Source organism: Elaeis guineensis, chromosome 6 (assembly GCF_000442705.2).
Source record: "Elaeis guineensis isolate ETL-2024a chromosome 6, EG11, whole genome shotgun sequence".
NCBI classification, from domain to species: Eukaryota; Viridiplantae; Streptophyta; class Magnoliopsida; order Arecales; family Arecaceae; genus Elaeis; species Elaeis guineensis.
The window spans coordinates 5,450,413-5,522,501 of NC_025998.2; the positions used below are offsets into that span (position 1 = coordinate 5,450,413).

General features: G+C 35.4%; 4 protein-coding genes across 8 annotated transcripts in view; 1 reads left to right on the forward strand and 3 right to left on the reverse strand.

The window, feature by feature from the left end:
• Positions 1-12,673: 12,673 nt before the first annotated feature.
• Positions 12,674-15,328, reverse strand: LOC140858705 (uncharacterized). The gene is made up of 5 exons (XM_073260017.1): positions 14,167-15,328; positions 13,480-14,025; positions 13,171-13,375; positions 12,925-13,088; positions 12,674-12,822 (listed from the first exon to the last, which is right to left on the reverse strand). The coding sequence occupies exons 1-5, from the start codon at positions 15,326-15,328 to the stop codon at positions 12,674-12,676; spliced, it is 2,226 nt and encodes a 741-aa protein (XP_073116118.1).
• A 2,718-nt stretch (positions 15,329-18,046) lies between these two features.
• Positions 18,047-26,125, reverse strand: LOC140858416 (S-type anion channel SLAH2-like). 3 transcript variants are annotated; one of them, XM_073258988.1, is made up of 7 exons: positions 22,220-22,579; positions 22,025-22,080; positions 21,464-21,655; positions 20,389-20,946; positions 19,159-19,929; positions 18,734-18,765; positions 18,047-18,645 (listed from the first exon to the last, which is right to left on the reverse strand). In XM_073258988.1, the coding sequence occupies exons 3-7, from the start codon at positions 21,638-21,640 to the stop codon at positions 18,315-18,317; spliced, it is 1,869 nt and encodes a 622-aa protein (XP_073115089.1). In that variant the 5' UTR covers positions 21,641-21,655; positions 22,025-22,080; positions 22,220-22,579; the 3' UTR covers positions 18,047-18,314. The 3 variants fall into 3 exon arrangements, with proteins under 3 accessions (XP_073115089.1, XP_073115087.1, XP_073115088.1); XM_073258986.1 differs by lacking the exons at positions 22,025-22,080; positions 22,220-22,579 and adding an exon at positions 25,995-26,125; XM_073258987.1 differs by lacking the exon at positions 22,025-22,080.
• A 6,430-nt stretch (positions 26,126-32,555) lies between these two features.
• On the reverse strand, positions 32,556-38,165 carry LOC105047527 (S-type anion channel SLAH2). Its single transcript, XM_073258990.1, is given in 7 exon segments — positions 32,556-33,217; positions 33,316-33,347; positions 33,718-34,488; positions 34,859-34,953; positions 34,956-35,418; positions 36,598-36,804; positions 37,351-38,165. Coding segments are annotated over 6 exon segments (1,878 nt in total). The 5' UTR covers positions 36,790-36,804; positions 37,351-38,165; the 3' UTR covers positions 32,556-32,892.
• Positions 38,166-71,648: 33,483 nt separating this feature from the next.
• LOC105047526 (uncharacterized) overlaps positions 71,649-72,089 on the forward strand; it is a 15,249-nt gene continuing 14,808 nt past the window's right edge. The window contains exon 1 of one of the 3 annotated variants that reach the window (XM_073258992.1): positions 71,649-72,089. This exon is cut by the window's right edge and continues 256 nt beyond it. The gene's annotated coding sequence lies outside the window, so the exon portion shown is untranslated. The other 2 variants (XM_073258991.1, XM_010926473.4) reach the window with 2 other exon arrangements.

A 72,089-nucleotide genomic window follows, 5' to 3' on the forward strand; every position in this document is an offset into this window, starting at 1 on the left:
GGAAATTAAGAACTTGGTCTCCGGTCTCTTACGGAGACACATGATTCCACGGAGTTACCGCATGTTAAGAAGATTTTTTTTAATTTCTTATCTATTATTTTTTAAGTATATATTTTTGTCGCGGGGTTCATAGAACTACCACAAGCATAGCAAAATTTGACTAAAGAAGAGTCATGTTATACCAACAACCGAACACTTTCACCAAGCTAAGAACCAATATTTTGACATATTCGTGTCCCCAAAAACCAACCAAACAGCAAGCATACTCCCTGCCTGCCTCAGATCCCGATAGGAGGAACGAAAAAAAAAACAGTCCACTCCTAATGCGCATGGTTTTTGATGCAGGAAGAGAATCAAAGTATGTTCGCCAGCTGGGCACCCCATTTCATCTAGAGGTGGCAATCAGATCGGATCAGATACATATCGGATCGGATACGGATCGAATCAGAAAACATCAAATCTGAATCCGACCTGTTTATTAAACAGATCAAATTTTCAAATCTGAACCTGACCCATTTAATAAACTGGTCATCCGATCCGACTCATTTAACCTGTTTATTAAATAGTTAACTTATTTATCCGATCCGATCTGACCCGTTTAATCCGTTTATCATTTAACCTGTTTGATAAACAGCTAACTTGTTTACCCGATCTGACCCAATCCGTTTAACCTGTTTAGATACAGAGATAATCAAAATTAACATAGATACAGAGTGAGACAGAAAATTATATGCGTACGCAGACAAGCGAAGATCACAAAATTCAGATAATTAATAGAAATAGGGAAACTAATTAATCTTCCATACCTGGACCATTACATACATCAATTAACTAGTATTTACAAACATTAAATGAACAAAAATTTGGGCAACTTGATTTCTACAAAACTGTTTGTCCTGAGACTTACATCAACAAGAGTGAGAATAATTACAATAAGAATAATATTTAATTCAAAGAATGCCTATATCCACCGTCCATTTTTTGGAGGGAAAAACTGATAACAATGAGCAATCAACTTACTACCAATGAAAATTAATTTACCACTATCAAGCATTCAAATGCATGTTGATTGAAGAATTTCAGCATCAAAGCTCTTATATAATGACATGGGAGAAATATATCAGCTCTTTACAAGCACACCAAATAGAAAGACAAGTGTGAAGGAATGGCCAGCAAGTGAAAAGCAAGTGCTGCAAGGTAGCAATGGCCAGCAGCAATCTGAACCACCAGTAGATTCTCAAGAGGACCAGGAGAGGATGGAGCTCTCATTCGGTATCACTGATGAGCATCATCTTAACAACAAAAAAACTTAAAAATAATTAGAATATTAAAGAAAAAAAGAGAAAGAGGAGGCTCAGATTTAATATTTCATCGACAACTAAATCAAAACAACAACAATCGGTTGCCTATAGAAAAAGGCCGTCCAAGATTATTGCTGTTAGAAATAATTGAATCAATAAAAAGATATTTCAAAATCATCATAGCCTCCCAACACAAATCTTAAAACAAACCTCCCAGGAATCCTAACGTAAATTCAAGAAAAAAATCAGTATATCGATTGCATAAATGAGACAATACATAAATAACACATGCAAAATATTATTCATTAAATAAATCGTAGGTAAACAATGATCATCAGAGCCAGAAACCCATAAATCAGAGCAAAAATAGTTAGACAAAAATCTCTGATTTAAATTAGCCAAGCAAAGATCAGATCACACAAACCTCACAGGAACCCTAACGTAAATTCAAAAAAAAAATTTAATCAGACAAACAATGATCATCAAAGAGCCAGTTGGGCACCTCATTCCATCGTTCACTTGAATATCCTTGGCTCCTAAATCCTAGAACAGCCTTGGAGATGGATTATAAATCCAATCTGCCATAGAGTGTGCATGGGTGTTGTTAAGGCTCATATCAGTTGCATGCATGAAATATCTTAAATATTTATATAAAATTAAAAAATTAAATAATATCTTTCAATTAATTTTTTTAAATAAAATTTTAATTATTATACTAGTGACTAAAAGAACCAAATTTATGAGTCATATGGATTAGAGGATATTATAATCCAACTTGGAATTAACCATGTGTGATGTTTATAAATGAATTTGATTGGAATTAACCTGTAAACACCCTCAATCTTGAGCATGTTTTGTCTCCCTTTGCTCAGACCCGTTGGTGGCAGATTTTACTATTATTTTTATTTTTACTTCATGCTTCTTATCTTTCTCCTTCTTTTGTAAGTTTTACTTCAATCCTCGATAAAGCTGGGTGGCTATTACCTCTCTTCATCGTAACAAAAAAAAAAAAGAAAAAAAAAATCTCCATCTTAGCAAAGATATCAAAGGTTAAACAAGAGAATACATGAGGATATAAATAGGTATGTATTTAATTTGATATGGATATTTATGCAATAGAAAGGTCTTGAGCACTTACGTAAATTATCTGGATACTTGCATGGGCAAGGATGGAGCCACCCCTTCACCCTTGAGCCACCACCTACATACGCTTCCTTGTGTTGCATTTATAGGCCGGCCACAGTTTAGGCGAGCAAAATTCAAACATAACGGGTACCTTTTTTTTTTTTTTAATTATTTTTCCGAATGCCAAACAATAGTGGGTACTGCCAATCAGACTGCGACGCACCGAGCTCGCCCTTTGCGACCCCAGTGACGCATCTATTTTCTATTTGTCAAGGCTTAACATTGAATAACCTAACAAGTAGGACCCAGTGGGTGCCAACAAGTCAAAGAATGCCGCACACAATTGCATGAGAAATCACATGGTTTAGCATTCAACAAACATTTAATTCCTTGATAGATTAGGAGCATGCACTGAATTTATGGATAAAATTTTTATGATCCTGGTTGATCATAAAAAAAAAAAAGATCGGACCGTTATCTGTCACATCTTTGAAACATATTTTACATACTTATGTGCGTATGTTAAAATATTAAAAATATAAGAATGAATAAATTTTAGAAGATTACGTGACGTTTAGCAAAGCTGTTCAAATATTTTTAAAATATTTATATTTTTTTAATATTTTAATATATTTACTTGCATGTGGCAGATGATGACGGTTCGATCATATTTTTTTTCATGGTCGGTTCGATCATAAAAATTTTATCCATGCACGAGCGATGATGATTTGACCATAATTTTTTCTATAGTCGATCCGATCATAAATATTTTATCCTGTATTTATTCTCCCTAATCTCCGTTAACATGATATTTTGACTTTGATAAATCTAAGATGATATTGTAATCTTTTGATTAAATTCACAGAACTCTTTTTATTTATTTACTTTATGAAGACAGAGATCAGCAATGTTTGAAAGGGACATCCTCACCTTACCTTAAATGCAACAGATAAATTGGCTTGAAGAAAATATATATAATATTTTTAAATGAGATATAGTGTATGTACATTAAGCAGTTCCTCTTTTAGAGGTACAGAGATCGAATACCATTTAATCTTCAAGCAAGACATGAGCAGTCATTTTTATCCGTAGATTTCCAGAGGTCGAAAGCAAATCCTAACCGTACGTCTGCCTACATCAAAATAGTCTATCTTTTTGGTAGAAGGCGGCTTTCGGAGCTCTTTGTCATAGCACCTCCGGATGTGCATGAATTGACAAGTCATGTACATGCATCAAGTACTTATTTTGGATCGTTCAGATTTTTCGAGCATTTACCATTGTATAGATATTTATTCAGAAGGAAAACGGTTGTATAGTATTATACATGTAGTAACTTTAATTTCAGGAAAAAATGTACAAGACCTGACCAACCCTTCATTAGAAAAATGAAGAGATATATACAAGAAAGAAAGGGATTATTATCCATGGGGTTAATGCACTCCTTGTCATGCGATGTTAATGTTGTTGCACCAACATTGTTTCCTTTTATTCTATCTCGTCTTTTCGAAATACCTCGAGGTTGAGCGTCAAAACTTCTCGCTATGACGATGCATTGCACCGCCATCCATGGAAAACCATCGGTTCTCTAAAGAGTTGGTTTCATTGACTTCACAGATTGATTTTGAAAGCTAGCATGCAAGATCATATGAGCATAGAGCTGAAAATAAATGAATATTTTGGTCATAGATGCACATGTATTTGTAATGGAAAACAGTCACGAGTGCAGAGATATAGCAGTCTAATAAATTCCAAAATGAATCACATCTCCCCCGCACACCCCCCACACCACAAAAAGAAAAAAAAAAGGGTAGTAATTTTTCTTTCATAATTCCATAGTAAAAAAATGGAATTGATATGTAATTACAAGAGGAAGGGGCGTCGGTGGACGGTGAAAGAGACCCAACCACACGCAAGGTTTGAATAGCCCTGGGATAGCCTAATATGACTCAAGGTATGTGGTCCAATGTGCTGAATATTTAGAACAAAAAACCATTGCCCATGTTTGCAATCCAATGTCTGAGGTTGACAGTGCAATGGCATTGCACGGGAGCCTGTTAGGAAAAATGAGCAAGTTGATTTTATTTTTTTTGTAAGATTAAATGATTTCTACTATCAATTTGTTAAAAAAGATACGAACAATCTATAATAATTAGTATCAATAATAAAGATAAATCAAACTGCACAAAAGAACATCAGAAATTTTACATGAAAAACTTAAAAATAGGAAAAACCACAGGTCAAGCAAAGAAGAAAAATTTTTCTTATAATCAGTGAGATATACAGTTCTTCTAGAAACTCCAGAGGTCACATAAATCACAGACCACCAAATCCACAACAAACAGCAACCCCAAAAATCTCACAATCCAAAGTCAAATAAAAATATAGATTAGAGAGTATCCGACAACAATCAAACTGTTGGATGTGGAGAACCATATGCAGGGAACACGTCTGCAAAATTTTAGGCCAATCAGAGTTGAATCACCATTTCGATCAGAGCCAAAAGGTCATAGCCAAAGAAATTCCTTTTTTTTTCTCTCGGACGGCGGCGCTGCATGCATGTGTAAGTGAGAAAGAGAGAGAAAGCAAAAGAGAGGGTGCTCTCTCAAAATCCTCACGTGGCCCATTAGTGATTGGGCCCCATATGGGCGAAACCCAATAAATCTCTTCCTTCTGACCGATGTAGGGGCTTCACCAAATCTGCCATCTGTCTACACACCTCTATCTTATCTCTTGGCAATACTTTTGTCAACATATCTGATCTATTTCTATCAGTATGGATTTTCTCAAGAGATAACAACTTATTTTTCAAAATATCACGAATCCAATGATAACGAATATCAATATATTTGGAATGAAAGTGAAAAGTTGGATTCTTACTGAGGTGGATGCCACTCTGACTGTCACTATAAACTGTGAATCCTTTCTACTTCAGTCTCAGTTTTCATAAGAATTTTTTCATCTAGAGTACTTCCTTACGGGCTTCAGTCACAGCAATATATTCTACTTCTGTGGTAGATAAAACAATATATTTCTGTAATCTGGATTGCTATGACACAGCTCTCCCTGCAAAAGTAATCAGGTATCATGAAGTGGATTTCTTGGAGTTAATATCTCTAGCCTAATCTACATCACTATAACCACATAACACTAGTTTATCAGTTCCAAAGTATAAACAAATACCAAATGTTCTTTTAAGATACCTGAATATCCATTTCATTGCTTTTTAATACTGTTTACTTGGATTAGAGAGGAATCTACTAACCACACCAACTGTATGAGCAATATCAGGCTGGGTGCAAATCATAGCATACACTAAACTGCCAACTGTAGATGCATAAGGTATTTTTTTCATCTTTTTCCTCTGTTCTCTGCTTGTAGGATACTGTTGAGAGCTTAACTTAAAGTGACCTGCGAGTGGAGAGCTCACTAATTTTGCCTTGCTCATGTTAAACCTATCAAGAACCTTTTCGATATATTTCTCATGGGAGAGCCATAACTTTCTTATTTTCTGTCACAAAAAATTCTAATACCAAGAATATAACTGACTGGTCCTAAGTCTTTCATTATAAAAGACTTACTCATCTCTTTTTTTAGCTTATCAATTTTCTTTCTATCATGACTTACAATCAACATGTCATCAACATAAAGCAAAAATATGATAAAATCATCATCATCAAACCTCTTAACAAAAACACAATAATCAGAAGGGGTTCTCATATATCCATGATCGGTTATAAATGACTCAAACTTTTTGTATCATTATCGAGATGCTTGCTTTAGACCATACAAGCTCTTTTTCAACCTGAATACAAGATACTCCTTACCTTTGATCTTGAACCCTTCTGGTTGCTCAATATATACCTCTTCCTCCAGATTTCTATGGAGAAAGGCTGTCTTCACATCAAGCTGTTCAATCTCTAAATTCAAGGTAGCAGCTAATTCAAGCATAACTCTGATAGATGACATCTTCACTACAGATGAGAAGATTTTCTCAAAATCAACATCCTGCTTCTGACCAAAGCCCTTCACAACTAATTTAGCCTTATACCTTAGTTGTGAGCTGTTCTCTTCATTCTTTAGTTTGAACACTTATTTGTTCTTGAGTGCTTTCTTATCCTTAGGTAGTTCCACCAGCTCAAAAGTGTGATTGTCATACAAACTTTGCATCTCCTCTTGCATGACTTTTATCCACTCTTTACTTTGTTGACTTAAAGTAGTTTTCTGGTAGCTCTCTAGTTCTCCTTCATCAGTCAACAACACATACTCATGAGTAAAATATCTAGTAGAAGCCTATCTCTCCCCACTAGATCTCCTTAAAGGTGCTGGCTTTGTAGGTTCCTACTCACCAAACTGCTTAGAGACTGCTTCATCAGCTGTTGGAGACTCATTAGGTGTAGGCATAATATCAACAAAAATCTCAGCATCTACTGGCTCGTGATGATCTCCCTGTATCTCCTCTCTGTTAACTGCATATGAAGGGACTATATCTGTGTCACTGAGATCATCTCTGAACGACTGTCTTTTCTTGGTCTATTCAACATCCTCAATAGTTTGATCTTCCATGAACACAATATCTTTGCTTCTGATCATCTTCTTGTCTGTCACGCCCCAAATTCGGGACATAACACGGCCATGCTACCAAGGGATGGACCCACAATAACACGAAGCCAAATTCATCTTCTTAAATATAATGACAGGTGTATCACAAATAAATGTAATAATAAAGTTCAATTCAATTATTTAATTAAACCAAAACTGGTTCAGAGCATCTAAATCTAAAGATGAAATAATTCAAGTCTTAAAATTCATAATGACTACAATCTATAAACATAAACTGAATTCTTAGTGCAAAATTTCTAAGCTTGCTTTGCTGATCCCCAAGCCTGAATTCTCTTTTCTTCGGTCCTAGCCTTATTTCTCTGTACATAAAAAAGAAAACAAAAAGAATATGAGCTACACTAGCTCAGTAAGTAGACTTCCGCTTCCTTACCGGATCAAGCATAAGTTTTCTATGATAATGCATCATTTAGCAAATAACAGTTATTGCAAAAATAAATATTTCATAGAGCATATAATAAATCAAGTTATAAGTTCATCATGCATGCATAAATCATGTATATTTCTCAATTATGAATCGTAAATCATTTTCATCATGTATTCATGTCATGTTTCAAAATATTGCTCACAGACCTTCGTGCTAAGGTCACTATTATACCCATGACAGGGTCATATTTCTTAATCGACGGAGTTCTTAATTCATGTGCCAACTTTATACCCGCTGGCAGGGCCATGTTTCGTGTGGATGCTAGCTCCAGATGTCGACCTTCCCGAAGGAATTCATTCATAGCTATCTGAGAGCCTTTGAAATCATTTTATCTTTTTCTTAAAACATACATATACATAAATAGAAAAAATAATAAAATTCATGCTTCATAATCATGCTATTTTTATATGACATATTCATGAAATCAATGCTCATAATAAAACATGCTTTTTCATATCACATATGCCGATCCTTATTTTATGAAAAATTATGATTTCATCAATAGTAATTCTTTACATAAAAGCATGATCCTTTAAAAATAAATAAGGAGCATAAAATTCACTTACCTCGATCGTCCGGGACCTTTTAATCTTCCTTAAAAGAATCAGACAGTCCTATTTAAAATATTAAATCATCAATAAATTTTATATATTTAATAAAATTATAATATAAAGAAATGACCGATTTGGTGATCAGTCCACTAAATCTCTTCTTTCGGCTCTAAACCGATCTAAGGTCATAGGTCCCTAGGAGTGGAGAAGATAGCCTAATAAGGGATTCATAGGATTTCTTGGAGAGAAATTTTTTTTAGAGAGAGAAAGTAGAGAGAGAATGAATTCAATTCTAGAGAGAGAAAGACTTTAGAGAGGGATGAGAGAAACTTTCTCTTCTTTTTTTTTTAATTTTAATTTTATTCTTATTATTTTATAAATATATATTTTTCTTTTCTTTTCTTTTTCTTCTTTTCTTTTCCTTTTTATTATTATTATTATTATTTGATTATATATTTTTCTTTTCTTTTCTTTATTTTTTTCTTTTTTCTTTTTTTCTTTTTCCTTTTCCTTTTCTTTTTTTTTTCTTTTCCTTTTCTTTTTCTTTTTCCCCCCGTGGCCTTCTTTGGCCGGAACAGGGGACCTAGAGTCCCCATTCCCTACGTCAGCCGTTCACGGCCACCCCTTGCCCGACGGTGGCCGGCGGCAAGGGCGGCCTTCCCCCGAGCTCGGAGGGCCTGTACCGGCGGTCGGTGATGACCGTCGGTGTCGAAAAATCGAAGAAAAGAGACCGAACAGAGGTTCTCTTTTCCAACAAAATCCGACGACACCCGTCGCCGGCAATCGTGCCCACAGGCACAAGAAAGAAGGGAGAGAAGATAGGGAGAGGAAGGAGACCTTACCACAACCTCCGGTGACCCCCACCGGCGTGAAATCGCGGCGAACACAGGTCGAGGAGTCGCGGCTTCAAATGGGAAAATCAGAAAAAAAATCTCCGACAATCGACGGTGACTGATGGATCTACCCATAGAGGAGAGGAGGGGGGTTCTTATAGAGCTCGTCCTAGGATCTTTTAATGGCCCTAGGACTCAGATTCTTGATCGGGGAAGAGGAAGACTCCGATCGGGAGTCTTCCTGCTCTATTTTGTTTTGTTTTGTTTTTTTTTTTTTGTTTACTGGCTTAGTGGGCTGGATTTTTACTGGGCTTAGTGGGCTGGGTTATCACATTATCAACTGGATCCCATAGTCTGTAGCCAAATTCTTCATGTCCATAATCTAAGAAAATATACTATCTTGCCTTACTATCAAGCTTGGATCTCTCATCTTTAGGAACATGAATAAATACCTGACAGCCAAACACTCTCAAGTGTCTGTAGGAAATATCTTTCTCCGTCCACACTCTATCTGGTATGTCACTATCTAATGAAGCTGAAAGAAAAAGATTAATTAAATCAACTGCAGTCTTTATTGCCTCACCCCAAAATGAGTTAGGCAGCTTAGCATGTGAAAGCATACATCATATCCTTTTCTCAATTGTTATGTTTATCCTTTCTGCCATCCTGTTGTACTGAAGTATCTTTAGAACAGTCTTCTTAAGCTTAATATCAAGATCTTTGCAATACTTTTCAAAAGGATCTCTGTATTCACCTCCATTATCAGCACGAATACGCTTCAATTGTTTTTCTGTCTCTCTTTCAACATTTGCATGAAAATACTTAAATATATTTATCACATAGTCTTTAGATCTCAAAGGATATGCCCAAATCTTTCTAGAGTGGTTATCAATAAAGGTAACAAAATAAGTAGCACCACCAAGACTTTTAGCATTCATAGAACAGACATCAGTATGAACCAAATCAAGAATATTCTGACATCTATGAAGATGTAATCTATGAAATGTATGCCTATATTGTTTACCAACCAAACAATGAGTACATGGTGTTAGATCAGTACCTTTCAAATCTGGTAGGAGTTGCTTCTTTGTAAGAAGTTCTAGGCCTTTTTTACTCATGTGACCAAGCCTCTTGTGCCACAGCTCAATGGAAGAGTCGTCAAGAGCATTCACTTCTCCTCTACATATCCTGACTTCTGTCTTGTAGAGAGTGTCTAACTTTTTATCTTTAACTTTTATTAGTGAGCCTCTAGTGAGCTTCTATCTCTCTTCACTAAAGGTACTACAGTAACCTTTTTCATCAAGGCAACCTGTAAAAATCAAGTTGAGGCGAATGTCTGGCACATGTCTAACATTCTTCAGCAGTAGCTTGCCTCCTATGCTGGTCTCTAGCAATCCATCTCCTATGCCTATAATCTTGGAAACACCATTGTTTCCCATTCTCACTTAGCCAAGTCACCTTTCACATAGGATGTGAAAAAATCATATCGTGAAGTGACATGATATGAAGCAGTTGAATCAACTATCCAAATAGAATCCTGACAGATTAGGTTGACATATCCATCATCACAGACAATGAACACATCACTATCTGAAGCTGCTGCTGCTGTACCCTTCTTTTTGTCATCTTTCTCTTCATCTCTTTCTCTTAATTCTCTCTTTTGAGTTTTCTGTATTCATTCTTGTAGTATCCTATCTTGCCACAATGGTAGCACTTGATGTTCTTCCTTCCTTGTGATCTTCCTCTGTTCTTGTTATGGTGCTGAGGAGCTTTGTTGTTACTCCTCCCTCGCCTCTCTATAACAAGTGCCTCAGATTGGCTAGAGATTTCTTGCTCTCTGCATCTTGTTTCTTCATTATACATGCTGTCCTTCATCATATTCAATATCAAAACATCATTAGGGGCAGAATTGCTAAGTGATACAATAAGTGTCTTTCAGCTGTCAAATAAAGAACTCAGTAGAAGCAATGCATGTACTTCATCATCAAAGGCTATTTTAACACTAATCAATTGATTCATCAAGTCAAAAAACTCATTGAGATGTTCAGTCACTGAACGGCTTTCCTTGCACTTCAAGTTGGCTAGCTTTTTCATCAAAAACATCTTGTTTTATGGACTCTTTCTCTCATACAACTCCTCTAGTTTTGTCTAGAGCGAGTTAGCATTGGTCTTTGTGACAAAATGATGGAATATACTGTTATCAATCTACTGCCTGATCAATCCAAAAGCTTTTTTATGCATAACCTGCCACTCTTTTTCTGACTTGCCTTCTGGTTTCACACTCTCCTTCGATGGGCTCATGCAAATCTTTGTAGTATAAATAATCCTCCATCCTTGGCTTCCAGATCGAATAGTTCGACTGGATTAATTTCAATATGGTACCTATGCCATTGTCCTCTATCTAATCACACAATATCACTGTAGCCGAACCGGCTCTGATACCAATTCGTTAGGAAAGACGAGCAAGTTGATTTTTTTTTTGTGAGATTAAATGATTTCTACTACTAGTTTGTTAAAAAAAATACAAGCAACCAATAATAACCAGCATCAATAGCAAAGACAAATCAAACTGCACAAAAAAATACCATAAATTTTGTATAGAAAATCCATAAATGAAAAAAATCACGGGCCAAGCCAGGAAGAAAAACCTTCGTTATAATCAGTGAAATACACAGTTCTTCTGAAAACTCCAGAGATCACATAAACTATAAGTCACCAAATCCATAATAAACAACAATTTTGAAAATCTTATAATCCAAAGTCAAATAAAAATCTAGATTAGAGAATACCCGACAACAATCAAACTGTTGGATGTGGACAATCATATGCAAGGAATACGCCTGCAAAATTTAGGCCAATCAGAGTTGAATCATCATTCTGATCGAAATCAAAAGATCGTAGCAAAAAAAATTCTTATTTTTTTTCTCTCGAGTGACTGCGCTGCGTGCATAAATGATATAGAGAGAGAGAGAGAGCGAAAGAGAAGGCATTCTCTCAAAACCCTCGTAGCGCATTAGTAATCGCCCCATATAGGCAGAATCCAACAGAGCCTACCTTCAAGCCAGTTCATTTTCATCTGAAATGATGAAAACATTCACACATTATCTCCACAACTAGAGGCTGGCGGGAGATGTGGTTCAAGTTGGGGACAAATGGTCACATGGGAGGGGGGTGGGAAAAGGGGAGCAAAGAAAATAAAAGAAGTGTTTCTGTCCTACAGTCTGCCTCTTATTTCTTCCTCATCTTCCAACCAGTGTACCTACAAAAGCATCTCTTCTTATTTGTGTCTTACCCTTGAGAATGAGTGCCTTCCTTGTGTTGTGGGACCGAGAGCCCATGATTCATGCTTTCGGTCGGGAATTCAGACCCCAACATCAAAGTTATTAAACCCGGCCCGGGCCTTGACCCGGATAAGGCACCGGGTTAGTGGGTCACCGATCCAACCGTTGGGTCAACGATTGAACCGGCGGGTCAATGCACAAACCATAAAATCCAAAATTTAATAACCTGTTTATATCCAGAAATACAATAATAGTCCTGATAATATATATTCCAATGCTACAAGTATCAAAATACAAATGAAACAAAACTGTAATCCTATAAATACAAATAATTAGACTAAAATATTGATGAATATAAAGATTTAATGGCATAAAGTTATAAATACATAATAACTAGTAGTTTAAAACATAACCATCCACATCTGCTAGCAAAATGAAAAGTTTTAACAAACAAGTACATAATAATGTACGACATTTCACTTCAATATCTTTTAAAAAAAAAAGTTAAAAGGGATAAACAAGTACATAACATAAAAATTCAAGCTAATGGACTGAAATTTATGTCAATATTTGCAAAAACATCTTCTTGAGTTGCAATGTTCTCATCTCCTCCATCTTCTCTCCTATTCGCATCATTTCCATCATTTTCACCATCATCACCATCCAAATCTTCCAAGTTCAATATATCTACAAAATCACAATTTAACAAAAAGTTAAAAAAAAAATCATATGTAATAAAATTGTAATAATATTTTATTCATAAACTATATAATAAAATAATTTGCTCACCATTATTATTATTTTCTTGAATAAAACATGATGCCAATTCACAGTGAAAAGTTTCTAATTCCTCACTAGTTAACTCCGATGGCTCATCGACTAATATCCACGCATCATTATCATCAAACAATTCAAAGTCAATAGGATCATAGTTGCAACCCTTGAAATAAAATCTGTATTTAATATTTGTTAGTTTGAAAATTAAATAACAAGAAATAAATACAAGCAATTGGATATCATTCATAATAAAATTACCTTTGTTGTAGTCTCAAATTATAGTGCACAAATACTAGATCATTAAGCCTTTGATGCTCTAACCTATTTCTCTTTTTAGAATGAATATGTTCGAAGATGCTCCAATTTCTCTCGCACCCGGACGCACTATAAGTTTGGCTTAAAACACGAATAGCTAACTTTTGCAAATTAGGTGCACAACTTCCATAGGTGACCCACCATTCATCTAGATACAAAATATTGTATTTGTTAAAATAGAATGTAATTGAAAAAACTTTATATCAATGAAACTAATGAAAGTATAAGAACATAACTAAGGAACAAACTTACCTGGAGCCAAGCGACTTCGATCATTTATAGCCGATGAGCGTCCAAAGTCATTTTCTGTATTTCTAAATAACCTCATCTCATTAGTTAAGTTCCTCTGTAAGGTTGGATTACCAAATGAATATCTCTCTATGATATCTAAGAGTCCAGAAACGCTACAAGGATGTTTATCCATAAGTTCTGAGTCATATTGAAAACAGAGATTCAACCAAAACCCAGCTGCATGAAGATTTTGGTGTAATTGCAAATCCCACCGAGAATCAACTATTCTCAAATAAGGTTCAACTACAATCTTTCTCCTTCTAAATCTCTTGATCATTTCATCTCTAGCTTGATGCATAGCATGATACAAGTAACCCATTGAAGGTCTATCATCACTGTCAACAATCCTCAAAACTCGAATTAAAGACTCTGTTAGTTTAACAATGGTTGCATATTCATTCCAAAAAAGAGAATTAAGCACGTCATCGGCTAGCTTTTTTCCTTTACTATCCTTAGCATAAGCTGAAGTTGTCCACTCTCTAGAAGTCACCATTGCTCTTAATGCATCTTTGTGGCCCAATATGTTTTGTAAAGCAATAAAATTAGTAGCAAAATGTGTAGGTGTCGGATGAATTATCTCCTTTCCACCAGTAAATTTTTTCATCAAATATAAAGGATAACAATGATTATAAATATATTTTGTGATACCTGCAGCATGGGCTACGGTGTTCTTCACTGAAACTAACTTGCCAATGTCTTGCATGATGAGATTAAGACAATGAGCAGCACAAGGTGACCAAAAAAGTGTAGGAAAGTCGTGCTCCAACTTTTTACCGGCAGCAACATAGTTTGCAGCATTATCAGTCACTACATGAATCACATTTTCAAAACCAACGGATATGATAATTTCTTTGAATAACTTGTACAACATATCAGCTGTCTTTGAGGTATCTGAAGCATCCACACTTTTCAAAAATACGATCCCTCTAGGACAATAAACTAAAAAATTAATCAAAGTTCTCCTACATTGATCTGTCCATCCATCAGCCATGATTGTGCATCTTGTTTTCTTCCATGTGGCACGAAAGCTTTCAACATACTTTTTCACCTCATCAACATTCTTGGTTAACAAATAACCACGAACATAATAAAAATTTGGAGCTTTGTAACCAGACCCCATACTAGCTATGGCATCTATTATACACTGATAATACTTAGAGTTGACAGCATTAAATGGCACACATGCATCTATCATCCATTTTGCCACTGCAAGATCACACCTTTCAACTGCTTCTTTGTTTTGCAACAAGCTTTTTATAGTTGGTTGAGCACCAGGAATTGTTCTTGGCATGAAATAATTTCCAATTGTTCCTAGTTGTTTTCCTTTTCCACCTTCTATATTTTTACCTCTTGTATTACCCGTAGACTTGTTTGATGAGGGAGGAATTTCTTGTATGTCATCATCTTCACCTAATTGCCTATAATATACTTGTTCTTGATGTTCCTTATGCCTTGCACTAAAGGGATTGTAATCTTCATCCATTTCCTTTGTTCTTTTCTTCTTCTCACTAATAGCTTGAATATTTTGTATCATTTGATGGCGAATATCCGCCGGCACCTTGCGACATGGTTCTACTTCTCCTTTTACTCCTGCAAGATGTTGTTTGAAGCGATTGATCCCACCACCAGCAAATAATTTTCCACAATACAAGTATGCCAACTTCATCCTTTTGGTATTACCACTAAGTTCAGGAGCTTCTCTACAATGATTCCATGCAGGATCACTTTTACCTCTAACCCCAATTATTTGAGTGGATGAAGTATTACTTGAATCATCCATGGATGGCATACTTCCCTCAACAGAGGCCATTTTGATAATCTGCAAAGAAAATTAAATTAAGCTATAATTTATAAGTAGAAGATAAAATAAATAAATAACAAGATCAAGTTATCGACATCTTCTTTCATTTCTATCCAATTTTTTTTCCCATGATCCTATAGAGTAAAACTCACGGTGATCACAGATTACAGAAATTAAAAAAATAATATTTAATATTTATTGTATCAATCAGCATAGCATCATTAAAAAAAAAAATTTCTTCATGTTCACGGGTGTTTACTGTACTGTGGTGTCTAGTGTTACTGTGACACTGCAATCAGTCACACAGTATTTTAAAAAAAAAAAAAATTTCATCGTGTCTGCAGACAGTCACACACTCACACTGTCACAGCATTTAAAAAAAAAAATTTTTTTTTTCGCCATGTCCGCGGTTGTATATGGAGGAGGAGGAGGAGGCGGCGGAAGGGGGAGGAAGGCAGACGACCATATGGAGGAGGAGGAGGATGCGAAGGGGGGAGGGAGCCGAGCGGAGGAGGCAGAGGGGGGAGCGTACGGAGGAGGAGGAGGAGGCGAAGGGGGGAGGGAACGGAGCGGAGGAGGAGGCCGAGGGGAGAGGGGGTTGAGCGTACGGAGGAGGAGAAGGAGGCGGCGGAGGGGGAGGGAGCCGAGGGAGGAGGAGGCAGAGGGGGAAGGGGGCAGAGGGGGGAGGGAGTCGAGCGTACGGAGGAGGAGGAGATGGCGGAGGGGGGAAGGAGCCGACGGAGGAGGCAGAGGGGGGAGGGGGTTGAGCAGAGGAAGAGGAGGTGGACGGCGGATTCCCGGACGGTGGAGGAGGAGGAGGCGGAGGGGGAAGGCGTCCGAGCAGAGAAGAAAGAGGCAGAGGGAGGTCCGGAGGGGAGGAGGCGAGCAGAGGAGGGCGGTCGCGGACTCGTGGTTGGAGCCTTGGAGGAAGCGGACAGAGGGGCTGATTCCTGGGTCCTATTCACTGCCGGACTTCGGAGATTTGGAAAAAAAAAAGAGTTAGATAACAGATTACTCACCGGAGACGGAGAAGACTCGATTCTCCTCCTTCGCTACCGCTGCTGATTTCGTCATCGAGGGAAGATGGGCTGAGGCTGGGGTTTGAGCTCGGGAACAAAGACAGACGAAGGGACGACGGGAAGTCGAACTGTCGATCTCGAAGATCAGAAGATTTTAATTTTTAATTTTACGGCTCAACCAGGTTAGATCGGGTCAGACGGTTCACGGTTCAACTGGCCGGTTCATGCGGTTTTAACCGGATTTTAAACATAAATGGTTTAATTAGATAATCGGCCCGGTCTTCTGACTGGGTCACCGGGTTTTCGGTCCGACCGATCGGGTCGGGCCGGGTTTAATAACACTGCCCAACATCACACCTGGAAGCAGCAGATAGTACTGTTCAACTGTCCTCTAAGTTCTGTCTCTCCAAAAAAAATAAAAAAAATAAAAAAAATATCGTATCATGATATTATGATATTCAGCGGATCACCTAGATTTGTAATGCAGAATCTGTTTGGATTCCTGGGTCCGAAATCTCGTAGGATTCACAATTAACCAATACAATTAGAAAAAATGAGATTATTTTTTTATCTCATAGGATTCGGATCAGCCCACTCTACAGATTCTCGAATATTTTTGAATACAGGCCTAATCTAAACTTATTTTTTCTAAAAAATTCTTTATGCACCGCACGCATCATGCACAATGATTGACTCACACACGAAGCCAGAGAAAATATTTTTTCTTTTTTTCCCACACTGTTATCCGGCTCTATGCGTGAACTAATCACCACATGTATGTGCGCATTCCGCACCGCATGCGGTGCACAAAAAATTTCTCTTTTTCTAATTATGCAGACCCAAACTATGAATCCTATGAAAGTTTGGGCTCATGAATCCAAACAGGCTCTGAGAAAGATCATCCATGTCAAAAATGTTCCTTACAGAAGCTTTACGAGTGTGCTAAAAGACATATCTTTACAGTATTATTCTAGAGTTGTTAATTGATCATGTCAGATCAATTTAAAGTATTGATACGGTGATTGCACAGCATGTTGACATCCTGCCTATGTAAATAAGAAGTCACTAAAATATCATTAACAGATTATGCATATAAACAGAGCATGTGTCTGCTGCTAAATGGATGTTGCTTATATTTTGAATGCCAGTCATCTTTTGCTTTATGAGTTAGAGAGTTGTACAAAGGAATGCAGCCTTTATTGGAACAAACCAGCAAGAAGAAAATCTATATAACTTTAGGTTGTCATGATGTATAAATGTTCCAACCAAATACCACAACGATAGGAGGAGTATGATATACCATAGCTGCTGTTAATGACGCCAAACAGCATGTTACCTACACCATAATGGACGTTGTTAGATTTCCTCTCATTTCTACTGAAATCATTCAAGAAGGCATCAAACAAATTTAAGATTGCACCGTTAAATTCATGATGTAAAGACAATACAAGCCTTTTTTTGGGGGGCGAATTAGCTCCTCTAGAATGAATTGGAAACCTTGAGAAATTAATCTAAGAAGAAATAAAGAACAAACACATGTAATTGTTGTTGATAATATATCATGTACTTAACCGACACAGCCTGCATGAAATCTGATGGTAATTTTCTTTTTTAATGGAAATTGTCTGATGGTTAAACTCTTTGATAATAAACAAAAACCGAACTCCCACCAACCAATATGGTAGGAAAAGTTCATACACTTTTCCAGTAGACTTGTAGATCAAATTTTTAAACTCATACAATAGAGCTTGATGATTAGAAGATTTATTTGAACCAATCAATAACATGCATATCTTCTATTAACAAATTCTACTCTGTACAGAATGCTTATGATACTGTCTTCATCTCTAAATTATCTGCACCTTGGTTATGCTCCCAAAACAGCAGACCATTTTCTTGGGACTCATGGTTCACTTGCCACAGATGAAGATTTGACTGTAACATAATGCACCAAAAGTGTAAATAGGCCAAAAAATTCAAAGCTCGAGCTCTGGACTGTTTTTGGGAAGAGAGACTTCTGTGTATTTCATGTCTGAGCTTGCTGACCTCAGATGTGTGAGCTTCTCAGTGAACTTTGGTCTTTTCTGTGTGATAGCAATAGAGACGTCATTTGGGAATAGGTCATGGAGGATAAAAGCATGGATAATGGTGGACACGAGAAGAGCTGCTACTGTGAAGATAGGAATTGCGGAGAGTCCAACAGAAAATGACCGAGTTAATACATTTGTCACTTCCATTGAGTAGCTAATTGTTGCAACTGCAGCACTAGTCATTGGAAAAGTGTATGCCCACCATGTCAGTGAAAACCTATTGAAACAAAATAATGTAAGAAACAATAAATAAGAGAATAGAAGGCAATAAATAACCAAAGCAAATTCTTGAAAGAGGGAAAGACCTGAAACCTCGGAAAAAATTAATGCGCACAGCCTGCAAATGCACAAGAAAATAAGTTAGATAACAATCTTTAAAGGAGTCCCAACTGTTAATTTGAACAAATGCATAGATTTATTGGCTTTCCCATGTTTGGACCAGTGGAAGAAAAGCATAAAGCATTGGACCAGTGGAACCAAAGCATAAAGCACCGTCTGCACTACATAATTCTCAAGCCATGGTCTGGAATCATGGTTAAAGACTGCAGACTTGGATTTCAAGAGCATCATTTGAATCATTTAAAAACTGATTCTGATCTCGAACAGATGGAACAATGTAATGGTCATTCCCTATACAGCCTTTTATAGTAAATGAACCAACATATTTAAAGGAAAACAATAATGCACTAACTTGCATGAGTCGCTAAGGATGCAACAGAGAGAGACCTACCAGAGAGGCATAGAGGAACATGGCAATAAAGTAAGCTATCCTTGATCCATAATCAAAGTCACCACGAATCTTTGCCCATGCCACACAAGCAACACTGGGTGCTGCTACAAATAAGAAAAAAACTGGGTGAAGCTCCCTTGGGAGGGTTTCAGTAGTAGGAAGCCTCTGGTACAGAGTTACAAACAGTACTGTATAGTGAGCTAATCCAACAGCAAAGAAGAAGGTAGGTCCTTCTTTAAGTCCCATAGATGCGCCGAGCAATGCACCCACAAAGTTTCCCACGATCGATAAATGGTTTGATGGATTTGCCACCTTTGAGAGCCTTCTTTGGCCCCCGGACATCCATTGACCATAAATTTTGAGCTCAAGGCAAAAGATTGGCGCCATAAGGGCATACCAGAGAGCAGCATGAAGGTTTACTGCAACCGATGGTGGCACACCAAGTGCCAAAAAAAGGCATGCTATCCAAGGAGCAAAGAAGAAGTTGATGCGGACTGGATGGTAGTACTCTCGTCGAACCGCTTCAAAGTAAAAGATGATTTTGAGAGAGTAAATGAGGGACACGGTGCCCATCAATGCAAGTGAGATACACCAAAGGACAAAATTCACTGTCAAGCTCACATGTAGAAAACTCATGGATGGAGATGTAGCTAAGGTCTTCCAAAGGATAGCTTGGCTGCTTACACCAAGGCACATACCAAAGGCAGATATTGGGAAGCGAAGAAGAAAAGGCCACTTCTCGTCTTCAGGAAGAGCTGACACCTCTGATTCCTGCAGAGAATAGCACAAGTTATTATGAGTAATGTTGCCGAAATAGATAAAAGAACAATCATAAGCAAGAACACAGCATGTTGTATATAAGGTCCATTTGCATTATGATATATAATCAACAACTCTTGGGGAAAAGAAGAACTCATTCATTGCTATTCAACCTTAAGAAAGAAGGGGTTGCTTGAGAGCAATAAAAGAGCATGAGGAAGGCACTGAGAGGTGATTGTCGTATGCAAATTGAAAGACTGACATCAAACAGCTGTATATCTGTGGACATGATCTTATACAAAACAAAAACCTTCATATATCACTCTCTTTTTAATGTTTAGATTCTCAAAATGAACAAAGAGATGGTCTTTTATATTCTGTAATGATGAAAAGGTGGCACTGCTGAACAAAAACTTTAATAGAGAAGCAATAGTCACAGCTAGAATATGGTGTGTCCAGAAGGTTGCATACCCTTAAAGTGTCTAATTCAGGCCCTTCCAAGGCATCGAAGTAGCGTTCTACTGCTGGCACAGCCTCGATTTCCTTGATCTCCAAATCATCAGCCTCCACATCTGGTTCTTGTGGCTTTCCACGGAAGTTGGATAACTGCCTTTCGAGTCTTCCAGACCACGTCTTGAAAGGATCAAAACGTTTGTCCCTTGAACTATAGCTTCTTCGCATCCTTTGCTGATCCTCGAATGGACCATTAACTTTTCCCACTGCAGCTGTCTTGCCATATGAACTTCCCGCTGGTATGGACCGGGAATGGAACATCCCCAGTTTTGCTTGTGTTAAGTCGCTAGTGCTAGAGTCAACAGGTTGATTTGGTTGTTCATCAATGGCAGCTGATGCAGCTTTATCCCCGAATAAAACTTTTATAGCTTGTCCAACACCTATTCCAGGAGCAGAAGCAAGCAAGCTGATAGAGATCAAATTTGATTGATGGCACTGACTTGCTTGAACTGGTGAATGCAGAGGAGGTAATTCAATCACATTGGCCTGGCTATGTATTTTAGGAGTTTCTGATACCTGAATTGAAGCAACTGTGAGTTTGATGGGCCAAAACATGAACTTGATAATTAGTAAAAAGTTGGGGAGAGGAACCAACCCAGTTCCTTCTCTCCATCCTCTTCTCCAAAGAAATGACAATTTAAAAAACACAAGCACAAGTTAATATAAATAGGCACAAACAACACTGGAGTTCATATTTTATAATTACTGATTTGCACAAGCACGAGCTTGTACAATTATAAATAAGAATAAAAGCAAACACCAACTTTGGGATATACCTTACATAAAAACAGAATAACAGAACAGAACAGAGAGACACTGTGTCAAGCATCGCATCAGAAACCTTTTTTTTTTTTTGCTGATTTGAAGACATGTGCAACTAACAATGTGGATCGATAGTAAGTATTAGCAACTTAGCAAATTGTCAGAAAGAACTCATAGAGATGTCATATGAATTTAGACAGAAAGCATGGGAGAGAAAAATTAAAAGAATATGGAGAATTTTGTTTCTGCTCGCAGAAAGAAAATAACTAGCCTTTTCAACAACTGCATCTTCTTGAGGATTGGGAATGGGAACCGACTGAGTTCCAGTGCACTCAACATTATCAAAACCAGCAATTGTTTCGGATGCATCACACGTTCGAATATATGGAAGTTCTTCAGGGAAACCTTGCTTTGCTGAAAGCTGGACTTGGGGATCTTTGTTTTCCATTAGATATGATAATTCCTGCACCATACAAACAAAGTCAAGAGATTGAACAGATTTTTTTGCTTTTTTTTTTTTTCTTTTCAACTATGGATTGAAATCAATATTACTAACCACAATAACATCCAAGAATGACAAGAAATGAACACAATCAAAATCGTAATAACGTGGAACTCCATTCAAATTCGAATATTATAAACAAAAATTGAGGCGGTTAATTTATTGAGAGAGGATAAACCACGCCCAGTATACACAATAAGCACAAATAAAAACTCTAAATCACCGGAAGCTATTCATCACAATTCTATTCCATTCTATTCTTTTTTTTTTTTTTTTTAATCCTTCATACCAATTATCATTTCTTCCAATTTATACGAAACTTGTGCGCACCTTTCTCCAAAATCAAAATTTCCCATGCTTGTTATATCGCCGAACGTTCCAAACGACTATCACCAACTCCAAATGTTATTTTTACAAAAACCATATACAAATCAAAACAACAAGAACAACAACATCATTATATTCTGATCTACCAGAAACAGAGAGACCTTACTACAAACATAACGCAGGCCATTAGCTAAATACCTGAAATGACTTCCTTTATGAGCAAATGAAGACACGAATAAAATTATATTATCTCTCTGTTTTGTTCGGGCAGGGGAGAGAAGTACAATGAAGGCAACCCCCTTCACTTGGACTTAAATAGGAACGATAGATAGCGAAAACATGAGAGCGTTCGTTCCACTCCGCAGCAACGTGAGAGAAGAAGAAAGGGAACACTTTGTTGTCTGTATGGTCTTCCCACAATGCGGAAGGATGGACGGCGGCGCTGCCGGTCCTCCAACCCGTCGCCATCGCTCCCCGCTTTCTTGGAGAAGCGGAACTCTTTTTTTTTTTTTGATAAACTCGACCGGGAACGAGGAGAATGAGAAGAAAAGATGAACGCCGAGTCGTGGCAGTGTAAATTAGCCGAGCCGGAGACGGGGGTGAGCCTTTAGGCCAGGCTCAAGCTCGGTCGGTTCATCGTGTAAACAAAATGAGTTCGCGCCAGCTTACTTTAATTTAGGATCCGTGCTTTTATTGGTAAAAAAATTATCTAAAAATTTATATTTTTTTAAATAAATATTTTTAAATAATATTTAAAAAAAAATAATTTATTCATATTTTTTTTATCAAAATCTGTTATCCATATTTTTTTACATTATTATTTTTTTAGATAAATTATTAAAATTTATCTATATTTTTATAATATTTTTTATGCTTTTTAGGTCTGAAAAAAATTGATGATTAAGTTATTGGGATCGAACGATCAAAATATTGAAAATAAAAATAAAATATTATAAAAATAAAATTAAATATCTATTTTGTTGACTAACGAAAAAAATGATTTAGTTACTCTCTATGTAAGTAAATTTTTTTTTCTATTTCATTAATAAATACTATCTATAAAAAATAATTTATCTATTTTAAAAAATAAAAAAATATAAATAAATTGATTAATAAAATATATATTTAATTTTTTATAATATTTATTTATAAAAAAATGAATCCTCACTATCATACTGTTCATGAGCAGCTAATATGTAAAATTGATAAATATGTAGTATTTTGTTAGATTTTTAAATATATATGTATAATTTGAAGGTGTCAAATTATTTTGTTGACTGCATCTTTTGGTTTTGAGGGAGAGTAATTTCTCTTGATAAGATAAATAGATAAATAAATATTTTTAAAATTAGATTTAAATATTATGATTAGAATATTTTTATTAATTATATATCTTTTTAACATGTAAAAACAAACTTATGCTGTACTTTCCTACTAAATAAATCCAATCTCCTATTTCCCCTGTCGATAGCTTGTAAGCCGCGTAAACGAGATTGTTATCTAATTTACTAATAAATAAATATAAAAATAATTTTATTTACAGTGAGCCAAGCATACAACTACATCTACACATTTACTATATTGTTTACTGATATGGGAGCTGAATTCAAGCTTCCTTTTTTTTTTTTTTTTTTTTCGTTTGCTTCTCTCAAACGCCAGCAATTAACGCATGAACAGTTGTTTCAATTTTCACGGCCATAAAATTTAAAGAAAAGATCTTTGGCCTCGGTATAACCACGACTAAATATTAGGATTTTTTTTAAGAGGAACTCGATGATTGGTCCCCATATGGACCAGACTCGAACAAAAAAAACCCTTGCTGACCAACTTTTAGACGTCCGGTCCACGAAGCGTCCTTTTTTTTTCAGGGGAAAAAAAAAAAAAAGGCCCCCCTTAAAAGCATACACACCTAGTATTGTGACAGATGGCGGAGGAATCGGAAATTAAGAACTTGGTCTCCGGTCTCTCACTGAGACACATGATTCCACGGAGTTACCGCATGTTAAGAAGATCTTTTTTTTAATTTCTTATCTATTATTTTTTAATTATATATTTTTGTCGCGGGGTTCATAGAACTACCACAAGCATAGCAAAATTTGACTAAAGAAGAGTCATGTTATACCAACAACCGAACACTCTCACCAAGCTAAGAACCAATATTTTGACATATTCGTGTCCCCAAAAACTAACCAAACAGCAAGCATACTCCCTGCCTGCCTCACGAGATCCTGATAGGAGGAAAGAAAAGTACGAGTCCATTCGTATCAATCACCATCCATCCCTTTCTACCAAATCAAACCCTATCCACACCAAAGTACGTTCGCCAGCTGGGTAACCCATTCCACCGTTCACTTGGATATCCTTGGCTCCTCAATCCTAGAACGGCCTTGGAGATAAATTATAAATCCAATCCGCCGTAGAGTGGTATGGGTGTTGTTTAGACTCATATAATGTATGAAATATCTTAAATATTTATATAAATAAAAAATTAAATAATATTTTTTGATTAATTTTTTAATAAAATTTTAATTATTATATTAATAATTGAAAGAATCAAATTTACAAGCCATATGGATTAGAGGATATTATAAAATAGATCCAATTAGAGTGACAATTTGGTCTGATCCGTCGGATATCTGATTTGATCCGATCCGAATGGGACAAATTTTACCCAACTTACCTGATAAAAATCTAAAACGGATATAGATTTTAAAAAAAAATCCGAAATAGATATGGGTCGAGTATAGATAATAGTATACTTCTCTCGAATCTAACCCAATATATATATATATATATATATTTTTTTTTATATATATATATATACCCAAATATCCAACACAAAATTCTAACCATCTAAGCTTCTTGTATTCGACCACTCCGTCTCTTCTAAGCTTCCATATTCGGCTACTTCAAGCCTCTTACCAAATTGGAACTTTGAGTACGGAAACAATAGAAAAAAATTAGAAGAAAATAAAGAAAAAATCAAGAAAAATAAAAAAAAGTGAAAAAAATTGAGAGGTAAGTTTTTTTCCTACATAGATTGTCTTTTTTTTTTTTTATTTTTTTTTTTTTCATTATTTTTTTTGAAAATCTGTGGGAAAGGAGAGCACTTGAGGGAGATTAAAGGGGTTTTCAAGGTTCCGAATAGATTTTTTTCTCAAGTATATAGGATTCTATCCGAGTTATAGCGGTGTGAGTTGGTTCCTTGGTTAGAATTTTTGATTGAAAAGATTCTTTTTTTATTACAAAATTTTTAATGTATGGGGCTCTGTTCCATTATACATTTTTTTAAAAAAACTATATAGAGATTTCGGGTATATCCAATCCAATCCGATCTGATCCGTTTTTGAAATTCGATCCGATCCAATCTGACCCGAAATGAATACGGCACGGATGTGGGTATAGATTTTTTGTAAGTGGGGTGGATATGGGTATTGGTCGATCAGATCCATACTCGATCCATTGCCACCCCTAGATCCAACTTGGAATTAACTATGTATGATGTTTATAAATAAATTGATTGGAATTAACCTATAAACACCATCAACCCCTTATTTTTATTTTCATGCTTCTTATCTTTCTCCTTCTCTTGTAAATTTTACTTCAATCCTTAATAAAGTTGGGTGGCTATAATCTCCTTTTATCGTAAAAAGAAGAAGAAGAAGAAGGAGAAATCCCTATCTTAGCAAAGACATTGATCAAAGCTTAAACAAAAGAATACATGAAGATACAAATAGACATGTATTTAGTCTCATATGATACTTATGTAATAGAAAGATCTTGAGCATTTATCTAAACTATCTGGATATTTATATGGATCAAAAAATTTAAATAATATATTTTTATAAAAATATTTTGGATGAGATCTTGAATTGTTTGAGACCGTGACATAAAAATATGAAACCTTATTCGTACCAAGATCAATGAAAAAATATCTATGAAGATTTTTGAGCATCGGCGATGTAATTCTTACCCTTTTGAAGGACAACTGGTTCTTCCTCGAATATCCAACGCTATACTCGGTGGTCAGAGGCTGGGGGCAAGATGGGGCAGGAGAAACCAAGAGCGGGTGCAGGAGAAACCATGCATGGACAATAATGGACGAGGATGGAGCCACCCTTCACCCTTGAACATCCAACACTATACTCGTTGTGTTGCGTTTATAGGCCGGCCACAGTTTAGGCGAGCAAAATTCAAACATAACGGGTACCTTTTTTTTTAATTATTTTTCTGAATGGTAAACGACGATGGGTACTGCCAGCCGGACTGCGACGAATGGAGCTCGCCCTTTGCGACACTAGTGACGCATCTATTTTCTATTTGTCAAGGCTTAACCTTGAATAACCTTACAAGTGGGACCCATTGGATGTCAACAAGTCAAAGAATGCCACATCAGTACAACTGCATAAGAAAACACATGTTTTATAGCATTCAACAAACATTTAATTCCTTGATAGGTCAGGAGCATGCGCTGTGTTTACTCTCTCCAATCTCCATCAACACGATATTTTGACTATGATAAACCTCGGATGATATAGCAATCTTTTGATTAAAATCCATGGAGCTCTTTTTATTTATTTACTTTATGAAGACAGAGATCAGCAATGTTTGAAAGGGACATCCGTACCTTAAATCCATAGATAAATTGGCTTGAAGAAAATATATATAATATTTTTAAATGAGATATAGTGTATATACATTAAGCAGTTCCTCTTTTAGAGTATAGAGATCGAATACCATTCAATCTTCAAGTAAGAGATGAGCAGTCATTTTTATCCATAGATTTCCAGAGGTCGAAAGCTAATGCTAACCGTACGAGTGCCTGCATTAAAGTAGTCTATCTTTTTGGTAGAAGGCGGCTTTCAGAGCTCTTTGTCATAGCACCTCCGGCAACACCTAATTCCACACCATTTTTCCAGTCTAACATGCCGGTAGGCATAGATGACAATGGCAATTGGATGTGAATGAATTGAGAAGTCATGTACATGCATCAAGTACTTATTTTGGATCGTTCATATTTTTCAAGCATTTACCATTGTATAGATATTTATTCAGAAGGAAAACGGCTGGATAGTATTATATATGTAGTAACTTTAATTTCAGGAAGAAATGTACAAGACCTGACCAACCCTTCATTAGAAAAATGAAGAGATACCTAAAGAGATACAAGAAAGGGATTATTATCCATGGGGTTAATACACTATTTGTCATGCGATGTTAATGTTGTTGCACCAACATTGTTTCCTTTTATTCTATCTCGTCTTTTAAAAATACCTCGAGGTTGAGCATCAAAACTTCTTGCTGTGATGATGCATTGCACCGCCATCCATGGAAAACCATCGGTTTTCTAAAGAGTTGGTTCATTGACTTCACAGATTGATTTTGAAAGCATACAAGGTCATATAAGCATAGAGCTGAAAATTATCGCATCCGTATGCTTAACGTGGCTGACACCAGTTATATTGCAAGCTGACTATCATCTATATATTTTGTCTTTACACTCAAACGAAGAACACATGCATGTTGCATATTAGAGAACTACATTTATACATATTGCAGTTTCAGCATGAAACAAGAGTACTATTATGTCTTTGCACTATGAGCGGAATACTCAAAAAATAAGTATATAGGTAGATATTTTTTTCTTTCTTTTTTCTAGCTATATATATATATATATATATATATATATATATATGATGATGATGATTTCTAGCTATAAACTAAGAAGGGTCATTGCACGGGCAAAGCACTACCGTCAAACATGCAATACTCAAGCTGCAAGTAAGGATCACTTTTAAGGAACTAAATTCTTCGTAAATATATGTCCTCCACCTTCAAAGTTCCAGGACGCATATGAATTAATTAGACAAAAAGTCGCATGCATCTTATCGTTGGCTTTAGCAGACACATCTTCGATCAGACCAGTTCTAGCTAGAGCCATTGCATCACCTTAAACAAGATTACTTATAAAATAACCGTTAGAACCATCAAATAATAATAGTAATAGTAATATGTTAGAGGCCCCTACTTAAACTTAAAAACAGGACCTAGGGTACGTAGTATAACCATCGAAACATGGTCCTTGGTTCCAAACATTAACAGTAAATGATGAAAGTGCAACAGGGTTTCGTAAAAGACTCCAAAATGATACGGGAAACATGAGGAAAACGCCCGCAGTACCAAGTTGGAAAAACAAAAGGAGAAGAAGAAGACGGTACGACGATAACAACTCCAAACGCCAACTCACGTATGCCTTTTGACTTTAGAAACTAAACTTGTCCAATGGCTGCTTCCACAAGTCACAGCGCAACCCATGCACCCATGCACCCGCGTCAAAGTGGGCAAGACCGGCTTTTCGGCCACGTACCGCGGACGTCGCAAAGCCAGGAGTGGGTGGCGGTCGAGTCGGGTGACCGGCCTACTGGCTTCCGTAGCGTTTTGATTCAACCAACGGTAGAGCTTCTTTGGTACGTGAGCTTGGGTCCGAAAACACGTGAAGCGGACCATAGAGGTGTTGCCATTTCTGTACCAAATCTACAACGTAAGTTCGAGAACCTAACCTTTTTCTTTTTTTTTTTTGCTAATTCTTTTTAGTTTCCTATTTCATTATTTTCCAATGCTACATGGATGTCAGCAAAGATCTTTTTTAAAAGCAAGGATGTTGTTTGTGACCAGAGATGCCCAGCTAAGAGAGATCGTCCAATGATATTACTTTCAAGGATCTGAAAAATGCGTGGTACCTTTTTTTTTTAGTTGTATATGCTATTTTTAAATATATGGGCTCCAGTTAGGTTCATATATCTTTCTTACATCATTGAAAGTAAATCTGGTAACCCCACAGCATAAGAAGAACTGGCATATGACATACACGATGCGCGGATTTGTTTTTGTTATATCCTTTTCAAATTATTTTTGAAATATAATCACAATGGTATAATAAATTATTTTTAAAATATTATCTAGGCTTGTCAAAAGTTTCATTATGCTATTACGATATTATAACACCTGTTACTTTCAGATTAGACCCTGGATTATGCTAAATTTCAAGATTAAAATTGTGTTGATTAGTCTAACTTTGAGTTGCTTAAAAGTAGAGGTACAGCCACTAGTTAAGGGTGGCTATGCCTAATCGCTTAATTTGATAAATCTGATTCTACCTTTTGTAGATCAAATTAAATTACCTATTTAATAAATGATCTGATTCATATATGGATTTTGATCCATTTAACAAAAAGGTTAAATTTCGGTTGACAAATTTGTTATCTTGTGTCCGACTTGACTTATATCTAATGACATTCAATCCAATTGTCACTTCTATTAGTACTAATAATCTTTATTTATTTATTCTTATGTTATAATTTTATTTCTATTAATATGATTTTATTATTTTATTAGAAATTAATAAAATTTTAGTGTATTCCAATGACCCCTACAGAATATTGATACTTGTTGGATATAAAATCTCCCCCAATCGAAGTTCGTACCAGGAGTGATCCTTCGGGACTCTGCCGACGTCCAACCTTGGGCGGCATCTTTCCGAACCTCTCCGACGGCCGAGCTTCCGCAATATTCCTAAGTTCCTCCGACGGACGAACTCCTGCCGCATCTCCCGGGCTTCTCCAGCGATAAGCTTCTTCGGTTGTCCATCAGGCTGCTCCAAGTACTCTCTGGATTCTACTATCGGCCGATCTCCTACAAGAGTCAACCGTTCTCCGGACCCCTTCCAGATCTTTTCGATAGGATTCGATCGACTCCAATCCGAATTTTTTCCAGAACTACGTCAGTTCGTCAGTGGCCGAACTTTTCCAACAGCAGATCTCCACGACGGACGGACTCCATCCAAGTTTCTACGATGGTCGACCGCCTTCTGGATTTCATCGGGCTCCTACGGGAGCCGGACTTCTTCTCCGAACTCCTACTGCAGGTAGACTTCGTCCAACTCCTACGGGAGCCGGACTTCAGCCCTGAGCTCCCATTGCAGATAGACCTTATACAAATTCTTACAAGGGTCGGACTCCGAGCCCCCACCACAAGCGATCTACTCCGAGCTTCTGCTACAAACGATCTACTCCGAGCTACTACTACAAGCGGACTACTTCAAATCTCTACTACGAGCGGCCCGCATCGGATTTCTACTGTAATCCTCCACCCGAGCTTCCATTGTGAACGAATTCCTTCCGGACTTCTATTGCAGGCAGGCTTCGACCGAGCTTCCTCAACAAATGATCTCCATCCGATTCTACGGGAACCAGACTCCGACCGAACTTCTGTAGCAGACAGATTCCGGACGAACTCCTACGACGCATGGGCTCCAGCAGCCGAACCCCTCCAGTGGTGAACCTCTCCAGTGCCATCCGACATCCACTGTGGTCAACCTTCTGTCGGATTCTGCGTGAAACTGAACTTCGTCCACGGAAAGCTCCTGACCGAGCTTCTACAGCAGATGACCTTCGCCTGCAATACTAGCGCCCAAGGCACCAACGTAGAAAGCTCGCCAGCAACATCCGAGCTCCTCTCAGACGGAGAGCTACCCTCTCCACCAGACACCCCAACCAAGCTTCGGCCGACAGGCCTGGACTCCCTGGCAGGCCACGGTAATGGCCGCGACTCTGCTCCATTTCTATAACGGATCTCATGCGGCTCCATTATGCTCTGCAAGTCACGACAACGGACATCACTCCACTCTCCACAACAGGCTCCATGTGCAGGCCACGACGATGGCCACGACTCCACTCCACTACTCTCCGTAACAAACTCCTCATGGCCCCGAACGCCCACCACCAGGCGGTTACAGACGTCGCTGTCAATCTGTTACGCCCTCCACCTATAAAAAGGGACCCCCAGATATGTTATTCTCTAAGCTCTAATCTCTATCTAAAAACTCTGCTAAAATTTTCGTTCGAGCACTCCATTCTTGTTGAGGCAGAGAACTGACTTGAGCGTAGGAGGGTCTTGTCGGAGCACCCCAACTCCGGTTTAGACTTTATTTGCAAGTCCCGACGGCGATCGCGACTCCCTCGACTCCAGCTTCTCTGACGCCGGCGGATTTTTGCATCAACAGTACTAATTTAAAGTATTTCTCACTGACACCAGCATCTATTAGACAAATATTATTGTTAATAATATCATTCATTTTTACATTAATTTGCTAATACTAATGAAAGTTTATTATTTGATATATGGTTTGAAAATATTATATTATTATATTTCGATAAAAAGAATTGTTTTTAAAAAAGAGCTCTACTTATTGTAGCTCTATTAATGTCGTCATACAAACCATCTATGTATATATTAGATAGTCATTGTATTAATTCAATAATATAATAATTTGAATTAGAAAAATCACTACACAACTATGCTACTTCTTCACCCTCCACCATCTATTACATTGCAGGAGTCTAGCTTAAATAAGCAATCAATTGAACCCCAGGCCTAGTGATCCAAGAGTTCACTCCTCAGACTCTGGTCATTTAGGCGTATAGACTACGCAAGAGTTCCCAAGCATCAGTAGTCATCGTAGAAGAACTATTTTCTACCGTCGGCCTCCTGTTTGTCACTGTTTGCTTCCCTTTTCCACCTTCTGGCATCGCAGTCAGATTGATGGCCGAATCAACTGACGAGAAGCACGTAGGAGCCGTCGGGTCAAGATTGGATGGCTACCCCGACGGTCAAGATGCATATACAACATTCCAAGGTAACCATCATCGGTCCCACGCTTTCCTTTGTGCGTGCGCACTCTCTTCATGCGTCTACGGCATCATGAACTCCAGCATCCCATTTTCTTACGACGCCAAACTAAGAAAAAGTTTCTGCATGAAACCAAATTAGAAGAAGAAAGGCAAGTGAGGCAGATACCAGCTTGCTTTTTGACCGATGGCTGGAAGATATTTTGGAATGCAGGATAAGGCAGCTGGGAATTTCAGGTTCGCCCACCTTAGAAAAATCATATACATGCAGTTTTCTCTGCATTCAAAACACAAGCAAAGACGGTTTGGACCAAATATCTAGGGAAATTTCATGTAAAAAGAGAAATGTTGAATGAATTGTTGATTCCATTTGATGATGCATCATTTCCTCCATCAGCGCATCGAAGTCTAATCGTTAAGTTGAATTCTTCAAAAAACAAAGGATAGAAAAAATTACAGCTGCACCTATTCAACTCCTTAGAATTTGCATTTATATTTTAAAATTTTTAATTTTTTTAATTAGATTTTAAAATTTAAATTTTGATTTAATGTGGCCCCACCGTCCATCTCTGTGGATATTTATGAACATGTAATTTATCATATGAGATAAGTTTAGATGTAAATTTTCACCAATACCTTTGTATATAGTTGGATTACAGGAGCAGTATTTTGATAGGAACGAAAATTTGAAGGTATATTGGTCATCCAATATTTATAACTAATGGTGTTAGAGGTCAGATGGACATGTATACCACATTGCAATCAATTCATAACTTCTGCGGTCTAATTGAAAAATTAAAATATTTAAAATTAAGTGCAAATCATAAAAAATCAAAGAAGTGTGTGTGTAATTTTTTTTTCTTAAAAGATAATGATTCATATACCAAGCAAAATTGGCAAGAGTTCATGAATCCGAACCATGGACATACTGCACATTTATCGACTCATTAGTGAAACCCATAAAATGAACATAGCAACACGCTGTACACAACACTTGGATAACCAACAGAACAGCATGAACAATTTTTTACAGATTGCCTCCTGTTCTGGCGCAATCTTCATCTCCCAATTATCGATGGATGCTATCATGAACAAAATTGCATTGCCATTAACCTTTCCTCATCTATCGAGGAACAGGATCCGACCATGACGTATCGCACAAAAAGTATAAAGATGACATAACGCTCATGGTTGTGGAGTGTTTCCTGAGATGGAAGCTTCAATGTCTTTCATGTCTGAGCTCGCAAATCTCAGTTGTGTCAGCTTCTTGGTAAACTTCGATCTCTTCCGTGTGATGGCAATGGAGACGTCATTTGGGAATAAGTCGTGGAGGACAAACGCATGAATGATGGTGCAGACGAGCAAAGCTGTTACTGTGAAGGTAGAGATTCCGGAGAGTCCAACAGCAAGTATCTGAGTTACCACATTTGTTACTTTCATTGAGTAGTTGATGGTTGCGATGGAAGCACCAGTCATGGGGAAAGTATATGCCCACCAAGCAAGTGAGAACCTATTGAAATAACAGAAATGTAAGGAGCCATAAACAACAAGATGGAGGCATAAACAAGCAAGAAAAATCATGAGGAATGAAAAGATATTGCTATATACCTGAAGCCTCGGAAAAAATTAATCCGCACAGCCTGCAAATAAACAGGAAAATAAGCAAATGAGTTGGATGACCAGCTTGAAGAAGCAATAAAGTTCTTATTGATAATTTGAATAAATGAATAGCTTCACTGAATTGTCCATGCAACCTCTCCTCTGAAAACTTGGTTTTAATATTAAAATGTCCATAATCGATGAAAAATAATACTAATATAATATTCTCTCAAAAAAAAAAAAACAGTAATATCTATCTGTCAAGAGAATCAAATGGTCATTTCCTATTGCAAATCAGGAATCTAGTGCAATCAAGGAGCTTTTAATAATGAACAAATTAATCAGAGCAAAATGTTTTTTATAATGCACCAACTTGCATTAGTCACAGTAGTTTGGAGAAGAGAAACTTACAAGAGAGACATAGAGGAACAAAGCAATGAAGTAAGCCATCTTTGCCCCGTAATTGAAATCCCCACAAATCTTTGCCCATGCCATGCAAGCAACACTGGGTGCTGCTACGAATAAGAAGAACACTGGATGAAGATCCCTTGGGAGAGTTTCATTTGTAGGAAGCCTCTGGTATAGAGTTACGAATAGTACGATGTAGTGAGCTAACCCAACGGCAAAGAAGAAGATAGGCCCTTCTTTAAGTCCCATAGATGCGCCAAGCAATGCACCCACAAAGTTTCCCACGATCGATAAATGGTTTGATGGATTTGCCACCTTTGAGAGTCTTCTTTGTCCCCCGGACATCCATTGGCCATAAATTTTGAGCTCAAGGCAAAAGATTGGAGCCATGAGGGCATACCAGAGCGCAGGATGAAGGTTTTCTGCAACCGATGGTGGAACACCAAGTACCAAGAAAAGGCATGCTATCCAAGGAGCAAAGAAGAAGTTGATTCGGACTGGATGGTAGTATTCTCGTCGAACCGTTTCAAAGTAAAAGATGATTTTGAGAGAGTACATGAGGGACACAGTGCTCATCAATGCAAGTGAGATACACCAAAGGACAAAATTCACCGTCAAGCTCACATGTAGAAAACTCATGGATGGAGCTGTAGCTAAGGTCTTCCAGAGGATAGCTTGGCTGCTCACACCAAGGCACATACCAAAGGCAGATATTGGGAAGCGAAGAAGAAAAGGCCACTTCTTGTCTTCAGGAAGAGCTGACACCTCTGATGCCTGAAGATAATAGCACAAGTTAATTATGAGTAATGTTGCTGAAATGGATCAAAGAAAACATAGAATGTTGTATATAACCAATTGGGGTTGCTTGAGAGGAAGAAAGGAGCATTAGGAAGCCATTGAGAAGTGATTTGTGTATGCTAATTGCAAGACTTACGTCAAACAGCTGTATATCTGAGGATATTAACTAATACAAAATCAAAGCCTGCACGTATCACTTTCTTTTTCATGTTTAGATTCACAAAGTGAACTAATAGATGGTCTTTTATATGCTGTTAATGGTGAAAATGTGGCACTGATGGACAAAAACTTTAATAGAGAAGTAATAGCAATAGCTAGAATATGGTGTGTCCAGAAGGTTGCATACCTTTAAAGTGTCTAATTCGGGGCCTTCCAAGGCATCGAAGTAGCGGTCTACTGCTGGCACAGCCTCGGCTTCCATACTAATATCTGAATCATTGCCTCCACATCAGGTTCCTGTGGCTTTCCACGGAAGTTCGACAACTGCCTTTCGAGTTTTCCAGACCATGTCTTGAAAGAATCAAAGCGTTTGTCCCTCGAACTATAGCTTCTTGGCATCCTTTGATGATCCGCCAATGGACCATTAGCTTTTCCCATTGCAGCTGCCTTGCCATATGAACTTCCAGCTGGTATGGACCGAGAATGGAACTTCCCCGGTTTTGCTGGTCTTGAGTTGCTACTACTTGAGTCAGAAGGTGGATTTAGTTCTTCATCAATGGCAGCTGATCCAGCTTTATCCCCAAATACAACTTTTATAGCTTCTCCGATAGTTATTCCAGATGGAGAAGCAGGCAAGCTGATAGAGATCGAATTGGACTGACGGCACTGATTTGCTTGAACAAGCGACTGCAGAGGAGGTAATTTGATAGCATTGGCCTGGCTTTGTATTTTAGGAGTTCCTGATCCCTGAATTGAAGCAACTGTGAGTACGAGTTTGATGGGCCAACACATAAACTTCATAATTAATAAAATTGAGGAGAGGAACCAACTTGGTTCCTTCTCTCCGTTCAACTCTCAAAATAAAGAAAATTCAGAAAACACAAGCATGAACTAACATAAATAGGCACAAACAACTCTGGAATACATATTCTGAAACCATGGATGCACACAGATACAAGCGCATTCATTTATTAGATGGACATAAAAGCGAACACCAACATAGGGTCGATATGGTCTACAACTTTAACAGAATGACAGAATAGAACAAAACTAGCATCAAAAAGAACAGAACAGAACAGAGCGAGCCAGAGAGACACTGTGTCGAGCATTGCATCAGAAAGTTTTTTATTGATAGAATATCGGCAACTTAGCAAATTGTCAGAAAGAATTCATAGAAATGTTGACCGAATTTAGACAAAAGCATGAGAGAGAAAATTAGAAGAATATGGAAACATTATAACAGAATTGCGAATTTTACCATCACTTAAAATAACCTGTGAATCATTCATAAAATATCGGTATCATCTTCTACAAATTTAAAGCAGAGTTTCCTCTTATTACAGTAAGCACAAATATAAGGCACACATAAATTCATATGATCACATAAAATAGAAAGAAAAGAAAAACAAACACAAATTTACGTGGTTCGGCTGAAAAGCCTACGTCCACAGACAAGACACGAGAGAAAAATTTTACTATGATGAAAAGAGAGATACAATCATTCAAAATTCTCCAAACCGTAGTCGTAATTTGATTTTCCAAACCTCTTTCGCAAAACTACCGAGATTGACAGAAAGTATAATATTTATACTGATCCGTACCGCGGGGACGTTGCCCCCGCACCCACTAATGAGATTAGTAGTGGGCTTCGAGCATAGATCGATAGGCCCATGCCCTCTACTACCATTACAGATCTCTCAAAAAATTTTATTCAGGTCGCAACACAGGTTTTTTGGATCGAATCATAGTTCAAATCCATAAAAAATATTCAAAATTCAAATCATATTAACACCCTCGTTAAAATAAATATTGTGAACGTATTCAGGGTTGATCGATTCTTCGGACAATCACATTACCGGGTGGATCGCTTACAATAAAAGATCAAAATTTAATCAGCGGAAACACAGCAAGAGATATATAACTCACTTTGCCAGCCGTTGGATCTCCTTGGGAAGTGACAGCAGTAGCCAACTGAGATTGACAAGCCAAGCCACTGTCGCACTCAGCACCATCAAAACAAGCGGTAGTTTTGGACATGGCACACTTTGAAGGAGGTGGGAGTTCTCGAGGGGAACCTCGCCTTGTTGAAAGATGGACATGCAAATCTTTGCTCTCCATTAGATACGATAATACCTAAACCACGCAACGAATTGGAGTTAAACATGGGGCATGAAACTAACAAAAAAGGAAACAAGATCATGGTGATTTCAGTTGATCTAATTGAAGGTTTTGATTTATAGAAAGAAACAATAAACAGCAGGGCACACCAACTGCTTTCAAAAGTATATATAAGTTGAATTGACGCTCCAATATTATTATGAAAACAGGGGAACCAAAAGAAAACCAACAACCTTACAAATAGATCATCAGCTAACAAATATAAATTTCGACCATGAACTCAAGCTAAGATGGACATGGTACAAGACATGCTACTCCAGTGCTTTACATGCACTGGCACGGTATCGGCTGCATGCCAAGCATGGATACATCTGGGTGGCATGATATGTAACGTGTCAATGCCAGATTGGCTCACGATACTTCAACCCAAAACTGGCATGGCACATGACACTAGAACTGGCATGTCACGGCACTATCTATCTTATACGCAGAACTTAGGAATCAAACCAGAAGAAAAAAGGAGCCTAATAACGAACGTAAAAAGGACTACCACCCAATTACCTGAAGTGGGTGCGGAACCCCCTTCTCTTATACAAACACCCCTTTCCTCAGACTTAAATAGAAAGAATGCTTCTATAAATTCGACTGGGGGAGGTTCCTCACTTCCTCCAGTTTACAGTCAAAAGAATAAATTGAAAGAGTCAGACGAATGGAAGATGTTCTTTTGCTACGACCAGCGGTCGAATTTGAAAGGAGAGGTGAGAAGGAAAAAGAGTTAAAGCTCTCTTTATGGTATTTGAGGGACGTCAGTGATCAACCATTCATAAAGCCGCCGGACTTCCAACCCATCGCGATCGCTCGGCAACTTCTTAAGATTTTGGTCGCCAGGAGCAGGACGGAAGAGTTCGAAGTTTTTTTAGGAAAAAGGGTGAGAAAATTGCATGCAGGAGAAATCCACAGTTGTGGACTGGAACTTTGGCTGGTCTGGAACTTGGAATTTGGATGGGACCCGCAGGGCCACCAGCGATGACAACTTTGTCCAACTCTTTGACACCGTGACGGAAGCCATGATGATGACGGATGGCTCGGACAGCACACGAATGGAGAACATCGATCTCCTAAGAAGATCCCAGGAAAGGAAGAGAGGGTGATGGAAATGGCAGCTTAACAACAGAAAAATAAGATCAGGAGCCGTCCATCTCCATCCCGATCGAATGCTAATGCAGGAGGAGGACCAGCTACGCTCATTTGCCAGTTTGTAAGGAACAAGGGATCACACAAACGGAGGCTGGTGGAAGTGGAGATGAAACACTCAGAATCCCATCCCTGATTAATGGACTGGCTTGCATGCATTAATTACGGATTTTTAATCACCTAATCTACGACTGAGAGACAGAAGTCCAGCTAATTAACACGACAGCACCAATACTTACCGTTCGGCGGGAGACTGGATCTACTTGTCAAATCCCCGAAACTATATTCTCAAAGATCAGCAACTCTGCAAAACAAAGTAGGACTGAAGGCTTCTTGATTCTGTGTTTTTCTTTTTCCTCACCAGTCCCAAGCACCAACAGCAGCTGGTGCGTGAGAGAGAGAAGGAGAAAGAAAGAAAGACCCAGGAGCACAAGAAGCACTCAGAATGCTTTCTCTTGTGCATATATATAGGCGGACAAGAGCAGTGACGGTGGTTCTAGGAAGTTAAAGTTACTGGCGGTGGGGATGACGAATACCAAAATTAAAAAAAGAAAAGTCTTTCTTTCTTTTTTGGATGTAAAAGGAAGCAGCAGGGAACTGTCACCCAAAAGCACTCAACAAGTCACTCAGCCGAGTGCTTTTCCTAATTAATGTAAAAAAAAAATTATTTACATAAATAATTTAATTTTTAATTTATTTATCAGATTGATGAAAAATGATAAAACGTCAAAACGGCGTTTTATCATCCCCACGTCACCCCTCATTTTCTACGTAGACGATGTCAAAAAATAAAAAATAAAAAATATCAAATAATATTACGTTTTTAAAAACACCATATTATTTGACGATTTTAATTTTTTCTTAAAAAAAAGAAAAAAAAAATAAAAAAATAAAAAAATAAAAATTTTAAATTTATAAAAAATAAAAATTTTAATTTTGATAAAAATAAAAAATTATAATTTAAAATTAGTATCCCCATTTCAAATTATATTTTTAAAAAAATATCTGAAAAAATTGGTGTAAAAAAAAAAAAATACCATAAAAAAAGAATTGAAAAGAAAAAAAAATATAATTCTAAATTTTAAGAAAATAAAAATTTTAATTTTAATTCAAATAAAAATCATCATTTCAAATTACAATCTCCTTTTCAAATTAATTTTAAAAAAAATATATTATAAAACAAGAAAAAAATGAGAAAAAATAAAAATTATAATTTTGAATAAATTTTAAAGAATAAAAATTCTAATTTTAATTCAAATAAAAAAGATAATTTTAAATTATTTAATCCATTGAAAATAATTTTTTTAAAAAACTATCTCAAAAAGAAATCTTAAAAAATTAAAAAATTAAAAATATCATAAAAAAATGAGAAAGAAATAAAAAAATAAAAATTATAATTTTAAATTTAAAAAATAAAAATTTTAATTTTAATTCAAATAAAAACCATCATTTCAAATTACTTTCTCCATTTCAAATTAATTTTTTTAAAAATATTCCAAACAAATGAAAAAATACCTAAAAAAATTTCATAAAACAGAAAAAAATGGTAAAAATGAGAAAAAATTATAATTATAATTTTAAATTATAAAAAAAATAAAATTTATTTTGAATTCAAAAAAAATAAAAAAATGATAAATTATAATTTAAATTATAAAGTTAATTTTTTTTAAATTTATAATTACAATTTTTATTTTTTATCATTTTTTATTTGAATTATAATTAAATTTTTATTTTTTTAAATTTAAAATTATAATTTTTATTTTTAATTAGAATTATAATTTATATTTTCTTTCAATTCAATTCTTTTCCCTTTTTTCTTTTTTTTATGGTGTTTTTTATTTTTTACACCAATTTTTTTCTTTTTTTCAAATATTTTTTTAAAAAATTATTTGAAATAGAGAAAGTAATTTGAAATGATATTTTTTATTTAAATTAAAGTTAAAATTTTTATTTTTTTAATTTTAATTTATAATTTTTATTTTTTTCACATTTTTTCTTTTTTTTTCACTTTTTATGGCATTTTTTTCTTTCTTTTTTCTTGAATTCAAATTAAAATTAATTTTTTTTATAATTTAAAATTTTAATTTAATTTTAATTTTTTTCCATTTTTTCCATTTTTTTCTGTTCTTATGAAATTTTTTTAGGTATTTTTTTATTTGTTTGGAATATTTTTTAAATAAATTAATTTGAAATGGGGAAAGTAATTTGAAATGATGTCTTTTAATTTAATTAAAATTAAAAATTTTATTTTTTTAAATTTAAATTATAATTTTTTTTTTTTTTAAATTTTTATTTTTTATGGTATTTTTATTTTTTTATTTTTTTGAACATATTTTTTTAAAAAAATTAATTTGAAATGGGAAAAGTAATTTGAAATGATATTTTTTATTTGAATTAAAATTAAAATTTTTATTTTTTTAAATTTAAATTTAAAATTATAATTTTTATTTTTTTCATTTCTTTCTCATTTTTTCTTTTTTATGGTATTTTTATTTTTTAAATTTTTAAGATTTTTTAAGATATTTTTTTAAAAAAATTAATTTTAAATATTGAAAATAATTTAAAATTATCTTTTTTATTTGAATTAAAATTTGAATTTTTATTTTTTAAAATTTATTCAAAATTATAATTTTTATTTTTTTAATTTTTTTTATTATATTTTTTAAAAAAAATTAATTTGAAAAGAAGATTGTAATTTGAAATGATGATTTTTATTTGAATTAAAATTAAAATTTTATTTTTTAAAATTTATAATTATAATTTCTATTTCTTTTCAATTCCTTTTTATGGTATTTTTAATTTTCTTTTACAATAATTTTTTTTCAGATATTTTTTTAAAAAAATAATTTAAAATGGAGATACTAATTTGAAATGATAATTTTTATTTTTTCAAAATTATAATTTTTTATTTTTTTATAAATTTAAAATTATAATTTTATTTTTTATTTTTTTTTGAAAAAAATTAAAATCATCAAATAATATGCATTTTTATTTATTTTTTTTTTGACGTCATCTATGTGGAAAATGGGAAAAAAGAGAGGTGACATGGCAATGATAAAATGCTGTTCAAAATAACATTTCATTCCTTTTGCATCAATCCGATAAATAAATTAAATATTAAATTATTTTTATAAATAATTTTTTTAAAAAAAATTAATTAAGTAAAGCACTCTCACTCAGCCGGTGCGATGTACGCTCTTTTCTCCCTTCGAATTGGCATCCGATTAACCTGACCAACAACTTTGTGTGATTTTTCTGGGTGTGTCCGTAGTTTTGTTCTATTACAACGGCTGCTATTTCTGCAGCATTTTTTCTACTAAAATGGGCGCTATTAGCTGGACTCCACGTTGTGTCTCCCCATCTAACTGTGTACCGGGGGCAGGCCTTGTCGCGTTTGACCGTCCAGGTAGGACGGAGTGCATCGAGAAGCGTGTCACATGTTTACACGTAAAGTAACGATAGTTTTATTCTGAAAATTGGTACAATAATCGAAGCCTCGAGGAACACGGTACAGTTCATGATTCTGTGTACTTCTAAATAAAACTTCTATCCCTGCGCTTCATTGCCATTCACGTGTAGTTGCGTATTTTTATTCGCTCTCATCACATGCCACGGGCTCCATGTGATGGTGGGTGTGCATCGATCTCACAATGCACCATAACCAATGTCTGCATGAGCTATAGATCTCAACTGCACACAACTTGCAGCATGAAGGGGTTGCGTATCACATCCGCACCTCATCATCCATGTTTTGCATGAGTGGAGACGGAGGCATTTTGCTGGAACCTCATATCCGGTCTCCAAAAGTTCTTGCAAATTTGTTAAAATTTGTAAAATAAACCATGCACATTGGAAGAAAAAATCGTTTTATCTTGTATACTATTAAAGAAATATATTACCCACCTATAGACGCTGGCTATGATAAATACTGATTTGCAAAACTTATTTTTGAGCAAATGGTGTGTGTATATATATATATATATATATATAGTTTGTGATCCTGCTTGTCTACAAGGTGTGCTTGTTGATGTCTCAAACATGATTAGCGTCGGTTAGCACTCACTTTCAAACTACCTCTGTGCTTAAAAGCTTGGGTTTGGCTGGTTCATTAATTTTTTTCTAAATTTATTTTGGTTTCCTCATGATTCGGTTCTTAAATTTGGATGGAAGTGTGAGGTGATGACAGCACCAATACTGAGTACGGACCATTAATTACGCCTGTTCTCACTCTAATACAAACAAGCTAGTGGCTGCTACAGTATCACCGTAAATTGAAATAAGACAACTCTTAATGATCAGCACCACTGTATAAAGGCATCATGGCATCAGCAACTCATGTATCCTCATCATGATGCTGACAAATTTATAATTGTTTTATTTATTTTTAATTATTGCAACGCGGATGCTCGGTAAATAAACCACATGGTTTTTGAAGCAAGCAGGACAAGGTGGAGTCATTTAAAAGGGACTCGTGTACCAATAAACATGAAATCGAATTAATATATATAGCAAAGGACAATATATATGTCATTATTTGATTTAGTTGGCACGTCTCGAAATGTACCAACCTTAATACTGTTGCTGCATCGCAAATGTTTGTGGCCCACTTCATTCAACTAAGGACTGTAGCTGATGCCAAACTTGCAGTCACCTAAAGTATACCCATGATTGTAATACGTGAAACACGTTGCGATAGGTCCCGCTAGTGGGAAGAGGGTTTCATTTTCTTTTAAAAAAAATAAAAATCCAAATGCCTCCAAATGCTGACCATACGGAAATAATTTTTTGAACTACTGATTCGAAATTTTCTTTTAAATTTTTTATATATTTTATTTCTAGTTCACACAGAAATGATTGATTTAATATCTTATTTTATCAAAAATAATTAAAGAGCAAAACATTCGCTTTGCTGAACTATATTATAGCAAGAGTATAGGAGTTCAAAGAGCAATTCACATATATTGTCTAACTATAGAATCTCCACTGAGTTTAGGCTGCTTCTTTCCGGTCACAGTATGCAGCCATGGTAAAAAGAAGACTAATTAAAATAAATAATGTGAAAGCATGACCATAGAAACGTCAAAGCTAGTATGAACTCGACATACAAACAGAACACATCATAATAAACTATAGAGATATAGTTTAAAATTATTTTAGAAAAATGTAAGAGTCTCATACTCTCATCTGTTCATATATAAATAAAAAGATACAAGAAATTCGGCCACTAATTCAAACAATCAACTAAGACAACAATCCTTGTCGAGGAAATCTGATTAAAAGTACTTATCAAGCCTTCTTAGAGGAAGAAGACCGGAGGAGGGAAGAAATAAGATCGAGTTCCAGGAGTTGAAAGACGACAAAGAAACAGTTTGTCCGGCCAAGGGGTTTTATAAGACAGGTCAAGAGAGAGAAAGTGGCGAAGGGACCAACTTCCAAAAGCCAGGAAGGTAGGTGCGGGTTGAGTCGAATGAGCAGTTTAAACAGTGGGTTACTATTTAAGAGTGTACCGAAATGGGGATCTAATCTAAATCCAAACGCACGTCTTTTCTCTTGCTTTTCTTACTTTTCTTGCTTTTTTTTTCTTTTCTCTTTGTTGCTTTTCTTTTGAAAGCAACCTCAGAGTCAGCAAAGGTTTCTAGAACATTTGAAATAATATGTGCAAACTTTTTCTTCTAGTACGTGCTCCAATCAGGCCTTGCGCTCTTTCTCTCACCTTTAGAGTATGTATTAGGATAAGATCTCGATGCTTTAATAACGAAGATCTTGGCTCAAATTGTTTCCACGTCTTACTGTGATTTATTTGAATTGTTGTAAAGCTAAAGCGTCATTTATTTATTCATAACTACAGTAATTCCGTTTTGGTAATGTAAAGCTTGAGTATATACTTTATTAGTGCAACAGAAAAGCCTGAGCAATTTACACTCTTATCTAAGTATAATGGATTTCTTCAATGTTAAATATGCAGCGATCTGCAAATTGTCAAGGCAAAAAGTTACCAATACCAAGGATATTCTTCATTTTTTTTTTTTTTTGTATTTAGCTATTTTTGTTATATTCAAAGTATAACATGGAATATATAATGACCAATTCTATCACACTATCTTATTTATAAATCCAGTGATAATCATTAAGGCCACTATGACCTCATGTTACCATCCTTGTAACATTTTTGTAACTCACAATATTTAAATAAATATTCTGGATGGTAATACCTCCCGTTTTACATCCAAAAAAAATAAATAAATAAGAATCCAGTGATAAGGATGAATAGTATTAAAAAGTACATTAATAATATGTTAACAAACAGCAGTAATTGCTAAACATTGACTCTATGTTCATACTACGAAGTTTTTAGACCAATCAGCGATAGAAATTGTTTAAAAGGTGCTATTGCATTCATTGGACTTCACCTATCCTCTTAAGGAAAAAAGACTATCAAAACATAGACAGGTACACGATAAAATGCTAGCACGATTAACCTACATTTCAATAACTCCCCAAAACTCTAACTCGCTGTAAAATGCTAACCTTAGAATATTAATCATCATTCCAAGAATATTGAATCGTGAAGGAAAGAAAGTGAGAATTCTCCAATATTTTCATCAAGTACTTGGTGTTGGTGATATGTAATAATGTAACCGAGTCCATGTGCTTCGGTGGGAAAGCACGAGGGCCGGAAATAGCACGGCTCTCTCCCTTTGTCTGCAGCAGTCCCTCGGCGACCAAGTTGAAGGGACGCCCACGTAAGCAGTGGAAGTGGGAGCCAAAGACTGCATCCCTCCATAATTTGACCTCATCGGTCCTACAGGAGGACCGACGACCACCTTGGTCCACATCACATGTCCCCATCGCTTCCTCTCTCGTTTTTTCCTTTTATCTCGTTGGATTCTATGTCATCACACACCTTGTCCTTCCCACCCACCCTCGCGAGCCACACGCGTCCATGTATACCCGTACCGCGGATATAATAACGCGGATTCTGGTATACATGCATGGGTATCGGTATTACCACATGCATCCACAGTGCTGCATCCATGTTACAGCGTGGGGTTGGAAAATTATATCAGTATTACGGATATAATCCACGACTTCCACACAGCCTGGATTTTGAGAGCTGGATCATTTTGCAGGGCTATATGGTCCTGGATCACTGCTGTGCCAGTATATAGCTGCTTTTAATAGGCTTGTAATTATTTACCATCAAACGCGTGCATATTTGTTTCTCGAGATGAAGTATAGTAATGCAGTAGCTATTCGAAGTCGTACAATGCTATGGTAAAGAAATGTATACCACAAAGGATTCAAATTTGGTCTTCAAACTATATACTGATGCTCAAACAAGAATTAAGTCAGGCATGATTCTAAAAATCATTTTGTATCATATTAGGATTGATTGTAATATTATATTATCATCTTAGGTATGATTCGCGGATAATTTTAGAAATTATTTTGATAGGTATTAGATGATTTATTTACTATAATATATATCATTGAGAAATATAAAATATAAAAATTATTTTTTCTCCATATTCTCTTTCTATTTTCAGGTTGAAAATAATTAAACCTCAAATGATAACGCTCAAAAACATGGAACCTAATCATGGAGGAAAGAGAAATTCCGAGTCCATGGCCATGACTTGCATGATTATGGAACATGAATCATGGTACTCTGATGTCACATATAACCATAATACTTGATCAAGAAAAACCATCATAAGCAGTACTATTAATTAGATTAAAGTATGTATATATCACGTCGACCACAGCTGCAGTGCTTCCTGGCGTGCACGCTTGCAGCCAAACTGAAAATCGACCTATCAGAGATCGCTGCACATACTGCTCTTTTCTCTCTCCTAATTCTCCTTCGTAAAATTACTAAATTAGAACAAAATAAGGAGATGAGAGTTATTATGCATAAATAATTATTTAGATCGCAAAAATAAATTCTAACAAAACACCGGACTGGACCTTTTCCACCAGAGATCAACTTGGGCAGCTTGGACCATATCGCGCGTGTGGAAGCGATTTTTCCAAACCCCCAGGAAAAAAATTTGCAAACGATAAAGTGAGCCAGCAGAGACTTTGACTGCGACTGCTTGCGATCGAGGGAACGCTTTACCTTCCTGCCAGGGAACTTTGAAACCGGCAACAAATGACCATTGGTAGGTCTTGTATCAGTCTAAATCATCGCATGCACTTGTTTTTGGGCTCAGCTGGTCAAAATTATAATAGACGTAATGACCTCGCTATCTTGGAGCTCACTCCGCTTTACACTCTGGTCGTAAAAGCTCTTAGAGTCGTGGCAGAGTTGCTACGTAAATACCAGAAGCTACCAGCTATCATGGAACAGCGTTCCTTTCTTGGAGTCGAAGGCATACATTTCTCGGCCAAATCAAAGGCATGATGCACGGAGGAGCCATCTGGTCAAGCTTGGACAGCTCCCATTGGTGAAGGGGAGAGGACCTGTTGACGAACAACCGTGTCGACCCTGGAACAGCGTTGGTTGGTCGCCCAGTTTCGGAGACCGTACCGCACGCACCCACCATGGGATGCGTGAAGAATGCAAGGTTGGAGGTGGTGATTCACACTACTGTGCGCGCTCACTCCTGTGAAAAATTTAGCATAATATATCTAACTCCCAAAAGTTGGGCCCCTTGTTGCCCATGGAACATGAAAAAGATCTGGACTTTACAGCTAAGTAAATAAATCCGGGGACAATCCGTCCATTTTTCTGCTGTCGTTTCTTAACTTTCTACACCACTTTTCCGCTTTGTAAGCTTCTTTCTAAAGTTTTTCTTTTTTTTTTTCTTAATTAGCTAAAATTTCTGATGGGTGACAGTTGAAGCATTTTGGATGTATTCCTCGTACAAATGGATCGAATCAGATTGGATCAGAAATGACCTTGATTCAATCCAATTTTTTGATCAGATCTGAATATTGGATTCAAATCTAGTCCAATAAAAAATCAAATCGGATCGGATCGAATCCATGATCAAATTTTTTGATCCAACGAATCATTTGGGTCAAATCAGATCTATCATACTCTAGTCTCAATTCATGAAATATGGATTCGATTCAGATCCGGACCAATATAGAGTTATCTTAATAATGATAGTAATTTTTTTAGCTTATGTATCAATCTCGATCATTTTTTTTCATAAAAATTTTAATCCGGTATTTAGATTGTGGTAGCCTTAAGACGATGTCCACTTCTAGATTGGCTAAAGGAGGAAGATAAAGGAGACCAATAAGAGAATGAGAAAAAAGAAAAAGGATGGAGAAGGATAAGAGACGAACCATGGGGATGGTGGAGAGGGGGAGGTGGAAGGAGAGAAATCGCCATATCCCGCTCTCTTTAGTACTATCCAATCACAGCAAATTCTAGTGGTCTCTATGATGACGGAGGACAGGTTAATTGGTCATTGCATAAGACATTCGCTGGCTTCCACTCTCAGCTGTGACTCAAACTTTGCCCATTCTGCTTATGCTGAATTTTTACTATTTGAGGTTTTATAGTGACTTGAGTGTTTTGCATTTCTTCAGCCCCCATTATTCTCAACAGTACATCAATTCCATTCATCACCCACATGACGGCCCCACATCCAATGTGGAACAATTCAGGATCAAGGAGAATTGATGCAAGTTGTTACAGTAAGTACAAAAATAAAATACATACAGATTCATACAATCAAATAGAATAGAGAAAAAAAAAAAAAGACACGAAGTTTACGTGATTCGGCTGAAAAGCCTACGTCTACGGACAAGATACGAAAAAAAATTTTACTTTGATAAAAAAAGAGATACAATCACTCAGAACTCTTCAAACCCTAGCCGCAGTTTGATTTTCCAAACTTCTCACACAAAACTGTTGAGATTGACAGAAAGTACAATATTTATACTGGTATGTACTCTCCGCTACCATCACAGATCTCCCAAAAAATTTTATTCAGATCACAATGATGATTTTTCGAATTGGATCATAGTTCGAGCCTATAAAAAATATCCAAAATTCAAGTCACATTAACACAAGTATATCATCAGAGAGAGAGAGAGCGGAGGGAGGGAGATTCGATGTAAAAATAGAGAAGAGAAGAAAAATGGACACAGAATTTACGTGATTCGGCTGAAAAGCCTACATCCACGGGCAAGATATGAGAGAAAAATTTTATTTTGATGAAAAGAGAGATACAACCACTCAGAACTCTTCAAATCCTAACCGCAGTTTGATTTTTCAAACTTCTCACATAAAACTGTCGAGAGTGGTAGAAAGTACGATATTTATACTGGTCCGTACTCTCCGTTATCATTATAGATCTCTCAAAAAATTTTATTTAGATCATAATATAAATTTTTCGGATCGGATTATAATTCGAGAATCTGATGCGAACTTTTAAAGGAGTGTTAAGTATACTGAGAATCTAATGCGAACTTTTGAAGGAGTGTTATTGGCTCTGTGAACTTCATAGCGAATAAAAATAGCAAGACACCCAAAAATATAGATGTTCATTGCCAATCCAAAGTTTTATATTTGTCTGTATAATATTGAAATGATGGGTTTCACATCAAGCACCATCAAACTGTTCATCAAAAGCATAAAACCATCTATTTGCACACAGACATTTAACAAGTTTTTCACAAGTTGGTTAAGAGAACTTAGCAACACTGAAGAAAATATAAAAACATTAATACAACACAAAAATCCCTCTAAACTTGATGGTTGTCAATTGCAGCCGTGTGTCTTCCTTGATCACGGGGTACAGCAATAAGAACAATTAAGATAACTTGTATGAACAGCTTCCGTGATAGAATGGTTTAGTACCAATTGATGTGGTTCAAACTGTTCTCGTGACAGGATAAAACTTGCCCGCCTAAACCTGAGAATCATATTTTCTATTCGGATGAGTATTCGGATCCTGTATTGGATTCTAATTGGAGCGGATCATTTATCTTAAAATCCAAATCAATCTAAAAGTCTTCATGGATTGGGTCAGATTAGAATATAGTAAATTCAGATCCGATCTAGAAAATAGAATGGATTTAATTTTAGAACCTAATCCGGCTCTGTGTCCTTTAAAATGGTTGGATTAGGTCTACATGGGTTGGATCAGATCGAGTCGTGGGTATATAAATCTGACTCATTTGCATCCCTATTTGTGCAGAAGTATGATTGATCTTTTTTTTTTATGTGATGTCGCTCCTCGAATCACGCTCTGCCTGCTCTGAAAGCAATCCGTATCTCTCCATTTACGTATAAGCAATTATTGCATGATTCAACATTAGATTCATGCAAAGGAAAGTGAATCTCTCTCTCACAAGTAAAAGATATAACCTCCTATGGCTTAATTTCAAGTGACCTTAGCCCCCATTTACATTATTAACAAAAAAAAAAAATCCTTTCTCACCCATCAAAAATGAAAAAATTTAGATAGTGTTTTATCTTTCTCGGAAAAGAAAGATTCATATTCAAAGGATTTACCTTCCTTCCTTCGAATCTATCATTAGATTATACAATGACTACTCAAGATCTGTGTAAAAGAATGGTCGAAGTTTGGATTGCTTTCAAATCAATCATTTTAGATACACGTGAGGTGTGATCCAACAATTCATGTCATCGGAAAAGATCAATCATTCTTTTTTTTTTTTTTTTTTTTTTTTTTGTAAATCAATCATTCTTTAATGTGAATGATACAACCGGCGCCCATGCACTTTATTTGGAAATTCTCCATGAAGCTTAAAGCAGACATGAAAAAAAAAGAAAAAGAAAAGAAAATTAAATTGAGGCAGCTTTGTCCTTGCGAAGGCACATATAAATGCATAAAACCCACATTTGATTGGCAGAGAGAGTAAAGTTGTTGGCGAATTCCATGGTGGAAAAGAGAGATTGATGTGAGAAGAAGTCGGCAGTCGCGTAGAGTCCGCCCATTAGAGTTTTCGGCAGGAAGAACCAGTCGGCCCATATAGATTGCAGCTTCCTTTTGGGCTTTGGTATTTGATACGGACGTGACGAGATGCACGCATTGCTTGAGCATCACGATCAAAGAGTTAGTGCGAGGCCCAGTGGCCCCGGGCGAAGACTTAGCGATGCCTTCGGGCACGTCCTGTATCCACCAGTCTCTCCTTGGTTCCAAACCTTTAAAAAAAATGTAAGAGATTTTAATATTTTTTTTCATAATTACAATGCAACTTACTAGGTGTAGGATTCATGTGTCCCTACCCTTTTTATCTTCAGCATGAACAGTGCTGCACATGTCAAATATTGGAGGTTTATAGAGTAAACCAGAATAAATAAAGAAAAATTTTAATGAATCGAGCACTTGATCATTCGAATGATAAACAAGAATTTATCTATTCATTCCACATGAAACAGGACCATTTCTCCAATTGCATATAAGTATTTATCAAGTATAAAATAGATATCTTTCCCTTTTGTTTACATGCAAGCACTAGCTAATCATGCACCTAATTCCGATTACTTTCAGTTGGTTTATCAGGTGAAACTTAATCAAAACTTTTAGGACCTATAACTTTTAGGACCTATTTGGATGTCGAGGCCCAAAATTCCAATGAACTCATAAATTTAGACTAGTGCAACTAAAAAAAAAATTTAGACTAGGCTTATATTCCTAATATCCAAAAATTTTTGAAGTGCGCTTGCCTGAATCCCATAAGAAGAAAAAATGGCTTGATGAGATCTTTTTTCACTCTATAAAATTCGAGCCAGCCCATATAACATATTGCCTTAGATGATTATAGACATAAGCTTAATCCAGCTTTTAATCCAATAATTTTTAATTATTATACTAGATTAATCTATAAATTTTGTAAATTTTGATCGAACCATCCAAACACTTGCTTAGATATAGTTTTTGTTTAGACCGGTAACATTAAATTCTAGCGAGATTAAAAAATTCTAGCAAGGTTTTGTATCCTATATTGTCCTATCCAATATTAGGCCTTTTGGCTGCTGTTACAAAAAAAAAAAAAAAAAAAAAAAAGGTTGGAACAAGATTAAAAGAATTTGGTCAAAGCGTGAAGAAGGATTTTTTAGTACTTCTGGATTAAAATTTGAATACCTGTGAGGCAACGGCGGAGAAGGGGAGCACAAGATCCAACACTGGACTCAAGAGCAGAGAAAGATGGAGTTCATTACCTAAATAATTAAAAAAATATATATCAAAATAACATATTTTTTAATTTATTTATAAAAATAATATAAATCTATAAAATATTATTTAAAATAGTATTTTATAGTATCCATATCACTATTTTTCTACTCCACATGGACGACAAAAAAGAAAAAAAAATAAAATCGCCATTTGAAATGATATTTTTGAAAACGCCGTTTCAAACGACGACTTCAATTTAAAAAAAAAAAAAATTATAATTTTAAATTTATAAAAAAATAAAAATTTTAATTTTAATTTAAATAAAAATCATCATTTCAAATTAATTTTTTTAAAAAATATCTCAATAAAAAAATACATAAAAAAATAAAAAAAACACCATAAAAACAAAAAAAATAATAAAAATGAAAAAATGATAAAAAATAAAAAAAATTAAAATATTAAATTATAAAAAAATAAAAATTTGAATTTGAATTCAAAAAATTTTCGTTTCAAATTACTTTCTCCATTTCAAATTAATTTTTTTAATAAAACACCCTAAAAAAGAAAAAGTACCTCAAAAAAATACCATAAAAAATAGAAAATAAATAAAAATAAATAAAAATAAAATTTTAAATTTTAAAAAAATAAAAATTTAATTTAAATTCAAAAAAAATTACCGTTTCAAATTACTTTCTTCATTTCAAATTAATTTTTTTAATAAAATATTTCAAATAAGATAAAAAATACCTCAACAAAAATAAAAAAATAAAAAATATCATAAAAAATGAAAAAAAAAGGAAAAAATGAGAAAAAAATAAAAATTATAATTTTAAATTAAAAAAAATAAAAATTTTAACTTTAATTCAAATAAAAATTATCATTTCAAATTACTATCCCCATTTCAATTTTATTTTTTTTAAAATATGCCAAAAAAATACCTCAAAAAAATAAAAATATTATAAAAAAGGAAAAATGAGAAAAAATAAAAAAATAAAAAATTATAATTTAAAATTTTTAAAAAAATAAAAATTTTAATTTTAATTCGAATAAAAATCATCATTTAAATTACTATCCCATTTTAAAATTATTTTTTTTAAAAATTATCCCAAAAAAAGAAAAAATACCTCAAAAAAATTAAAAAATTAAAAAATACCATAAAAAGAAAAAAATAATAAAAAAATAAAAAAATATATAATTTAAAATTTAAAAAAATAAAAATTTTAATTTTAATTCAAATAAAAATTTCAAAAAAAAATATCAAAAGAAAAAGAAAATTAAAAAATATTATAGGAAATGGCGTTTTAAAAAACGTCATCTCCCATGGCATTTTACCAGGTTAAGACCCCAAAAAAAAAAAAAGCAGAACTCACCTTGGCGGTGGGCTCTTCCCTCCGATGTCTTCCTTCTCCTCTTCGGCAGCACAGCGGCGAGCTCCGATAGCGGCGGTGAGCTCCCTCTTCTCCCCTTTCTCTTCCTCTCTCTCTCCTTCTTCTCTACTTTTCCTTAGCCCATCGGTGACAGCCGACCGGCGGCGGACCTGCCGCCCCCCCATGTCGTTGGCCCGTCGGTGGGCTGGCGGCGGCCGCCCCACCCCTTCCCTTCCCTTGGCCGGCCGCCCCATCCCCTTGCTCGGCCGCCCCTCACCGCGCCCTGCCCCCTTGCTCGGCCGACGGCGGCCCTGCGACGACCGACCAACGGCGTGTCGGTGGCTGCCCCCCGACGGTGGCGTCGCGTGCCACCCCCTCCACATTTTGGCCCGACGGCGGGTAGGCGGCGGCCGCCCCTCCCCGTTGGCCCTCCCCCCTCGTCGACAAACGGCGGTCGGCCAGCGGTGGCCCCCCGACGGCAGCCCTGTGGTGGCCGACCGACGGCAGCCCCATGGGGTCCTGCGACGGCCCTATGGTGGCCCCCAGTGGCGGCCCCGTGCAGCCTGGTGGCGGCCCCCCGACGGCTCCCCGCACGGCCCTGCTGTGGCCGACCGGCAGCGGCCCCCCAACGGCGGGCCCCAACGGCAGCCCTAGGCAACCGACCAGCGGCGACCCCCGGTGGCGGCCCCGCACACCCCCCACCTCCTATTTCAATTTTTTTATTTTTTATTTATCTCATTATTTTTTATTTTTTATTTTTATCTCATTAGATTCGGATTTGATTTAAAATTCGATTCGGCCCTAATTTAAGAATTTTAAAATATGTTGTATTTCATGGAACCATAGACCCATCAATTGATCAATGTAGGATATTCTACGGTATCCGTATAAAATATATATTTGATTATATATTTTTGTACGGGCACCGTAAAATATATATATTGATCAATTGATTGTCCAATTTGGACAGTTTGGAAATTGCATTTAATTCTGTAGGTAATTACATTATTTGAACGATATGCAGAGAGTTCGAAAGAAATTTCAGATAGTATTTTTTTTTAGTTCTCCTCACATATTTTCAGCCGTATGGGGAGAACTAAGGAAAAATACTGTTGAAATTTTTTTTTGTCTCTATTGTATATCGTTTGATTAATATAATTAACCTATAAAATTAATATAATTTTTGAATGAAATAGGATCTATCTGTACCTATTTATTGATGATATGATGCATTTATCATGTAAATCTTTTGAAACGATAAAATAATTACTAATACTAAATTTTTTGATTTTGATTTTGTCATAAATTTTTCTGAGAAAATGGTCAGTACTCGGGTTCGTGTGCTATTGTATTATGATAGCATAATACAGAATGATGAAACTGGTGTGCAGTACAGTCATCCTACAAATCGGATGATTAGAGTATCTTCATCATTATCATGTCAAAAATTATTGGACCATTTATACAGCAATATTCCTGTAGATAAAGAAAAATATACAATAAAATTGAAATGGAGATCTCCTAATCTGTCGGGACAGTTAATACAGAGCAAGTATATCTTAGTTCCAATTGATGACGATGAAGATGTCGAAGAAATACTGAGCTTTCCTTTGAAATATTCAGAATGTCGATTTTTAGAATTATATATTGAAAAGGAAGATGTACTGAGCTTTAGATACTATAGTCGGCTTTTAACCCAAGCGGACAATACTGTTGGGCCTTCCTCATCTTTCGTAACTCCTATGGTGCAAATCGACAATGTTGAGGCCATATTTGCAGAACAACATTCTACTATTGTCGGTCCTAGTTGTCCAATTATTCAAAGTCTTATGGTGACTTCTCCTGTGTCTTCTGCTATGGTGACTTCTCCTTTGGTAGAAGTAGTGGTAAGTGTGGAAGACGACACTCATATAGGGAATGATGATTGGGTAGGTGGTGAAATAAATTATGATAATCTAGGCTTTGAGTCAGATGAAAGTGGAGATGAAGACTATTGGATGGATGAGGACAGTAGCAATCAAGATGATGATGGTGAAGATGAGGATGATGATGAAGATGTTCAGCTTAATATTAATATGGAAGAACCTCAACCTCGTTTGTACGAATCCATATAATTTTTTAATAATATAAATTTAGATGATGGTGGTTGTGTTAGTGCTGGTCGAAGATTGAATTTTGACTATCAATTTTGGGACTCCTCGATGACTGAATTTTCTAAAGGTCTAATATTTGAGAGTAAAGATTATGTAAGGAGAGCTGTTGATCTTTATCACATTATGAAGCTTCGAACATACAATGTAGTTCAGTCGCATTCAAAATTATGGTCCGTACGATGCTTATCATCAAATAATGTTCAAAATTGTAAATGGAGGCTTCATGTTGTATTGTTGAAAAAATATGGATATTTTCAAATCACAAGATATGAGGGTCCTCACACTTGTTTGTTTACGGGATTGAGTCGAGACCATAAAGATGTCAGTGGAAAGATGATTGGCATACTAGTCTGACATATTATTGAGAAAGATCTCGGTGTTAGAGTTGAAGCTATTATGACAACCGTTAATGATCAATTTCAATTTACAGTGTCATACAGAAAAGCATGGTGTGGAAACAGAAGGCTTTGGTTGATATTTATGGAGAATGGGAGCCGTCTTATGCTAAATTATCCTATTATATGGCTGCACTTTAACATGTAAATCCCGATACAGTTATTTTATAAAAATTTTTTTCAAACTGTGAATTTCAATATTCGAATTTTAAATTTTATTTTCTAGACTTTCAAACCATCCATCCAGAATTTTAGACACTGCCGTCCTGTAATCAGCATTGATGGCACACACTTGTATTGAAAGTTTAAAAGTAAGATGTTAATTGCAACAGGAATTGATGCAGAGAATGTGATATTTTCATTAGCATATGCAATTATGGATGAGGAGATGATTGCAAGTTGGAGTTAGTTTCTTTTCCAGCTCAGAACACATATCGTCAAAGATAGAAATAGAATATGCTTAATTTCTGACAGACATCCAGGTATATTAAATGTCATCGCAGATGAGTCTATTGGATGGAGTCTGCCACGTGGCTATCATCGATATTGCTTAAGACATATCTACAGTAATTTCAACACTCATTTTAAAAATGTATAGCTAAAAAGAACAGTATGGCAGCAGGAAGCACTCATCAAGTTCGCAAGTTCAATTTTATCATGGATAGGATCAGAACAGTGAATGAAGAGGTTTGGAGCTGGTTGTCTGAGTTAGAAAAGGAGAAGTGGACGTTGGCACATGATGACGGCCTGCGCTATGGTGTCTTAACTATAAATTTGTCTGAGGTTTTTAATAGTGTTTTACGAGAAGCTAGAAATGTACCAATTACAGCTTGTGTTCCAATGATATTTTACCATCTTATGAAATACTTTAAAATGAGACATGCCTAAGCCTTGAGATATGTACAGGAGAATCCAAATAATCTTTTTACTCCTCATGTTGCAATTAAGATTGCTGAAGATCAAGTTAAAGTTAACCAGCATCGAGTAACAGCATTCAACCTTCAAAGAAGCATATATGAAGTGCTTACGAGGAGAGTAAGCGCAGGGTTATAAGGTGGAGAAAATTTTTATACTGTTATTTTAACTAAAAAAATATTCTTGTGGAAAGTGGAGCATGTACAAATATCCATATTCACATGTTTTAGCTATGTACTAAGAAATTGCTGTACATTTTAGTGAGTTTGTGGATGATGCATATACAATTACAGCATATATGAATGCTTGGAGTGGCGAGTTTAATCTATTACTACATGAAGATTATTGGATGCATACACGTATATTCAAATGTATTCCTGATCATCATCGTTTGAGACCCAAGCAGAAAGACAGATCAAAGTCAACAAGACTGCGAAATAAAATGGATGATAGGCAAACAAGAAGTAAGAATCACTGTGGCATTTGTAAGGAACAGGATCATGATCGTCGTCGCTGTCTTAGGATACTTCAACACAGTTCAACTTCAAGTAGTGGAAGAAATTAAAAACTCTGAAGATATATTTTCAATATTATTTTATGTATTTATGTGGGATGTTTTATGTATTTATATGGGATTGTAATTTTAATATTGCTTTCTATCCGAAGATGAATTGTATTGTGTGTTTAAGTTGTATTATATGATAATATTATGTTTAAAATATATTTCTCATAAAATGAATGGCTATCATATTTTTCATGCTCTAACACACTTGGGATAATATCATTATTTTAGATTCATTAGCATGCTATGGCTTACGATCCGCAATATCCAGACCCTCAAGACACGAGAATTCTTACATTGCAGGAGCACCATTGGTCACAGACCATTTCAGATGACGGCATAAGCATTCCAATTCTACTCTTATTATTAATATTTTTTTAAAATCATATACATCATCTAATTATTATATCTTATTGCAGGAGCCCAGACACCTTAGGCTACGACGATCCGATGCTGACTTCTGGAGGACAGAGCATATCCCACTTAGAGTGATGGATTATTTGCGATATCTTGAATTCTGTGGAGTGTATCGGATTGGTCGCATACAGATGGACGTTGGTCTTATTACTATCTTGCTTGAGAGATGGCGTCCAGAGACACACACGTTTCATCTTCCATTCGGTGAGGCGACCATCACGTTACAGGATGTCAGCATTCTTACTGGACTACCGATTGATGACGATCCATTATCGGAGTTGATCCCACACTTACCATTCCAGAGTGGCAGGCTTTATGATTACGATTGTTAGGGTTTGAGCTCGATGTCCAATTTTTTGATCATTCACGACTCAGGATAGAGTGTTTGGATGATCGTTAACGATATTTTCACATTGGAGATGATGCACCAGAGGAGATGGTGCAGCAGTATGTCAGGGGTCAGGTGCTGCAGTTGCTTGGTGATGTTTTATTACCTGATACTTCATTAAACAAGATGAAGTTGATATTTTTGCTATTATTAGAGGATTTAGAGTTCGTTCGTAGGCTCAGTTGGGGTAGTGCAGTACTAGCTTGTCTGTACAGGGCTATGTGCCGGGGTTCTTATGCTGATCAGAGCGAGATTGATGGTTATCTTATATTATTATAGGTATGTGAATTAAAAATTTATATTTTTAATATTTTTAAAAATTTAATATTGTAACTTTGATTTTGTTGGAATTTCAGTGCAGGGGTAAAACGATAATTTTAAAATTTTTTTAAAATTATAATTTTACAGTAAAAATTATTAATTAATCTAATTAATTAACATGTATTAACCCTACACAAGGATCTAAATATGATATATATAGCATGTATTTAAATTTAAAATTTTGAATTATACAGTAAATATTTTACTGTTATGTGTTCAGAACACATTACCTTCGTGCAGGTAGTCGATCGTCGCAGTCTGATCACTATTAGAATGGTCTGATCATCGCAATATAGCCACACAGTATGTTTGGCCTCTGCAGATCATCCACACGAACTCTCGATTTGATTGGCTCCTCACGAATGCTAGTTCGTTGTAGAACCCTTTTGACGGCTGATGCTGATCGAACTCATTCGATCGATGTCTGCTGACTCCTCAGACGCTTCGGATCATCAGTAAAGATACTTGAGAAGTTGATGAAGCTCTTCCTGAAATCTGGTGGGCTCACGATACTCGTAGCTCACCTTCTCACTTTTCGAACCCTAGGCAGAAACCCTAGGGTACTCATAGAAGACCCTGCGCCCTTTCTCTCTTCTTTTCTTTTCTCTTCTTTTCTTTTCTTTTCTCACGCAGAAGGCTTTTCTCACACCACCCTTTTTCTCTAAGAAAGTCATGCATATGCGCCCCACCTTCTCTTCTATTTTTAAAACAGTGCAAGACCGCGTCTTACCGCGTCTTCACCGCGTGAGAGGATAAAGCAAGGTGGTTGCTCACTTGAATTCAAATCGAATTTGAATTCAAATGCCAACCAACCAATCTTTATCCACTCTTGGCATGAGAAGAAGGGGGCGTGGGTACTTTGTGCGTGGAGAATTTATACGAGAAATTTTTTTTCGTATAGAGTAAGTGGTGCACAAGTGGATAAGGTGGCGCATGAGATTAGTTGCCCATTCAAATTCAAATATCATTTGAATTTGAATAGCCAACCAACCATCTTTATCCACTCTTAATGGCACACATAGAAGGGACGTGGGAAGGCTTCTGCGTGGGAAAAATTCACGAGAACTTGTTTCTCATGAATTCAAATAGGCGCAGGTGATGTGAGGTGGCGCAGGGAGATAAGTCAAAGGTGGTTTCAAACCTAATTGAACCAACCTTATTAAAATAGGTTAGGCACAATTAGACTAAATTAAATCCAACACAATTAGGCTTAATTAGGCTCAATAAAATTTTAATCAAATCAGAAATTGACTAAGCCCAATCTTTGATCAGATCAGGGACCAAACCACCTTGGCGATTAGGTCAACTCTTAACCTAATCGGATCAAACCCAACTGAATCCAATTCAATTTGACTTGATCCAAAAATAATTACTCAATCAAATTGAGTTAATTAGCGATCAAATCACTAATTAAACCTCTCATAAATACTGAGTCCAAATCTGATGGGTAATCGGGCATCAAAGTCCATCGATATGAAACCTTGATCGAAGAGTCCCAAACCAGTGGGACTCTTAACCCCGATACTCAAAATGTGTGGAACTCATGATCAGAGAATCCTGATTCTCGATCACAGAGTTCTAGACACGTAGGACTCAGAGTTCCTAAGCATTAGGACTCTTGGTCGAAGAGTCCCAGTCCAATGGGACTCTTCACCAGCCATCAGATCAGATAAGAACCACTAATGTGTGTGATCCCGCAGGTTCGAACCTAAGCCGGTAGCACAAGAACCAATTTCTGTACTAATCGAAGTGACCATCTAGCAATGGTATCCAACGTCCGGATAGATCAAATAGTCAGAATTACAATATTCAGAACCTACGCGAATATGATTACTGTATAATTCATCCTTTTTGACCCCTGTATATAGGATGACTCAGGGTTAAACTATCAACCCTGATCAGATCATCCGAATCGTGCTCAACTCAAACAGTCCTGTGACTCCTCACTAGGACTACCCTGGCCAAAGTTTTGCTAAATTGAAATACGACTGTACACAGCTCCTGAACTAGAGTGGTCAATCCCATCTTGACATACGCACCGATAAGTCAAGTACTTGACTACACCCAGTAGCCTTCTGTCACTGAATTAGAAATTCAGATAGTCCAGTGCCTAAGTGCAATAAGTTACTTGCAAGTCACCGTGGTGGTCTCAGGTCGGAGGGACAATTATACCCATATCCCATTGGAGCAAATCTTGACAGCAGAAAAAGCTCCGGAGTCGGTCACGTTCAGTGCAGATGTACCCTTATATCTCACCTGTATGCCATACCAGTGTCTCCACACTCCTTGGTTAAGAGGACAACCAACCCATATGGCACACAACGACCTATACTTGATAAACGTTGTTGTCCTTGGTAACAACGTATCATTTGATCGCGAACAGGTTTAAGGACTAAACGACAAATCTTCCTTTGTCGAGTCTAAATAGTCCACAGGACTTCACCACAACACAAGAGTTCATTAGAAGATGAAATAATTTGTGATGAAAAATATCAAAATAACTTTTATTTATTTATAATTCATATACTAATATAAGAAAGAGCACAACCGTCATCAAGCTGACGATTGGCTTTGGGACACTATTCCCAACAGATTTGATATATCAGGTATGATTTTTTTTAAATTTGCAGATTTGAACATGGGAGAGTATGCGACTATTAGTCCATTACGGTAACAGTTGCTCGAAATGCCATCAGAGCAGCATGATCCTGATATTCCATTCAGACTAGACGGACCATTGGGATATAAATATAAAAATATTGCTTCGTTTACTTGAAATTTAGTACTGTTTTAAATTTAAAAAAAAATATTTAATATGAGTAGACTGTCAAGCAGATGGAACGTTGCATTCAACATTCATCATGTATCGACGAGAGTGGCATAGGTTTATAGGTGCCAGCTGGATACATTAGTTAATACACATAGATGGATAAATTTTATTTATTTATAAATATTATTTTATAGTATTCATAATCTATTAAAATTTTAGCTTACTAATTTTTTTTATTTTAACTCTGTCAGTTTTTGTGGGAGCCATATACACATGAGATATTAGTTATATTGCCGCAGATATGTACAGTTGGACATGATATATGGATTGCTAGGGTGCCACTTATTTATTTTGATATGGTAGAGTGGCATCTTCTCGATCATGTCCTGTGGCAGTTTGGTCAGATTCAGGGCATCCTAGAGTAGTTTGATACCAGTCAGAAATTTCATCGTATTGATCGACAAGGGAAAGCTCGTATTGACTGACGTATCAGACATGTAGAGTACATCGATATTTAGAATGTACGTCGAGATCACATTGTTCATGGTGATCCCATTTTGAGAGGTCGTTCATATACTGAGGACTACATGGCTTAATTTTTTAGCATTACAGTCCGAGTCATTGGACAGTCTTGGTATGCAGTTTTCGAATACGAGGGCGAGAGTTCTGCTGTGCATCTTTTGGTAAGACTACAAAAATTATATTTTATATCAATGTCTGTACCTCTAATAATTAAGATTGAAAAATAGTTTATGATGTTTGTGTTATATTTTTATTTTATATTTTATAGTATATTACTATTTTATTTTATTATGTAGACTGATTCTATGTCCGGTCTTGTATTGGACGCTCATCATGCTTTATCTACGACTGATGAGGACGAACGAATTCGAATACTGCGTGAGATAGAGAGAACAAGTTTCAAAATATTGGTGACGATTGATGTTGACCCATATAGCTGTGTGCCTTGGTATGGAGCAGCCGATACACCGGATATGAGATATATGCCGTCACCATATGTTCACATATGCCATCACCGCATATTCCGCATATGTCATCACTAGATGCTGCACAGATGCCATCACCTTTTGATCCACAGATGGTAGTGCCTTCTTCTTCCTACATCCTCCAGATGATATCACCGGGTACCAGTTGGCCACATGAGTATGATACTTTCTTTTCAGGCCTATCCGTATATCTAGATTAGAGGATTGAGGGGATCGCTCGGTCCGTAGATGATCCGACAGTATCAGTTATTCCTAAGCAGCATGACCAGCAGACCTCCATTGATATAAGGGAGGAGCCATCATAGTAGATACAGGAACAGGAGCAGCCGTTGAGGATCTTTCTGAGAAGGTTCAAGCGACCATGGGCACTACGACGTCCTTGTGAGACTTAGTATTTTTTAGATTTGTACTTAGTATTTTGAAACTTTTATTGTACTATTTTTTGTACACTTGATATTTTTATTCTATTTTATATTATTAATTATTAATTTTATTTTATATTATTTAATTTCAAGCGATCGGATATTATGCTTTATGGACATGGATACACATACTCTCATGTGTCTCGAAACATTAGGAAAGAAAAAATTATGCTAAAAAGGCTATAAAAATTATAACGCAAATAATAATAATATGTTAGATAATTTAATTATATTTTTTAAAATATCTAAAAATAAGCTGAATCAGACAAGTCGATGGGGAAGCAACAAAGTTCAAGTCAATTTTTCGATAAATAAGATGAATCGGACCGCACTGATACATCTCGATCTGGTACGGGCATGAACAGCTACGTACGGTATGGTATAGGCCGGTAAGATTCCTGTACATTATGGTGCTTTTACCAATCGCTCGGTGTGATGCGGTTTGGGCTGCTATAAGTCGGTATGAAGATGATACAGATGGGTTTTCTATTTTTTTTTTTTTTTTAAATTTATTTGAATTAAAATTAAAATTTTTATTTTATTTTTTTTAATTAAAATTTATTTTAATTAAATTTAAAATTTTTAATTTTTTAAAATTTAGAATTATAATTTTTATTTTTTTTATTTTTTTAAAAAATTTAAAATTTATATTTATATTTTTTTATTTAAGTCTATTTTTGAAAATGTCATTTCAAGTGATCGGATATTATGCTTTGTGGACATGGATACACAGAGTCTCATATGTTTCATCTGTCTCAGAATTAAATTTTTTTTTTTTTAAAATTTAAAATTATAATTATAATTTTTTTAATTTTTTTAATTTTTTTATTTTTGAGATACTTTTTCTTTTTTTGGGATATTTTATTAACAAAATTAATTTAAATGGAGAAAGTAATTTGAAACAGTAATTTTTTTTTAAATTTAAATAAAAATTATAATTTTTTTTATAATTTAAAATTATAATTATAATTTTTTTTATTTTTTACTTTTTTTTCCTATTTTTGTAGCAATTTTTTATTTTTTTAGGTATTTTTTCTCTTTTTTGAGATATTTTTTTAAAAAATTAATTTGAAATAAGAAAAGTAATTTAAAATAGTATTTTTTATTTAAATTAAAATTAAAATTTTTATTTTTTTTAAATTTAGAAATATAATTCTTATTTTTTTTAATTTTTTTATGTTATTTTTTATTTTTTTAATTTTTTTGAGGTATTTTTTATTTTGGATATTTTTTAAAAAAAATTAATTTAAAATAGGGATACTAATTTGAATTGATGATTTTTATTTGAATTAAAATTAAAATTTTTATTTTTTAAAAAATTAGAATTAAATTTTTATTTTTTTAATTTTTTTCTTTTTTATGGTATTTTTTATTTTTTTATTTTTGTGGTATATTTTTTTTGGATATTTTTTTAAAAAATTATTTTGAAATGGGGATACTAATTTGAAATGATGATTTTTATTTGAATTAAAATTAAAATTTTTATTTTCTTAAAATTTAGAATTATAATTTTTATTTTTTTTATTTTTTTAAACTCATTTTTTTAGATATTTTTAAAAAAAAATAATTTGAAATGGAGAAAGTAATTTGAAATGATGATTTTTATTTAAATCAAAATTTTTATTTTTTATAAATTTAAAATTTTTATTTTTATTTTTTTTCATTTTTTTTATTTTTTTTTTTTTTTTGGGAAAAAAATTAAAGTCGTCATTTCAAAAACTCCATTTCAAATGATGACTTTATTTTTTTTTTGTCGTCCACGTGAAGCAGAGAGGGTGGCAACGTGGAGGCTATAAAACGTCATTTCAAATGACATTTTATAGATTTACATTATTTTTATAAATAAATTAAAAAAATATATATTATTTTGATAAATAAATATTTTTTAAATTATTTAGGTAATGAACTCGAGAAAGATGGGGGGCATATGTCATAATTATTATCATTTTTTACTTGTCAAGGCTATCCAGCGAAACCTGGCCAAAAGAAGTCAAGGAATATTTAAAATATCTCATCTGTATTGAAAATTTGATTAAAGATATTTAAAAAAATTATAGACATACCCCCCTAATTTTAAGCTGGTTTTATTTATACCCATTCTATTTTAAAAAGTATCAAACTAGTTTTTCAAATAAAAAAATATAAATGAAACTGATTTAAAGTTGATAGAATATTTCAGTATTTTCTCAAAATATTAAAATTATATATTGTGGTTGGACTTCTACAGCTGCTGATAAAATGATTATTCATTTCATGTATTTCATGTTTGCCTAAGTACTTTTTCATTTCATGTTCTCGGTTAAATGAAGCAATAGAGAACCCATTGTTTCTCTTAAAAAAAAGAAAAACCTACTTTGTTGAGGATGTAGAATTAGGTGGCAATTTAATCAATTAATAACCCATAAATGGATCCACTAGTGTTGAGTTCATACATAACTAATAAGGTCTAGCGGTCTGCAATGATAGCATCACCACGTAATGAAACATTTCATCTCCTCCAGATGGTTCCCATTTCCAAGTATTTTGCTAGTGTGCAAACACTGAAAAATCAGTTGAACTGGTGGACTAGCATATTACCATTTGGCATGATCCTGGTGTTCAAATATAGGCTGCAAGGCTGCCAATAAAAACATTTCCTTTTCTACTCTATTTTTAATTTTTTAGAACGGTCAAGAGTCGTAAAGGGAATTCTGTTTGTAAAAGCCAAACCTTCCAACTATGAATTGATAATATTTTGATGCTTGCTATGCTGACATGTTAGACTAAGTCTACTTAATAACTTCTTCAAATTAGCACTATAAAGTATTAATTTTCTTTTCTACAAGATACTGTTACAAATCCTCATATGGCATTGATGTGGCTTCTAAGGATCAATTGGTGCTGAATAGCATTATTCTTTCTTCTACCAAAAAAAAATAGCATTATTCTTTCCAAAATGATGTTTTCTCTTTTTTTTTTGGTACAACCAAATAGTGGTGCATTCAAGAACGGAAATTAAGTCTTACTTTCAGCTTTGTAGCTTTATTTGCTTTTGAATTTGGTTTAAATATTGCAATTAAAAATTTTACAGAAAACAAATAACCTACGCGCGCTGTGGGGCGTTTGGAATTCAATCTTAACCTTGGACTGCTAAGAAAAGAAGTTAGAAGCAGGGTTACATGACAATGAGTTCCAGTATTTGAGCCGGAGTACATGTTAAAAATCCTACTGCGAATATTGCATGGATAATTGAGTTGATAAAATTTTGTTCTCTCCTGGGGATAGAGAAAGGTATTTTTTTGAGTTTGTAGAAGTTTTATTGGTTGGTCAATGTATTTTTAAGTCAAGATAGCATTAGCTAACTTGGATCAAGTTAATTTAAAGTTGGCCAACGTAATCGTCCTTGCAATTTGAGAAGTCCTTGAGAACAACACATAAGGTGCTATTGTTTGTTTTGTTGATCATCCTATGTCATAGCTCCATCAAAATGCTTGTACCGCTCTAATTTTTGATAAAATATCATCCAAACAATGAAAATTAATAAAATATTTACACTAAACTACCACTTTTTTTATATGATATTAACATTTAAAAAGAATAGAGCACTTATACTAGCTTTTTTTTTTTTTTTTTAATGATATTTCAATTCTAGTTGTATCAATAATAGACCTCATTTCGCATCTTTTATATGAGATGCTTGACATTAAAACTAGTTGCCAATTCACACAAAAGCATTGTCATTAAGTGCATCACTATCTCTATCTCCATAATTAAAAAGTCCGAAAGTCAAACATGTAAGCTCTATTCCTATATATTTTTTTTAAAAAATCAATATTACCATGCCAATATTTTTATGTAATTGGTCTTCTTCATAGCTCCTTATTCTTTATTAATTAAAGCACGTGCAAAGCACATGCCAAATGGTAGTAACAACAGTAATAATCCTGCATATAAGATGTTCTCTGACAAATTAAATCAGAATGCCTAGCAAATTCACATCTTGATCGGGCAAGCTATCTTGACTCGCACTAGCTATAAGATTATTTGACTAGCACCGGATGACAACCCAATCAACATCATCAATAGCATCTCTTATGTTACCTATATCATGGCAAGGATCATAATTTTCTGTATGTGATCCCAGTCATCGTCAATTAGATCTGCCACTGATCAAACAAGCACATATAGATCCAAGGTGGCCGGAAGCCTTTACATCTACATCTAAAAACAAAAGCTGGCAAAGTACTTTGAATCTCCATAGATTGAGCTGTTGACCACTCCTTTTGAATATATGGGACATGGAATGAGAAAACAAGGCAAAAGTAACTCATAAAAGTGGGCGCACCAAAAGTTTTAGTGGTAATACGTGTATCGCATTATCTTGATGTCATTTTATAAGACAAAAAGGTAGCCCCTCCTTGGGAGGGAGGCAACTAACCTATAGCATGCAACTTTCCATTAATGTAGGGTCCTGAGTTTTGGGGCATGACGGTCCCAAACACCCCCACTTCAACAAAAGTTTAATGGAAGCTAAGCGCATGGGACAAGGTATGTATATGGTAACTAAAAGCGTTCCACCAAATGTACCATATAGTAGGGAAAACATTTAGAAAATATCCTTCAAATAGAGGAGCAACGTGTGTTCCACGTAGAATTAGGCTTTTGATGGTGACTGCAATGGGGCTCGCTTTTGCATGTGAGGAAGCATTGCACCCATGTAATTTACTTGTTTTATGAATAAATTTTGCATGTCCACATGCATGCCAAAACGTAGGAGCCAATGTGCAAGGGGTGTTATAGGATTGGTAATTAGGTCTATTGCGTTGATTAGCAAAGCCTCCAAGTTGGTGGTGGGGCAACAGTTTTGCTCAAAAATTAATAGTTAGGCATATGTTGGCAACCAATGACAAACAGTTCGTTTTTAATGGTGAATGAGTAGTTGATGGACAAAATGCCATTCTTAATCATCATCGGATTGAAACAATTAGAGTTGGTTTAACATGTCTTGAGTTTTGGTTTAACATGAGCAAAACCTATCCTAATAGGAGTCAAATAAACTTGTGCTGCTGTTGACCGCTTTTAGTATAAGCAAAGGGGCCTTGGGTTGTATCTTTCACATCAAAATATAGTTGATCTTGTTTTGCAACATCAATCATTGGATCATGCATTACATGAATTTCAAAATGCTCCAATTGCTTGCATCCTTATACATAGATCTCAAAGCAACAATTATAGATCTAACGGTTGATGTTACAAAAGAAGATCAATCACTCTTTTGTGCGAATGATACAATCCGAATCTAAATGAGGTATCATATGATTTTCAAATTAAAAGTTATAATAACCTGCACATTTTATCTCACTCGTGTAATCAAATTAACCTCTCTTTTTCCGACAACTTCCATCTTCCATTGCTCAAAGCATTATGCATCTATAATTTTTTTAAAAAAAAATTAAAATAAAATAGGGATACAACATCTCCATTCTGCTTTGCTCCTAGTTTGAGCCTTAAAGATTGATGAGCTTGAACAGCGACGGAGGCCTTTTTTTGAAATCTCTTGCTTCCCCTAAAAATCATCTATTGTGTTATTTGAATCTTAGAGCTATAATTATTACTATATTCATTTCATGTTCAGTATATTTTTGAAATGGTTTTGACACGTGACTTGCATTGATCGTTGTATCTAGGGTTTTACTATAGCCACTATCTGCCCACCAATTGGGTATCAAACTTGGAGCAGTTTGCAAAAGCTTGCTTGTATTTTTTCAAGCTTTTATTTCACTGTTTCCTTCGTCAAAAGCAGACCTGTAAAGAATCTCTTTCTCTTTCTTTTTCTTACCAAAAAAAAAAAGAATCTCTTTCTTTATTACTTTACCGTCTTATCAATTATTTTATGCTTTTCCTGTTCCATTTTATGATGCGTCCAAAAGGTTCTTAGGCCTACGGCTATCTTTGCACCACTCCACTGATAAGAATTTTGATCTAAACAAAATTTACTTTAATTATATTCTAATGATGACATAGACCCGTGCAGGTATACTATAATAGCTTCTCTTGGTCTTTTTACTGTTGTTATTATTATTGTGCATCTCATGTAAATGAAAAGTTGTGCAGGGCCGTTACTTTTGCATATTATGTTTTTTTTTGGGTGAACTTTTGCATATTATGTTGCCCCCAACTTCGACTCCAAGCACAGGAAACAATCTCCTTTTGTCTTGTATTTTCCATGCTCATCTGTCTTTTTGTATATGTATCACAGGCGCCTCTTATCAGTAAGTTGGACAGCATTCTTTTGGGTTAAATGAAGTTTCACCTTCTACCAAAAAAAAAAAAAGTTGTGTTTTGTAGCATTATTCCTCAATCAATTAACAAATATTATTATTACAATAGATAAAGAGAATAACAAAATAAAAAAAAAAAATATATATATATATATATATATACATACATATTATATATAGATACATACGCACATGGTTTAGTTTATTGAGCTACGTCCATGAGCAAAGATTATAGAACACCATAAAAAATTGGAGATTATAAGGTATAACGTCTTTTCACAAACTCTAGCTTCTAATATATTCGATTTATAAAACATTCAGTTACTCCCTTCTTCTAGGGTTACAAAAAATATATATTAGTTTGTAAAAACTAATGTCCTACAATAACCAGATTAGTCTAACCTACAGGCCTACTCCAATACATTCGTTTAACTAATGATCATACAGTCTAAGCAAAACAATTATGACCATCAAGGGAGACTTTTTCTCCTTTGCTCCACTCACTGTATTATTTTCCACTCATTTTACTCTCTCCCCACAGGAGAAAAGAAAATTTTCTTTTTTGTCTTACCAGAGTTTATAAACTACAAACATACTCAATAATTATCATGGAAATTAAGTAGAAATTTAAATTCAACAACTTTTAGTTCCAACAATAATTGTTTAAAATTGTAGTCAGGTTTTGATGTTTAATCAAGAAATTTGTAAGCAAAATGAACAAAAGGAAATTGTACTGTGCTGCTACCAGTAGCGAGCGTACCTTTTTTCGGGGGAGAAGCTCCGTTTCCACTTCGCCAGAAAAGGAGAGAAAACTGCCCCCGTCTCCGGACTCGTAAAAGAAAGGGACCCACGAAAAAACAAAAAAAAAGGGACCCCGGCGGAGTCCCCACTGGATTTCAGTTATGGCCTGTGGACCCACTTGATGCATTAAAGCTGTCAAATTTTCAGGGACCAGAAGTGGTCCCTGGAATCCCGCCGTCGGGCCCAGTCTCGCTGAGTCAGCTTTCAGGACCAGCCGGCGGCTTCCAACGTGGCTGCCGCCAATGGTTGTAGCGAGTGCCCGACACGCGTAAAGTTGTTGGAACCTACCACGTGCAAAGGCTGCAACACCCACGTAAAGCGTTCGCGCGTGAAAAAACTAGTACTAAAAAATTGTTACGGTCTCGCCACTTTTCTCGATTAAACCACGTGCCAGTAACTTCCGTTAAATGTATGTAGCTCTTTTCAATATTGTTTTTGTGCAACTTCGATAATGTTTAAAATTGCAGCCGTTATATGTAATGATTTTGAATCCCAAATTATTGTGCCATGTAAAGAAAATATATATTTTAATTTAATAAATAGTGATGAATAACCAAGTTACAAGCATTTGATGAACATAATTAGATATAATAATTATTTCTTATTTTGATCATATATTATCCCATATCTACTAGAATATACTAAATTATCAAATCATCGTTTCTCTTTGCATCAAAATAACTCAAAAAATAAGCACGGATCCTATTTAACCTTTCTTTCATTGCGCGCTATATATATTTTATTAAAACATAACTCAATTAATTTAGATTTTTTGGATCCACAAAAATAAAAGTGTATTAAAAATAAAAATGTAATTAAAATAAAAATACTCAAAAATGATTTCTCATTTTTGCCTTGCAAACTTATGTTTATTAAGATTTGCATAGCATTGTATGAAAATATATGATTTATTTATCACATTAAATATAGTAGTATTTTTTTAAAAACAAGAAAGAAATGGCAACAAACACATGCATATAAAATTTATTCATAAAAATCAAGTTAGCATTATTTATCTGCAACGGTGCACAAATGCTATATAAACTACTTTATAAGATGCATGTATCCCAAAATAATTATATAATTTTAAGAAGTACTCTAGTCAAAACAAGATATTGTTATAGCAAGCACAAATATAGGGCACACACAGATTCGTACAATCACACAAAATAGAGAAGAGAAGGAAAAACAAACACAGGATTTACATGGTTCGGCTGAAAAGCCTACGTCCATGGGCAAAACACGAGAGAAAATTTCACTATGATGAAAAGAGAGATACAATCACTCAAGAACTCTCCAAACCCTAGCCGCACTTTGATTTTCTAAACCTCTCACAAAACTGCGAGATTGGCAGAAAATACAATATTTATACTGATCGGGCATGGCCTATCGTCCATGCCTTCCGCTACCACCACAGACCTCCCAAAATATTTCATTCAAGTCGCAACGCGGACTTTTCAGATTGAGTCATAATTCGAGCCCATAAAAGATATCCAAAATTCAAGCCATATTAACAGATATACATGAGTGCCTAGAGCTATTCTGTATGGATTTCACTAACATATTGTGCAGATATCCTGAAAATAGTTGGCGGTATTTACAATCAAAACAAGTTTCTTAAAAATGTCTCAACCTTATTTTAGATAGTTTGGTGAATTGCATATATAATATGTACTCAAGACACCATGGTATTATGAAATAATTGGTGATCTAGATGTATCAAGCATGTTGAGAATAAATTTTCAACTTGTGCTCTAGCAAACTTTATCATAAAATGCTAAGAATATTAACAAAAAAAATTGTCTAGATGATTCTTTGTTATGCTAATCACAACTTTATTAGTTATTTCATTCCCTCCAATTTTTAAAATCTTCATGGGCTTGATTATAATTTATCCAGTGATTTTTGAATAATTTAGTAAAAATATATATTAAAAAAATAAGATGTTGCAAAAGAGATATAATAGTGCAACTTTTGAAAAACAAATATCGAGTCATTTGATATCAAACCAAAAGAAGCATCTTCACTTGTGTCACAAGGAGAAAAAAAAAGAGGAAGTATCATTACATATGTAATAGAGTGGACTATCGATGTGCTTGTGTGTGAAAATTTAATATCAAAAAGCCATTAAGAGGTAAAAGATATCTTTATTAGTTTATTAGAATTTATTGAAGCCAGATCATCATGGTCATTACTCCATTAATATGCTGTGTTTAATTCTTTTTTATATAAAAAAATTAACAAATATTTTAATTACTTAAAAAAATAAATTTAAAATTTATATCAAATTTTTTTTTCTCAGATTATTTTTTTTATTCATAAAAAAAAGTAGCTTGATCAACCACGACTCCATACCCAACGACCCTCATGTAGTATGCACTAATTTAATGCAGGCTAGAGACACCAAGCTCGCTGTTCTACGTGGTGGGAGGAATCTTTTTTGTGGCATTGCTCGTTAGAAATCCCAAGACGTCTTGATTTATGGAAAAGAAATCTAATACCTAACTACCTAACCGATAATGTCAATTAAAGCTCAAAGCTCCAATCAAACCTGAGAAGCAAACGTAGGAAGGGAACGCAGGACCGGTAATTACATGCCATGCTTTGCCCGGTTTCCCATCCCATGAGGCGTTGGCACGCTGAGGGTAAAATGACAAAAAATGCACCAATCATTCGTTGCCACGTTGGAGGGAGAATGGGGTAAACTACTGGCGCTTCATAGCACCACCGGGATCCAATATCTCAAGTTCCTCAGGCTGGCGTCAAACGCACGTCAAAGTTCAGCGGACTCGTCAAGCCGAAGCCACCCGGACGACGCCGTCCTTTCCCCGTTAAATCAAAAGAAAGGAACGGACGAAGGAAACGGAAAGAGAGAAACAGCGGCGACCGACCGACTTCCATGCGTTCCCCCCCTCTTTCCGCTTCCCCAGTAAGTCCTTTTTCCGACCGCCAACGTGAACCTTCCTTTCCGGCTACTTTCCAGAACTCGGATTCCTCAGGAGCCGCATCTATAAATAGAGCACCCCAAATCGCCCCCACCACCGAAACGAAAGACCTCCGAGAAAAAGAAAGAAAACCCGTCGCATTTCTCGCTTTCGCTTTCTTTGCCGGTTCCCGGAAGTCGAAATCCGTCGGAAGCTCGAAGAAGAGATTGGTTCTTGGGCGGATCTTTGTATGTTAGAGTGAGGAGAGGGGAGGAGGAGTTCCGGAGAAACGGCGATT

Bases quoted from the DNA above. Each gene is read 5' to 3' on its own strand.
- LOC140858416 (XM_073258986.1), bottom strand. From the start codon at position 21,640: ATGGAAAACAAAGATCCCCAAGTCCAGCTTTCAGCAAAGCAAGGTTTC. The intron at 19,930-20,388 runs GTATGCAACCTT...TATTCTCTGCAG, and splicing joins CTGAATTAGACACTTTAAGG to GAATCAGAGGTGTCAGCTCT. The intron at 18,766-19,158 runs GTAGGTCTCTCT...GTGCATTTGCAG, and splicing joins TGTTCCTCTATGCCTCTCTG to GCTGTGCGCATTAATTTTTT.
- LOC140858705 (XM_073260017.1), bottom strand. From the start codon at position 15,328: ATGGCCTCTGTTGAGGGAAGTATGCCATCCATGGATGATTCAAGTAAT. The intron at 14,026-14,166 runs GTATCACAAAAT...TGGGCCACAAAG, and splicing joins CACCGTAGCCCATGCTGCAG to ATGCATTAAGAGCAATGGTG. The intron at 12,823-12,924 runs GTGAGCAAATTA...GTGATTTTGTAG, and splicing joins TCAAGAAAATAATAATAATG to ATATATTGAACTTGGAAGAT.